We start from the raw sequence: 72,089 nt of genomic DNA, 5'->3' as shown, positions 1-72,089 counted from the left end.
GGATGAACAACAGAAACCATGGGGGAAGGGAAACTGAAGTTGGTGTAAGATATGACAATAATATTATCTTATAACTTATCAAGGGGTCATGAGGGTGGGGGCAGGAGGAGGGAGGAAAAAAGAGAAGCTGATACCAAGGACTCAATATGGTAACATATGTACAAATGTGCATGATACAATTGATGTCTGGGTTGTTATAGAGCTGTAAGAGACCCCAGTAAAATGATCTTTTCATAATAATTTACAAAAAAGATGTTCAGTGGCTAACTTCTCAGAAATGGATAGCCTACCCTTTCTTCATAATCTGCTTCTGGTCTGACTGCTCTTCAGAAAATCGTTCACCTTGGTTTCCTCTGCTGCCATTTGAAATACCAGTGACATATCTCCCAACATCACAACAAAAATGAATCCAGTGCAGTAAGACAAAAGGAAAGACAGGTGGGAGAGAAAGGATTAGTCTCACTGACATAGGATTACTGTGCAAGAACATTCCAGGGAGAAAGAAGAATAAGTGAAAAGACCTTTATTGGGTGATAAGCGAGATAATTGATAAACACCAGAGGAATGCTTAATATTGGAGCTTATTGAACTTGGAAATTAAAGGACGAAATTCAATAAGGAAGATCAGGTGGAAGTAGGCTACCTTAGGTTTTGTAAGTCATTATAAACACTTTTATTAAAAGAGATTTGAGTAATGGAGTGACATGACATGGGTTATTTATTTTAAATGTATCATCTGGTGCAATATTTTATGAACACAATCCATAGATCAAGTGGTGAAGAAGAGATGCTGTAGAAGGAGATTAAATAACAAATTAGTATAGAGTTGATGATGGTGTGATTAGAATTTGTTCACATTTGGGAAGTAGAGACAGTCCAATAACAGAAGAGATTAGATATGGAGTATTGTGTAAGATGGATAAAAATGAATGGAAAATTCCTAACTTAAAATTCTAGAAAAAATAGAATTGTTATCAAGAGAGTTGAGAAAGACTGGTGTGGAACAAATTGGGCAAGTGTGTTAATACTCGATTATATCACATTAAGTAGCTAAAGTAAAATGTTCCTTAGAAATTCAGGTGAGGTTATTAATTTTTGTAAAACAAAACACCTCAAATTGTACTAGCATAAAATAGCAACTATCTGGTTATTTATCATCTTTCATGTGGTTTCACCCTGCTATGCATTTTTTTTTGTCTTTGTATTGGTTTCACTAGTTTTACTGGGAATTTCTTGTGAAACTATAGATTGCTGTTGGTTGGTGCTGAAAAGTCTATATTATGTCAAGAAAGTGGCTCACACGTTGTGAAAGTGATTGAGTGGTTCAAGTGTGTGAGTCATTTTTAAGTTGGAGGCATTTTCTGACTTGCACAGACAGCTACTAGAGCTGATGAGCCAGGGAGAAAATAAACAAACCTGGAAGGAGGAAAAGTGCAGGCTGGCAGAGGCAGAAACACATGAATCCACTTTCAGCAAATTCAACTTTTGGTAGCAGAGTGAAAGGAATTCTTGCTCTTAAAAATTCCTTTAGGAATTCCTTAAATTCCTATGGCAGGCTGCTATTAGCACCCAGGGTGGCAGGCAATGTGATGGGCGCATGAAAGGATGTAGGATTAGGGCCAGCAAGGGATGAAGAAGACTTTTCACAAAGTCTGTCTAAGTAGGACAAAGATATATCCCCAAGGAAATTCCTTGCAATCATATCAGAGCAATGACCTGAGTGTGTGGGTAGAATTCCATTTTAGTCTTCCCATAACTGCTTGACTGCTCACAGAAGATCCCATTATGGAGTTGATTACATTATGCTAAATATCCTCAATGGAGAAGCCTCAACTGCCAAACTATTAAGATGTTGGCCAAGCCAATATGACAAAGAAACTCATCATCACAGATGGCTTCACAAACATGGCTAGTACTTTGATGGAGATGGCCAGAAACCCATGATGCTGGTGTAGCTGCATTTCTTTCTCTTTAAGTTGTGTATTTTTCATGTGCATTTTGTTCTTTGTATATCCAGCACAGTGGCACAGCCATGTGAATGATGGTGTAGGGCACCAAAAGGTGAAAGTATAAGGGTTTCTTAACAGATTCAATTCAGAAACTATTTAAGGGTTCTCCAAACCATCGTGAGTAATTGGAAAGGTGATTCATAAGTTCCTCTTTGGAGACAAAATACCAGGGTGTATTTTGCTTGAAATGTCTATTAGACATCTAAATTTAGATACCAAGTGAGTAATTCTTATATGAGTTCAAATTTCAGGAATGCAGTCTAACTTGGAGACAAAATTTCAGGAAATGAAATAGATTTAATTACCAATATTGAATTTTACCATAGGCGTTTTCTTGGTAATAGGTGTCAATACTTTTATACTTTTATAAAATTTGGTGACATTGATAAATTTCACACTAGATAAATGATGTGTGTTTTAGTTAAAATATCTGGTGTTCTTTTTACTACTCTATCTTCTGTGTTTTTAATACTACTTCATTGACATAATTATAAATAAAATTATATGTAGCTTTGCTGAATATACAGTGTGGCCTTGGAGTACACTCAATGGAAAAAAAATTTCTAGTATGAACGATCTCAAATATCTCTGAGAAAATATGAAGATAATATTAAAATATCCTGGTGGACCAAATGGTCCACCTCATTAGTCTCAGCTTGATACAAAAGCTCATAAAACTTGGCCTTAGGAAGGTTAAAGTAGTTCCAATTTTCTTTTTGAGCTTCTTCCCTCTCATTTCCTATATACTATCCTGTATATACCTTGTACCTTCACAACAATTTGAATCATACCTTCTTGTTACTTGTCATTTTAAGCATCTTACTGTATATAGCTCAATCAGAAATATTTCGAAAGCTTCAGGAATACTTATTTAATTGGGGGCAATAAACTGTCCTTTATTACTGGATATTTATATCATTTGATTGAAGTTATAGTGCTAAGGACTAAGTACAAATGTGAGAATAGCAAGAGATGAGAGCTTCTACTTATAAGAATATGCTTTCTCAGCAAGGGAAGCAAAGCAATGAAGTCCCAAGAAATACCAAAAATAGACTTTGGGGCTTGGATGTGGCACCCGATCAGAATCGAACTGGAAGCATTCATAACAGTCAACAAACAGACCTGGAACTATGTACAGGCTTTATTTTTATTTTGTTGTTTTGTTTTGCTTTGTGTTATTTTTGTGTTCGTTATTGTTTTTGCATGTCTATCTATATAAGATAAGTAGGATAAACAATCCAGAGGAGCAAACAATGGTTATTGGGGGGGGGGGGCGCACGGGAGAGGGGGAGGTGGGGAGAAAGGAATGGGGATGCCAACAAACCAAGGGACAAAGGAACACATGCTCTAAAATGGGTGGCAAGGAGGGCATCGGATGCCTGCTGGGGCTGGATCAAGAGCAATGTAGCCGAGAGGAATTCCTGAAACCCGAAGGAAGGTCGAGTATGCTAGTGGCACCAGAGGAAAGTGAAACCGTCCCCTCCTCCCACATTGCCTAATTAGAACAACAAACTAAGAAACCACACTGCATTAGAATGTCTCAAGCAGATATTCTTACTTTTCTTTCTTTTGGACTTCCTCATTTTTGCAATAGAAATTATAAGATAAGTAGATCTAAGATTTTGATATAGACCTATAATAAGGTGGTCAAGTTCACCTCTTTTTCTACACAGAGCATTAAAGCAATGCCTAAATAATGCAGGGCAAGGAGTCCTTGAAAGCCCGGTGGCACAATTGACCCATGAGTAAACTAGACTGGAGTTTAGGAAACACTGCCGTCAAATAAGCATGTATCTACGTAGGACTGCTCTAATAATAGGCAGCTGCGTGAGAGTTAAGGGATTTGAGCTAAGAAAAAAACAAAAACCTTGTGTATTTAAAAAACGAAATGCCAATTGTGTAATATTGCAGATGGTTAAATTTGTATTAATATGCATGCTTCTGTATAGGTAGAATCTGCCTGTATAAAAAGCATCCTTTCTGTAAAATGTGAACACAGAATAAATGCAAAGAATAGTCACTTTTGTTAGATTACTGTAAAAAACAATGCAGCGCAACTTTTCTTGTATGTGAAGCTTGACATGTACCACTGAGTTAGGAGGATTGGTCTCAAGAGGAATGTGTGCCGAATTTGAGGAATTCCTTTTGTACCTCATAAACCTTAGAAGTGCCCAACAAATAGAGCCACTTGGAAGCAATCTGTACCTGTCTTTCTTGTGCTTGGATGAGTTTCTCTCTGGCTAGAGGCATTATACACCTTATTGTCAAAATGGAAAAGAGGAAAATCATGGCTATTCAAGGAAGTGAGCAGCACACTCACAGACAAAACGAGACCCACAATCAAGACGATGTCCAACAAATACATAAGCAATGCACATACTATGCACACCAAAATTAAAGGAGTAAATACAGACCTAGTAATAATTACACTGAATGTACATGTATTAAATGTACTACTCAAGGGCCAAGAGTAGTAGAATAGATGAAACAGAATCCATCAATATGCTGTCCACAGGAGACATAACTGACACACAAAGAAAAAATCACTTAAAATTTAAGGATGAAAAATATACATTAAACTATTGGCCACCATGTAAAATCAGAAGCGGCAAAATTAATTTCTGTTAAAATAAACTTTAAGACAAAAACGAATATAAGAGATAAAGATAGTGGTCATTACCAAGGCTTTTAGAATGTGTCTTCTGATTGGCTGTGGACATGACCATAGACAATTTCCCAGGAGGTTTTTGTCTTTGCTGCCTTGCTAGCATATAACCGATTGGGGACACTGCAAAAAAAAAAAAGATAAAGAAGGAAATTTTATGGTGGTTAAAGTATTAATTAACAAAAGTTTATAACTATAATAAATATCTATGGAATCAATCAGAGTCTCGATACATAAGTTTTAACAGAAGAGATTAATAACTGCACAGTAATAGTTTGATACTTTGGTACACTATTTTTGATGAAGCATAGGGTAACTAGGAAGAAAAAGAAACACAAAAAGAACTAAATAACATAACAAGCCAACTGGACCTCATATGCACTGTGTTAGTCTGGGTAGACTAGAGAAACAAATTCATAAACACACATATGTATGTAAGGGAGAGGCTTATATACAACAGGAATTGAACATTGAGAAAACATCCCAACCCAGTCCAGCCCAAGGCCATAAGTCTGATATTAGCCCATATGTCCAATACCAATTTACAAAGTCCTCTTCAGAATCACAAAACACATGCAATGAAGCCAAATGCAGGATGATCACAAGCCAGTGCATAGAAAATCTTTGTGTCCAGCAGCATTGTAAGCATCTCAGCCCTGGCAGGGGTATCTATGTGGCTTCTCTGCATCTGAGATCTGGTTGCATCCATGTGGCTTGTCTTCTGCAGTGTCTCCCAGAGAGTAGCAGAGAGAGAGAAGTGTCTTCCCCCTCCAAGGAGGAAGTATCCGATTTCCCAGGATTCTCAGGAGAAGGCCATGCCCACACAGAAGTCTCATTGGCTATCTCTAGATTGACAGTTTAGACTCCACCCCTACACTCTTAATCCTTAAACTGACACCGGATTCGGTGACTGTAACATACACATAAGGAGATCCAGCAATAGCACATCCAACAAAAGATGCTCTTTTACAGTGCACATGGAAAAATAAAATATTGCTGATGCCATACATGGGCAAGACATCACAAAAAATAAAACTGAAGATCATATTTCACTTAAAAGTACAAGAGAAAATTCTCAACAAAAGTATAAATAAAATATTTTTTTTCAGGACCAAGTGAAATTTATACCAGGACTATAAGGATGTTCAACATAAAACAAATGATCAGCATAATCCACCACATAATTCTTAATTTTTTTGATACAAAATTAAGAACCAGAAAGTCTTAACTATATAAAGTGTTGTAGATAAGGTCCATTTCCAATATAGAAGAAAGAAGGTTGTCTATACCTGTAGAAATTTACACTCTTGGAATTCCTAGAAATGAGCTGGAATCAGCACAGTGGCAGTGGGCGATACCCAATAAAATCACTTAACAAAAGAGAAAAGAAGGAGAAATGGTGGCAGTGGAGACAGTAGGACCGGGAGACTGGCAACAGATGCTCTGGCTGTCGTGTCACTCATGGAGTGAGAAAGTTGCTTGCCTTTTGGCAGGAGGCTTGCAGGCAGAGCAGGGTAGCTCTGGGCATTCGTTGGAGTGAGTTTCGCACATCCACAGAACTAACACTGAACATAGTCAGCTTTGGGACCAAAGCTTCCTGGTGGAGTGGCATGCATCTGTCTGGCACTTGGTGTCAGAGCTAACAGAGCCTGAGCAGGGCAGGGGCCAGGTTGGGGGGCTAAAGATCCGAGAGAAAGATGTAGCTGCAGGTGCATCCTGAGAAGAAGCTGTACTAATAGGAGAATTGAATGTTTCTGACCCTGAATTGTAACCAGTTAGTCTCCTAATAAGCCCCATAACTGTGAGCATGGTCTGAGTACTAGGTAGCCGGTGCAACAAATTGCAAAACCCAACAGAGAAGTCAAGAGTGTGAAGGAGGGCAGTTGATGCAAAGAAATCTGCAGATACATTCTGATCCAGATGCCAACATCATTCTTTAAAGAAGGGGAAACAGATCACTAACTTTAAATGAAAAGAGAGAGAAAGAGAGAGAGAGAGAAGCCAGATACACAAAATACTACTAAATAAGAAGACAGTAGGAGCTCTCCTACTTCTTTTTCTTAACAGCTACCACAGAGTCACAGTAGTGAAAACAACCAAGTGTTAGTACAATGACAGACAGGGAACAATTGAATAGAGTTGAAAAACCTAAGTAAATCCATTCACTTATGAATAGTGGGTCTTTGAAGGATTGAAATGCATGAAATGGAAAAGAAACTGTCTCTTTAACAAATGGTGCTGACAAAACTGGAAACCCATTTCAAAAAAATATTTAAATAGGACCCACTACTCACACCATATGCAAAGACAGAAAACTAAAGATGAATTAAAGACATAAATGTAAAATTTAGAACTATAAAGACGATCAATGAAAAAGAAAATGAAGGCAAATTTAGGGCCTCTAATACATGATCTCTAACACTACCAAACAACTAAAAATACACAAACAACAGAAGATAAACTAGTTGACTGGTAACTCCTACAACTTAGACACTTAAGTCCATCAAAAGTACTTCAGCAAAAGAATAAATAAAACACAACAACTTAGAATTAACATGTCAGGCAAGAAAATAACCCCCTCAACTATACAGAAAACTTCAAAGCATCCAGAAGAAAAAAGACCAATAATCAGGTGAAGAGATGAGCAGACACCTCAACAATGAAGACTTTCAATTGGCCACCAAGCACAGAAAGACCTTCTAACAATCAGTGGCCTCACAGAGATGCAAATCTAAACAATAAGAGACCTTCTTATCCCGGCATTAATAGAAATGTTCAAAAACAAGAAAACAACAAATGAAGTCAACAATGTGAGGAGACTCTCATACATTGCTAGTGGTACTGTAAAATGGCACAACCACTGTAGTCAAAGGTAAGATATTTCCTCCTAAAGTTGGAAGTAGACATATCACAACCCAGCAGTCCCTTTAGTTAAAAAAAAACACATGATAGAAAAAAAATCATCTCCATGTGCACCCCAATACCATTCACAGAAGCAAAGGGTGGAAGAAATGTAAATGCCCATCAGTGAACAAGGGATAAACAAACGTTGGTATATACACACAATGGTATGTTATGTTAAATAATAATTATTGTCCCTCTAAACAAATCATAACATGAATAAACCTGAAGGACATTATGCTTCGTGAAATTGGTAAATCACATAATGACATATAGAATATGAAACCTCTTATAAAAGTTTTTACATTAAAAGAAAACACTCTTTGATGGTTTTCAGGGGTGAAAGTAAAAGGAAGGGTAATTCACTGCCTAAATGGTAGACATGTGTTCATGTGGGTGAAGGGGAAGGCAATATACAATGAAGGGGATTTGCAACAACAAAAAATTATACAGGTGGGGCAGGATATTGGGAGAAGTGCAAACCTTTAAGGCAACATGGGTAAGAACTGTTATATATGTAACCCTGCAATAACAGTGATCTATAATTACATGTAGAAGAGCACGGATGTTACCTTAAGGATTAAGGCACACTTGACCCAACCATGGTGTTTTCAGTGGCATCACATGTGTGTGAACGTTGAACATTGAATAAGGAGAATTGATACATTTGAACTGCGGTGCGGAAGAAGAATATTGAAAGCACTGTGAACTGCCGAAAGGACAAACATGCTTGTCTTGGAAGAAAGCAGCCAGAGTTCTCCTTAATGCAAGGATGGCGAGGCTTTTTACGTATGTTTGACATACTGTCAGAAGAGATGAGTCCTGTCTGGGGTTTTAAAGGCAAACAAGTGGCCAACTAACTGAGAAGCAACAATGTCCACATGAAAGAAGCTCATCAGCCTGTGTAATCATGAGGTGTTGATGGGATCAGGTATCAGGCATAAAATACCCCAAACAAAGCAAACAAACAAAAAGCATAGCAATGGGAATGAGGGGGAGGGCACGGTAGAAACCAAAGCCCATCAGTAGTCAATTGGACACCCATCAGAATGGCCCAAGGAAGAGAAAAGTCAGTCAGGGTGCAATATAGCACTGAGGAAACACATAACCTTCCTCTAGTTCTTTAATGCTTCCTCCCCGCCACCACCACTACCATGACCCCAATTCTATCTTACAATCTGGCTAGACCAAAACATGTATACTGGTACAGATAAGAGCTCGCAACACAGGGAATTCTGAACAGATAAACCCCTCAGGACCAATAAGGGGAGCAGCAATACTAGGAGGGTAAGGGGTGGGGGGAGTAATGGGGAACCAATCACAATGATCAATGTATGGCCCCCATTACAGGGGGACAGACCGCAGAAACATGGGTAAAATGAGACAGCGGTCAGTGTAACATCTGCAAACATGGTTTTTATAAGTTGTCAAGAGGACATGGGGGGGGGGGGGTGGGGGGAATGAGGAACTAATGCCAGGGACTTAAGTAGAAAGAAAATGATTTGAAAAGATGACGACAACATATGTACAGATGTGTTTGACACAATGGTATATGTCTGGATTGTGATTAGAGCTGTAAGAGCCCCCAATAAAATAAAATAAAGGATTAATTGTAAACAGAAAAGAAGGAGGAGAAGAAACCAGTCCCCAGAGAAGGACATCGTGCTTGGGAAAGTGGAGGCAGCACAAAGGAGGAAGGCCCTCGGAGATGGGCTGCCATGCTGGCCTCATGCGCAGGAGTGATTGTGAGTGTGGCACAGGGCCCCGCGGTGTTTCGCTGTGCCCTGCACAGCGTCGCTCAGCGTGAGAACCCACTTGGTGGCACTTACAAACAAACAGAACAAGGAGGTGTGTCGCTAAGATGTGGGCTGAAGAGTAAGGAGGATGGAGAGTGGGAGCAGACCTACCCATAGACACAGGTCTGGCAGAGAAAATTTGTACAGAGATATTTTGCTGCAACTATGGCTATCAATGGGATGGAACCTACAGAGGACAAAGCAATGAAACCGTATTATACATCATCAAGCACCTTGAAGGAATGCATTTCTGGGCCTGTGGGTTCTGCCATCAGGACTCAGGAGACACTAAAAACAACTGGCATAATGCACTCAGCAAAGACAGCATCCCTGCTTTGTTGAGTTGCTACTGAGATCCTCACAGTTTGTAAGCTGTCATCTAAAGTGCCACTGTTGTTCTCTCCCTCTCTGAAGAAGGATGATGAGAAATGAAGATGTTTGGAAATAATTAGTCAAATGGACGAACAAACCACCAGAACATCAGTCTTGAACTATTATGACAACGACTGATATGACCATTTGCTCTGACAAGGTGCACTTCAGACGGCCCTGAGCAGAGCAGGAGAAACACATGAAGCAAAACTCAAATCACCGGGGGCAGGGGGAGAACAGATAGAGACGGGTGGACCCACCAACACTGTGACCCTTCGGATCTGGAACTGAACTCGTCAGTAGCTCAATTTTCATTAACACAATAGATAGGCTTGTGAGGAAAAAGGAACCCCAGTAACGTTGCATGCATTAGAATAACACAGCCCAACCAAAAGAAAAAAATATTGGGGTGTATTTTTTTGTTAGGCCTGTTCCTGGGTTTTTGGTGGACACTGATTCTGAAATTTACATTAGATAGATTGAAACAGTTCTACTTTCTGAGATATGGTGTTCCACTGTATTTTCAGCTATTATTTATACAAATTTATTTTAATGGTTTAAAGGCATATAGTTCACACATCATACAATTTAATCTTGCAGTCATATTAAGAAGAGTTGTGAAATCATCACCACAATCAATTTCAGAACATTTTCTTCTCACACTCATTGTTGTTCGTTCATCATATCCCCCATCCTCCCTTGCCATGCCCCTGGGCAAGCACCAATGCTGTCCCGATCCTGGACTTCATATTTAGAAAACTGCACAATATACATATATATATACACAATAGGAAGGAACCCAACCAAGACACCCAACAACAAAGGCTACACGAAACATAGGGCAAATCCAAATAGAAAGACAACAGAAAATATTAAATAGGGAACAGCTTTAAAATGAGTCATAAGGAGATGAAATAATGGAATGTTACATTTTAAACTGACTCCATCTGTCATAATCAACTTTACAGTGCCTCTGCCTGATGGCAAGGCTATTCACAAGCCTTGCTTCTGGTCAGAGGGGATCCATTTACCCAAGGCTGAATCCATGTGGAGCCCCTGAAAATGGATTTGGGTTCCACTGTCATCCATCGTCTTCTGCAAACCAGGTATTTAAAATGTAAGTTCTGATACACCGGATTTGGATTTTAATATTTATAATCCTTGCCTCATAATGGCTGGGGTATTCCTTCCAGGTGGTCTTAGTTAGTACTTCACTTAGATGGCTGCTTATTTTACGCAAAGCCTTTAAGAGCCTAGACTCCATTTTTTCTAATAACCGGGCACCGTGTTCTTTCTTCATCATTCTTTGCACCTCTGTCTTCAATGACCTTTTCATAAGGGTGAGCACTGAGTATGGCCATGTCATAAGAACTAATTGTTCTTCTATTGGGGATAGAATTAGTGTGATTCCTAAATCTGTTCATCTATCAAAGGTTTATAGATGTCTCAAATACCTCTGATCATTTTAGAGATGCTGTCATTTTTATGATAGAAGACATTATAAATCATTCTCCTGGGGCATACGGTAATTCTACTCATAGAGTTAATTTAGCTGGTGGTATAGAATTTAAGGGACTATTTAAAGAACAAAATTAAACAAATATAGGCTATAATGTAACACAATAATTATTTACATGTACAGATTTTAGCGCTAACCAATTGTAACTAGTTGGTTATGCATTGAGCTGCCAATCCTGAAGTCGGTGATTCAAACTCACCAGTGCCTCTGCAATCTTTTAAAAGATCTAAAGATTTGGATGCTCAAAGTGGAATCTCTTCTCTCGTATCAGGTCTCTATGACTTAGAATCAATTTAATGGCAGTGGTTTTCCTTTTTTTGTTGTGGGAAGGTGTGAAATACAGAAACTAAAATTTGGATACTTCAAAGCCAGAACACAGCTTGGTTAGACTGGAAAAGAAAAAAAAATTAAAGCTACATATGTGAAAGGTATGAGGGCAATTTAGAGTATTGAAAACAGAACACTTCATAGCAAACTTCATAAATATTTTAAAGATATATTTTTTTCTTAAAATTATGCAGAAAATACTTCAGAAGACATTTTCATATATAGAAGTCAATAGACAATTCATGTTAAATATTTCAGAGGTGAGGTTGATTCCAGTCTTTTTAATAAAAAATTCTGACTTTTAAGATTTTCTGTACACAAGTACAGACGTTGTGCCATCTTATAATAAGATTTGGTAACAAGACTGGGACATTTTATTTTTAATAAAGGTGTTTGAACTCTGAAAGGCATATTTTAGGTTTCTGAAAATTTGATTCTCTAGTTATTGTACCACACTCATTACCAGTCAGTTGGTTAGACTGATAATGACCCTAAAGGAAAGAATGGTATGTCTCCCATGGGTGTCTGAGACTGTAAATATTCATGGGAGCAGAGAGTCCCATCAGTCTTTTTCAGAGGAGCTGGTGGCTCAGATAGCTCAGTTTGTGGTGAGCCATCAAAGGCATAACCCACTTTGCACTAGAACATGAAACTCAGGATGTTGAACCAACAGGGAAGGAAAGTATAACAAGGGTTTAGGGGAAGAGGGTTATTGAGGGGTGAGATAAACAAGAGAGAGAAGATGCCAAGAAGTCCAGGAAGGAAAATCATGTTTTGGAAAACATGTATGGGTATGCAAGATTATAAAATTAGGTTTGACATGATTGACATATGTATTGGTTCCCAAACTGCAGCAAATTAATTAAACAAAAAATAAATAAATAAAGTCATAGAGGAGTGGGATTTGTGTTCACCCTAAATTCTAGCCCCAACTTAAGAACAATCAGTTCTTACATCTTGATACTGAGTTCTTAAGCAAAGTGTGGTGAAGAAAGCAAATGGTGCCCAGCTATCAATCGGAATAACGTCTGGGGTCTTAAAGGCTTGTATTAAAAAAAATCAGCCATCTAAGCTAAGAGTCAACTAAGTCCACACAGAAGAAGCACCCCAGCTTGTGTGATGAAAAGATGAGAACTACAAAATTCAAATATGGCGAGGAGAAAACCATCAGAGCAAAAACTCTGAACACAGATTGTGGAGGGTTATGGGGGACGGTGAGAGCCCAAAACCCATCTGCAGAGTATCGGATCCAACTCAACTACTGGCAGATCTGCTCTAGCCACAGGCAAGAGTTTCCATCAGCCTTACTGCCAGGCAGAAACCATTGTGATGTTGACTATTGGATGGAACTCAATGCCTTATAGAGAAGGCTCGCATTTGTTTGGGGTGCTGGTGTCCCTTTACTGGTTCCATGATAGCAATTTCTTCCGTGGCTTTTTTATTATTGTTGGGGATATTTTCCTTCTTACACATTATTAGTCATTTTGTCTGTATACTATTATGTTTCTACCCTTACCACCTCAGTGCAATTTTATTTTCTATTGGGTCTCCTATCTGTGAAGCACTGGAGGAGTGGAAGCATAATGATAATTATAGATACAGCTGTAGGAAGGAAATACTGGGGTGGGCGTGGGGACAGGAGGGAAAGGGGATTTGGGGAATGACTAATGAAGACAGGAAGGGGAGGAAGCACTAGAACAGATTCTGATTGCATGAATCATCTTAAAGGCGTCTTAGCCATAGGGGAGAGGGAAAGCTCTAATAGTGATGTGGGGGTGATTGTATAGTTCTCTGTGATATGATTGAACTATTGAATTTCATGATATGTAAATCACTTGCCAATAAAATGATTAAACACAGGGAAGCCAGATACTGGGAGGATTGAGGGAGGGTGGGTTGGATAGGGGGCACCTATTTCAAGGATCTACATGTGACCTCCTCCCTGGGGAACATACAACAGAAAAGTGGGGGAAGGGAGACATGGGACGGAACAAGATATGACAAAATAATAATTTATAAATTATCAAGGGTTCATGAGGGAGGGGGGAATGGGGGAAAGAGGGGAAAAATGAGGACCTGATGCCAGGGACTTAAGTGGAGAGCAAATGTTTTGAGAATGATGACGGAAACAAATGCACAAATGTGCTTTACACAATTGATGTATGTATGGATTGTGATAGGAGTTGTATGCACCCCTAATAAAATGATTTTTTTAAAAAAAGGAACAAAAAAAACAACCAAAGAATAGTCATGTATTTAAAGCTCAGGACTTCCCTTTCTCCATCTGGAAACTGGATATAACAGTTGTACCTACCCCACCCAGTTGTGGTAAGAAACAAATGAGCTGATAGATGCATGATAGATCCTTTATCGTGGGCCAGCTAACACTAAAAAAGCAATCTGATTTTTTTAATGCATAAGCAAAGAGAGGAGTGATATGTGGAATATGGTCTGTATCTAAAAACTGGAGCTTGCAGGGGGAAACTGGTGCCATTTTATAATCAGCAGGTCAAATCAACCAGAAGCAAATCTAACAGTTGAGGCCACAAAACATGTCCTGTCCAGTGTTATTCTGAGGTGTAGGCCATTAATGTCTAGATTTTTCATGCATATGAAACAATTGGCGTTAATCCCATGGTTTGGGTCAGGCATGGCTTAGACCTCAAGTGACATATTTGCTTTTCAAAACGTGTATGACCCAATGACTTTCTGATTTTTTTGTTAATATCATATGCTTTAATTAAAGGAAGGCATACAGAATCAAATAGCATTTTTCAAAATTTTAGTAAAATAATGACTGTAGCCATATTTCATAAGGCACATATCGCTCCCTGGACTGTGGGGCTAGAAGTATGTAGGACACACATCATCCTCTCAACTCATGGCTAGGGTTCTATGGAGCACACTTTTGACTCTGGACTCCACATACTTCAGGACTCCAGAACTTTTGGCTCCAGAGGTAGATAAATAGAATAAATATGTTCTCTTGGACTCTATATTGTCTTTTTGGTTTTTTGACGATTGCCTGAAATTTAAAGCATCGGAGAATGTGAGATCCATGTGAGCATGGAATCATCAAAAGAAAAGCAGCTTCCAAGTGCTGGACAGAATTTTGTAAATATATTTATTAGCCTTATGAACTAGTTAAAATAAAAGACAAAAGAGAGGGTAGTATTGCAAAATCACACCTCCAGGCTGAATCACCCCATAAAAGAAGAGTATTTTGTTAAAACAGTAATTTCAGCAACGCCTGTTTCTTTCTCTTGAAGCAGGCCCCATTCTGACAGTTGCCTGCACTGTCAGTGGGAAAGCAACTGCCCGATAAACTCCAGAGGAGGTAAATGCAAGTGTCTGCTGTATGTGTCATAGGTCATTAAATATTCCTCTGAAGTACCAGCCACATATGCAAAAGAATCCCCAACTGGCCTCTATTTATTTTACACATATACTCAGTCACAGCAAAACTTTCCTCATGATATTATCCACAGACTAATAACCAGAAAAGAACATATAGCCTTTGTTATGTTATATGCTATCAATAACTGGAAGAAAATCTGATTTTTCAGTCTCCACCCTTTGCATTTATAGGAACTTACTGTGCTTTCAACATGATGAGTCCTCATTTCACTGATGTTATTGATTTCCTATTCCTTATTTCTCTGTCTCGTGGATCTGAAATAAAATTTAACCTTATAAGGTCTACATAATCACCGAGAATAAAGTTGATTATATGTGACATATTGGATTTTAATTTTTTATAATTGTGTTATGCACATATTGGCCTTATATATGTTAAAATTGATAGACTAATTCAAGATCCTCTCCTTATTACACAGACACAAAATACATAAGCAATTCATCACCTACTTTCTCCTTGTTGACTTTAACAATATATTTTTATTACCTTTATAAGAAAACCCAGTGTGGACCAAGTAAGAAAGGAAAACTCAAATTAGTCAGTCATAAACTATTGCTTTTGATCTAGCATGCTTTTACAGCTGAGAAATTATGGCCTGAAGCTTAGCTCAAGATCAGTAGCTTGTATTCTTATCTATTTTCTGTGCCTGGCTTATTCCCTGGCTCTACAATTAAAATTTGTCCAGACTTCAACTCTTGGGCACATATTTGAAAGAAAAAAGGCACTATCTATTTCAATCTTATACAGATAGAAATCCATGGACTAAGGCTTTAATGTTAATGTGTTATTTCCACAACACAAAACTTATATTCTTGATCATCTTGTATTATGAATTGATCCTATTCCATTGGGCCACTGTTAAATTTCAATAGCATGAGGATGTAACTGTTTGTTTTTAATTGTTTTTTAAGAGCTGTTTGAGAAACCTTCACATCATGGACTTCTATGTCCAATTCTTCTAAATTAAAAGCTAAGAATAATAACAAAGAAAATGCTTCTGCAATTTTGAGATAAGTGTATGGACCCATGTTAAAATAAAACCAGAATCATCACCTTGCACAATGCTGACTTTATATCTATTAGGTTATTTCTACAATGGAAAATACGAAGTAATGAATAGAAACCACATAGGCTTTATAGAAAATATTGCTGAAAAATAAAGTTGTTGATGACAAATGTAATACATTTTTATCATCTTGCACATATATTCCACACTGTATCAGTATACTTGTTAACATATAGAAAATATGACTCCATTCATAAAAGCCAGTCCCATTATTCCTCAGGGTCTTGATTTTTTATTCACACAAATAATTTATTATTTCCCTCTTTTTTCCCACAATGAAATTTATGGAACTACAACACTGAATAAGTTTTATCAATGTATTCTGCATTAGGTTTCTATGTTTTCTGCTACAGACTACTAAAAAAATAATGGCCTAGAATTGCAGAATTTTCCTATCCCCCATTTTGGGAATTCAGGAGGCTAACATGACTCTTCATTGGCTAAAATTGAGTAATTCCCAGGAATGGGTTCTTTAATCGGTTCAAAGGAAGGATTCTTCTCTTCTTTTTCTGAGCTCCTGAAAGTTCTTTTATTCATTGGTTCATGAATTACTCCTTTCTACCTACCATGTTTACTTATTCTATAGGCAATCACTCTCTTAAAGAAATATTTGTGATTGTACTCAATGTCCACCTAATTAGTCCCAAATAATATGTCCAACTCTAGGTCTCATTTGACAATTCCCTTTTTGGCCATATAAAGTAATATTCTCAGGTTCCAAGGATTAGACCTACTATTTTCAGAGGTCATCATTTAGCTAAGTATATATAATATTGTTAATATAATTCAAAATTTCTACTCAGTGTTTACTACATTAGTAAATGTTTATTCAGTTCTTAGTTGTCTTTAGCTGGATTCTCCAGAAAAGAAGACCAATGGAACTTGTTTATGTATATGTAGTGAGAGTTTTGTATCGAGGAAAAAAGCTTTCTCAGTTATAGAGGTAGGCAAATCCCAAGTCCAAGGGCCAGATATTAGGCTGGAAGCTTCTTCTGAGTAGTTTCAGGACCTTATTCACCCAAGATCAGCAGGTCAGAGGACAGGCTTCTGATTTCAGGGATGAATGAAACCAAGATCAGCAGGGAAAATGATGGGATGCTGATAACAATACATCAAGCCATTGGCTTACATCCAAAGAATGAGATTGACAAGCAAGATGCAGGATCCATATCCAGAAAAAAGCAAGGCAAACTTTCAAAATCATCCATTCATATTGAAAACAGGCCACACCCAAGAGGAGGTCTGATCATGCATGATTGCCTGGTCTTAACTGCCAAACCACTCTGAATTCTCGCCTAACTAAATTGACACAGAACTTTATCTCATTGGAGTAGAGACACCACCACCAACGTGTGTTTATCAGTAAGCGTATTAGCTCAAATGGAAAAACTATCATTCACTCACATATAATCGCTACAAATCTACATTCTGTAGATTGCATTGTATTTTCAATGCATCAGAAACGAATTGCTGGAGAAAAAAAAATCAAGGTTTCTCCATACCAAATTTGATTTGAATTGTTCCAGATAGAAGTTACATTTTTTACCATCTCAGAAGATCAGTACAGATGCCTTCTATATTTCTTACATGTATGTATGGATACACAGATCCAAGTGTAAATCTAAAAATTGTTTACATGTAAGTAAAATAAGTTATATATAAGTTAAGTATAACTTAGTCATATGTTATATATAAATAAAAGAAGTAATTAAATGAATAATTTCCTTTTTCAACATCACAACCTTTTCAAGAAACGTAAGTTCCAAATCTGTCGTCTCTGTGTATTTGCAGGTTATTGATGTTTGCTTTGAGGTTTCAGAAGGTTTTGGTAGTATTTGAAAAGAAAAAAAATTGACAACCAATGAGTGATTCTTTTAGTGCCTTTGAAAGAACTGGAGTCAGAGGCCACTGCGATGAGTGGCATTACAGGAAGTGTGTTTGTTTTTATTATAAACAAACAAGAAAATGATACAATCTAGTTTTCCTGAGAAACTTCTGCATATGCTATACTTTTGTCACATAATCAAAGTAGGACCAAAACAGCATGAAGTGAAACTATAAATCCCTTGGGAAAATAGATATGGAGAGAAAATATTTAAGAGCAAAAAGCTACAACAGCATGGAAGAAAACAGTGCAACAGCGTAAAGTTAAACATGCAAGTCAGAGTCGCCTGGTGTGATCCATAGAAACAAAGGGAGACTTCCAGGAGTTTGTGGAAAACTGGACTTGAAAGATGATAGAACTCTTCTCCAAATTCCTGAAGCCCCTTCATACAGAAGATTTGTCACATCCATTTGAATGTATGGTTAATTTTAAATAAACTCAATGCTCATCTACTAATATTGCTATGTGATAATCTAATACATATATCATTTTGGATAGACAAAGGGAATGCTCTTCTGTGGAATCAGAAATTCTGAAAGAGTAAGAGCAAAAATATTGGCATTTGTAAGCATATCAAGTTGTTGACATTATTTTCTTGACATTACATTTCTAGGAATCGAAGGAAGAAGAGCACAAACAAATAAGAAAAATGTTTTTATTGATAGATTTTATGAAGCAATATCATAAGTGCTAATGGACCAGATCCAACGGGTGCAGCCTTTATAAGTAACCATACTTCTCATACTGACCCAACTTCTAACAACCCGGACACACGTTCCTATGCCTGAAGGCGATCTCTGGACTGCAGTGACCTCTCTATGCAGATATAATCAGACTACAGTGCCACAGAATTAATGATGTCCAAAGCAGGCCTCAAGTCTTTCAGAGGGAAAATTTGCACTGTGTACTTTACATAGGCTTTCAGAATGCCTCAATCATTCTACCCTCCATGTTTGCAGAGGAAATTTACTTGAGAATGCATTCTTTATTGATTGCTGTCATGGCCCTTCCTTTTCTCATTCCCCTACTCAGTGCTGCCAGGGATAACTGCCCAAATAAATTACTTTCCCTTGGATATTTGTCAGAAGGTCAGCTTCTGGAGGAATCAAACTAAATATTATCATTAGAAATAAATATGTGAAGCATATTCTGTTTCAGTCTAGAGTCAGCTCACTAATTTCCCATAAGAACCCTCTTTGGGGGCTGAGGTAGTTTTTTTGTTTTATAAGTGAGGCATGCTGGTACATCAGGATTGAAAAGATTTGTGGGTATTAGTAGAAGGACACGCACTGCCTTCTGCAATATCCATAACCTTTGAGAGAAATGAAGGCAATGGTGATTAAAACTGAGCAATTGTCTCCTTATTGACATTCATAGGAAGAATGCCTTTTACATTCATCAGAAGAAAATGACAAATTAAAATAAGGTTGGCAGCCATCTAGCTCAGAAACAACAAAGCTCACATGGAAGAAGCACAGCAGGCTGTCTGAACGCAATCACAAAAGATAAAGCAGGTACATAAGCAAATGCGGTGAAGAAAGCTGATGGTGCCCAGCTGTCAAAAGATATAGAATCTGGGGTCCTATAGGCTGTAAGATAAACAAGGGGCCATCTATCTGAGAACAACAAAGCCCACAAGGAAGACTCACACCAGCCTGTGAGATCATAAGGCATCAAAGGGATCAGGTATCAGACATCATACCCCCCCCCAAAAAAACATTATAGCACTTTAATGAGGGAGAGTGTGGGGTGTGGACCCAGGGCCCATCTGTGGGAAATTGGACCTCCCCTTGCAGAAGGGCTGCAGGGAGAAGATGAACCAGTCAGGGTGCAGTATAGCAATGATGAGACATACAATTTCTCTCTAGTTCTTGAATGCCAACTCCCCGCCACTATCATAATCCCAATTCTACCTTACAAATCTGTCTCAACCGGAGAATGTACACTGGCACAGATAGGAACTGGAATCACAGAGAATCCAGGACATACGAACGCCTCAGGACCAGTAGTGATAACAGGAGGGCAGAGGGAAGGTGAGGGAGAAAGGGGGAACAGATTACAAGGATCTACATATAACCTCCTCCCTGGGGGATGAACAGTGGAGAAGTGGGTGAAGGGAGACATCGGATAGTGTAAGATATGACAAAATAATAATAATTTATAAATTATCAAGGGTTCATGGAAGAGGGGAGAGCAGGGGGGGTGGGAAAATATGAGGAGCTGATACCAAGGGCTCAAGTAGAAATAAAATATTTTGATAATGATGATCACAATGTATGTACAAATGTGCTTGACACAATGGATAGATGTATGGATTGTGATAAGAGTTGAATGAGCCCCCAATAAAATGATTTTTAAAAAGATAAGGTGAGAATGCGAGAAACTCCTATGTCAATTTTAAAAGGTATTTTCATTTCTTGCAGCAGATGACAGGTTGTATTCAATTTCATATCTAGTCATTCACTTGAATGAATTTTGCTTCTTATACTTTAGTTGGTATCTACTGAACTAGAGTCCTAGTGGATGATGTAGAGAAGGGATTGCTACTGCTAACTGGCACAATCAGAGTTTAACTCAACCTGATTATGACTTTTGCTTGGTCATGTTAGATATTTTATGGCAGTGGCTTATCTGAAATTATCTGGAATAATGACCCTGATTTTCACCTTAAGATAAAACCATTATTACTTAAAGAAACAGGGATTTGGAACTCAGGTGCTTTGTCAGAGTGCTTTGGATACTCCCATGGCTAGTTATAATCCCCAATGGAAAATTGTAGTCGCCATGAGCTGACACCAAAACCAAACCCACTGCTGAGTCCAATTTATGGCGACCCCGAAGGGCAGAGTAAACTGTCCCTGTGTGTGTGTGTGTGTGTGTGTGTGTGTGTGTGTGTGTGTGTACGGGTGTGTCTGTAACTCTTTACAGGAGGAGAACAGTCTACCTTTCTACCTCATGAAATGACAAGGGAAGAGTACCCAGGAGCCGTACAACTATTTATTGATGTACAGTTGGATTACTTCACTGAGGTATCAACGTGAACAACGACAGAAGTGCCAGAAAGGATGAGAAGAGTCTGGACTAAGTAATAGAAGAAGTAGTGATTGATATAATTTGTGGACTTTGTTCCAATGCAGCACTGGTAACATTTGAAGTTAAACAAGTCCTGTGCTTAGAGTCGTTTATTTTAATTTTGTTAAAGACACTGAATTTAGCTACTACCTTGAACGGGCAATGGCAATAAGCAGTAAAGCTCATGTAAGACATAACTGAATCTGAACACTATAAGTGAATTTGTCATTTCAGTTCCCACTGGTCCATCTTCCAAATTTCAGTCCCTGCCTAGTGTCTTTTGATTTTAGGACCCTAAAATTTTAAAAAACAAGTAAAGCTACAAGGATTTACTAAAACCTCTACCCTGACCCAGAAACAACTCTTGGTAGATAAAATCCCAGTATTTTTTTTTATCATCATCTGATTGAAACAATGTTAAAGTACTGGGCTCATCCTGGGTTCTAGCATTCTCTAGTGGCCTAGAGATTCCATTGCATATGATGGTAACTAGATTGGTATTGTGGTAAGCAAAATGACTCCTCTTCCCTAAAGATGCCCATGTGTTAATCCTCAGAACGTGTGAATATGTCACCTCAATATTCAACATTTCACATATTACATAGCAAAGATGCTTCAAAGGCATGAAGAAATTAAGCATCTTAATATGAGAACATTGTCCTGGATGCTCTGAGTGAACCCCCTAAAAACTGCCATCAAATAAATTCTGACTCATGTTTACTGAATAGAGAAAGGTAGATTGTCCCTGTGGAATTCTGAGAGTGTAATTCTTTATGGGATTAAAAAGCCTCATCTTTCTCCTGGGGAGTGGCTGGTGGATTTGGACAGCTGACTCTGTGGTTAACAGCCCAACAAGTAACCACTACTCCAGCAGGATTCTCTGAGTAGGTCCACCATAGCTAATATTTCTTAAAAATGGAGCGTACAGGAAAGTCAGCATCAGGAACAAGATCTGATTACAGAAGCAGGGTCTACATGAGTCATTTCATGGAAAAGAGTCATGGGTCAAGGGTTGCATGAAGGCTCTACAGCAGTGGTTCTCAACCTGTAGGTCTTGACCACTTTGGGGTCGAACGACCCTTTCACAGGTGTCACCTGATTCATAACAGTAGCAAAATCACAGTTATGAAGTAGCAATGAAAATAATGTAATCCTTGGTGGGTCACCACAACACAAGTAACAGTATTAAAGGGTAATGGCATTAGGAAGGTTGAGAACCACTGCTCTAGAAAGTAGAAATAGCAAGACAACATATTCTCCCAAAGAGCCACTGTAAAGAATGCAAACCTGACAACACACATTTGTTTTATAATTTTTAAAAAGTTAAAAAATAATAGTTTATTGAGTTTTGGTGAAAGTTTGCACAGCAAATTAGTTTGCAATTTGAAATTTTTCATAAAAATTCTCTGACATTAGCTACTTTTAGCATGCATTAATCCTTTGTTTACTCTGTTCCTTTCTCATACTGCAGTTCCCCTTCGCCCTTACTGTTCAACCTTAGTTTTGGGCTACTGCAGACCTTTTTGGCTCATATTGATAGTTTAAAATAGAAGCATCAATCTTATAACTGATATTCTTTATTTATTTAGCCAAGCTGCTGTTTCACCAAAAAAAAGTATATTCAGAAGATAGGTTTGTGCATAAAAGGTGTAGAGTTTGTCTGATTAATCATAATTTCAGTTTGAGTCCATATTTTTCTCACATTCTATCAGGAACCCTTTTGTGACCTGAATCAGATTGTTATTGGTAGTAGCCAGGCACCATCTAATCCTGGTGTGAGAGCAGATGAGATCTTGGCTTGTGTAGATTTGTACTTGTTTCTTCTCTGAGTGTTTGTATATTTTCTTATAATTTTTCTCTTGGAGAGTAGAGATGCCAGGCTGTGTCTTAGATTGATGCCTTCAAGACTCCAGATATGGCTCATTTTACTATGAAGCAGATCATGATATCTTATGAACTACAGCATGCCAAGTTTCCCATATTCACACAGAGGTGCTAAAACACTCATTTTTACTTTGGCTGTGATATGTTCTGACATTCATTATATGTACCAATTTTCCTATTGCTGAAATGAACTATTCTTTACAATATACGGTGACTGAAGCTTCCAGTTTCTAGTTTACAAGTTCAAGTTGAAGCTAGAAAAGTAAAATAAGTCCAAATATAATTTCTGGTATAAACCAGTTAAACTTAACAATCATCTCAAAAATATATTTTACATATTGAATCATAAGACCAGACCAGTTGGGAAACATAAATGACATCATATATGAAAAAAGCAAAGCATCATTAAAATACAGAAAAAATGAATAGCAAAAGAAACTCCTAAACCTGCTCTCCAGCATGCTGGTGTTCTGTGCTCTTGCAGGCAGCTCCACGTGGGAGACGGCATCATCAACAGCATGAGACGCTGCCCTGCCTTGTGCCATCCTGACGACGGTCATGTGTGACTGACCCCATTGTTGCAGTCACTGCGTCCGTCATTCCCATTGAGGGTCTTCCTCTTGTTGCTAACCTTCTACTTTGTCACATACAATGCTCTTTTCCAGGGATCTACCTCTTTTGATAGCATGTCCTAACTTGATATTCATACACAAGGGGGTGCTTCATGAGCTTGTTGAAACAATTCAAATGGCATTCGGTCAATTCCTGGAGCCTCCTTTTTGACGAATGGCCTCGGTGCAGCTTAGACTTCGTCCTTCCGCGCCCGTGGCTCTTGATCATGCACGATCTCTGGACACAGTTGAATATCAACCAGTTCTTCTCCATCTTTTCAAATTTTCTCTAAAAAGGCTCCCTGCCATTAAGTCAATCGATTCTGCCTCGCAGAAGCTCTTGGGGGGGGGCTTCGGAGACTCCATCTTAAAGGAGCAGAGAGCCTTCTATGTGCTGGCCCAGTAGAACCCCTGGACTCGACCGCAGCAGTACTTGACACAATCCGATTCTGATTTCGATGTCAGATGTCCATAACATTTTGCATCGGAGCTCGAACAGAACATTGGAATCTGACCCGAGCACGTGATTGTTTTAGACAAAAGCAGTTCGTGGTTCTGTCACTCGGCGTTAATATGTGTGGTTTAAAACTTCTGCAGCTGTATTACAAGTATTTTGCTAGATTTTTCTTAGTTTTTGTGGCCTTTTTGTACTAATTTTAGAGAAAAAGTATGGGTCCTAGGAAAGAGGCTTTAAAAAAAAAGGAATCACATGATAAGGAAATGATTAACTGGACTATTGCTACTGTTGAAGATAATTTAGTAAACCCTTTTTATAAAACATTTAAGGGCACCACATTAGACAGAATTTATTTTTAGAGAAAGCCAGCCAGGTCCTGGTGAAAAAGGGCAAAGAAGGGAAAAAACTCCTGAAAAGCAGCGACCAGTTGATTTTATGGAAGAGGATTTCCCTTCCAAACAATGACTCTCTCTCCATCCCTCCTCTCCACGTCCGTGTCCACAGATCCAGATCTTTTAATCACAAGGTATGGGCCGTACTGCAGTTGCTAAAAACTTTTTAAATGTTGTGTTTCTTATTTAAATTATATCATTTAACTCGGAACTTATTTCCTTTTAAATTTCTGTGAAATGTTTCCTATAGGGCACGGTTAAGGTAAAAACTTGGTGGTTGAGGACAGATTACTCTGTTTTCAGTTATTTCTCATGGGAAAAATTTGATTCAGAACTCGACTGCGTCTCATCTGGATGCTCCTTCTAGAACAGATCAGCGTTGAGGTCCAGGGTTCTACTGTAAATTTGCATCACTAATCTTGAGATTAGCAGCCCAAGCCATAGTCTAGAGCCCCCTAAATTATGTATGTACAGTTGTATGCATGTATTTTCCATAGTTAACCAATATTAACTATAATGTTCAAATTTAAATTCATATTTAATCCTTTATGTTTATGATTTCTGAAAATTGATTGTCATGTTCCATGGCAGTGGTTCTCAACCTTCTTAATGCTGTGATCCTTTAATACAGTTCCTCACATTGTAGTGACCTGCCCACAACCATGAATTTATTTTCTTGCTACTTCATAACTGTAATTTTGCTACTGCCATGTTGCGACCCACAGCTTGAGAACCGCTTCTCTAAGGGCAAGTGGGATTATTTGCTCTTCCTTCTCTATATTCAATTTACATTTTTTCCTGTAAGATGAGCAGGACTGGAGCATATTCCCATTTTGGGATGGCAACTCAAAGTTGCTGGTATGGAGACAGCACAAAAGGGAAGAACACCATTTTCTGTTATTATGGGGATTTTTTTTTATTCTGTGTGTAGTATTAATTTTGCTATGTTATTTTGTGCAAATGAACATGACGAATTGCATACGGATTATAAGATCTTAGATGATAGTTTGATATCATCACTGTAACACCACACGAATCTCATCTTTAAGGTTCCCACCGCGTGGCTGTTTAATGTACAACCTACAGCAGAACAGACCTAGCGCGCGTCTCTCTGCTCAGTAACCACTGGTGACGGAGCCTCGCAGGTGAGTTTTCAAGACTGAGATTGCATGTACGGAATTGAGGCGGGGGGAGAAAAATAGCGATAGAACAGGCATGGGCGGGCATTTTACTCTAATGCAATGTTTCCCAGAGTGGGTAATATCACCTTGATGGGGCTCTGGAATGATCCAGGGGGCAGCTACGAATGCAGATATCTGGATGCACTATAGTATAAACAATTTTTATTGCCAGAGGTAACCGAATATTTTTCCCAATGGGGGTGGTGGGTCAAATGAGTTTGGAAATCTACGTTCTAAATAATCATGTGTTCTTATCACTGAGGCACTGGTTTTTAGAGGCAGTTTTAAGGGATGGAAACCACACTGATGTGAGACTCAGAACTTATTGTTCCAGTGAAAGTCAGTGTACTACTCTTGTCCTTACTACCTTCATCCACAAATGATGCTTTTGTATTGTATAACTGAGTTTGTACTCTATACTTCCCCAGATTTCTATCAACTCTAAGCATGTACTTTTCCACAATATAACCTCTAAATATACATTTTTAATTTCATGACAATCTATAACAATTTTTGTAGAGAATTTGGATAAAGTCTATAAAGAATTATATACTCATCCTTTATATAAAAACTTAGAAGAGAAAAGATCTGCCCCCACCCCCAAAGAGGTCACACGATTCACCAGAATCTGCTTTTCTTCCTATGTTGTCTTCAGTTTCTTAAAAAAAAAAATACAAAACCTCTTTGCCCTTATTTCTGTTAAAATCACACTGTTTCTGGAAGCCCAAATAAGCTCAAGTTAAAAGATTAAGGCATACATTCAAATTGTTCTCTGAAAATATATTCACCCATTACCAAACAATTTCTTCTTGGTATGTGGATCTTCAGGTTTCAGAGGGGAAGAGTTAAGAATACATTTTTGATATATTTTATTAATGAAAAAATATACCACAATTACTTTTGGGAAAATGTTTAAATTTAAGCCAAATACCCACCTTTAACAGTCATTTTCATACAGATTATGAGGAAAACAAAAATGAGAAAGCTGAATGGTGACTGTGTGCTACCAATGTGAGCTTCAGAGCAAGGCTTTCCATGCTCATATCTCGCGTAAAGCAAAAATTCTAATAATGAAAATTCCATTTGAAAGCAACTACATAGAATAATGGTTTATTATGACCATTCCAGAAACACAATCACAAAACTATGCTAAGTGCTTGAAAAAAAAGCATATAAAAGAAGGAAATACTATCAGATTTGAAATTGTTTGGAAGAACTTAATAAGTACAGTGTTATTTCTAAAAGGTTTTGAAGTCATTTTGGTCTCTGATAATATTTTCCAGATTAAGAAAAAGGGTCATTTTTATAGTCATTTGTGTAATGATGATTTATCATTAATACCTGAGATAACAACCCCTTCCTTGTTTGGGTCACCTTGACAGAAACATTAGATTTGCCTGAATAAAACTATGCAAACCACAGATCCTACAGTTACATTAGCTGTGTAACTTCACTTCAATTTTCTTTTTAAATCCACAAAATGCTTTCAGCTGGTGGTGGCAACAGCCCGACTCTCTATAATTAGAATGTCATTAGCCTTAAAAGACAGATCTGGAAAGAGCTAGTTTTCTCCTATAACTTTAGGCACACCAGCCTTGACACATTTCCTCTAAACTTTTTCTCTAGAGACACAGAATCTGTGTCTTTTAAAAGATTTAAATTAGTCACAGGGCACCAGCAGCAATAGCATTGCAAGAATTTGCTTATTCTCAGAGTCTTTAACTAATTGCCCCATTCAAATTGCAGCCAAGTTTAAAAAAAAAATCAATAGCTACTTTGCTCAGATGTTGGTTGAATTGTAGAGGGGGAAAAATCCACTCTGCATATCACTTTACCTTTGCACAAATGGCAACACTATTATTTTAATCACTTTCACAATTCTAATTGTTCAGCCTGCCAAGTCGTACGTTATTTGGTCTTTAAAAATATTATATTTAATCTTCTTCTGTAATTTATTTAATGTGTGGAAGAAATAAAACAGCTACCTTGCAAGATTTTGAAACGCCGAGCAGGCATGTCTCACCATCAATAACACATTATTGCTTTGAATGGAAGTGAAATTCAAGACAATGATGCCTCAACTGCTGAGGAAGCAAAGGAGCATCAGGTGACAGAAAATCGCTTGCTCAGTAAGATTATTCCTCACTGACTAGTTCAACCACTTAGAACTCACTCAGAAAGTCCTGCACCAGTGGGTTGAACGATGCTGTTTAGAGACTCATTTCAGAGGAAACAGGGTTCTAAAAGCTGTGGGGTTGTGGATTTTCACAAATTCACACGTCCATTGTCCTGGCTATCTAATCCTATAAGATTGACTTATATGCTAATGAGATTTTCAAAATAGGACTGCATATTTTTTAAATCTTCACCCGTCAAGAATTGGAAATAATATGTATTACCTTAACTGTTACTGTTAATCGATGTGCAGTTGACGATGGCCTGTCGGAACCCACTGAGTTCAGAGCAGGCGTCCTCTGAGGGTCTACAACGCTGTATATTCTCGGAGGAGATGCCCAGGCCTGCGATTGAGGCAACGCTGTGTGCTCCGTGTGGGTGGGGCTGAATAGCAGTCCACGGGGGTTGTTTGTTTGTTTGTCCACTTGTGTCTCGGAGGAACTCCTCCCTTGAAACTATCTGGACCTCTTTGGCAGCGTCAATAGATAAATGGGATACAAGTGAAGGAATGCCGGCTTTCTCCGGAGAGAAAGTTAGGAAAGGCCTTGTTTGAATTTTTCTTGTGATTTCTCCTGGGGCACTTGCTTGTAAAGCCTTTGGCTCTCCGCTGGAAGTCCGGCGACCTGAGACCCCGTGCGGCGCCTGCATGACCTTATGAGACTGCAGAGAGAGACATGGCAGAGGTGTCGACTACTTGCGTTCCGGAGGCCAGGTGCCGGAAACAGGAGTGGAAAGCCTACCACGAGGCCCGGATTCCAATCACCATCAGAGTGCGCTCACTGAACGCATCCCAGCTGAGAGCTGATTATGAGCCGTCAGTTCTCTGACTAGTCAACTAAATGCATACTTCCTATTGTTTAAATCACTGATTTGGATAGAATTTTCCCTTATTAAAATGTGTATTTTCATTCTTGTAAATGTGTATACAACACAACAGTTGTCAATTTAACAACGTTGCCTCTACAATTTAGTGACATTAATTATAACAACCCTGTTGCGTAACCAGCCCTAGCTGCTTTGAGCCTGCTTCCCAGATCCTCCTCTAAGTGCCTCTCTTTAACAGCATAAAACCCTGGCTTGATTCAAATGTGGGTGCAGAAGCGCCCTGACCTTGCGAGCCGGCAGCTGTCTCCAAGTTTCCATGTCAATAAGGTCGGTTTTTCATCCTCTTGGCATCTGGTAGCCAAAAAGGACTATTGCTACATGGACCATCTTTTTGTAATTGATGAGCCAGTTAAGAGCCTGAAAACCCCACAGAGGTCACCACATCCAGGGTGGGGGGCAGTTAGTGAAGGTCTTCGGAACATGGGGACACGTGTGTCAATATAAGCTTTTCCAGGAAATGCTGGAAGCACTGTCATCTCTCCCGAATGGGGTGGGCTAAGGAAGGGACCAAAGTGCTGGCCAGCATGTAGAAACCCTAGCAAGCTGCATCACACAAGGAACAGGGGGCGTAACTGTGAGGAGGAAGTGGAACTCCTAATTCTGGGACCGTTTGGAATTTCCACAGGCTCAGAAAGAGGAGGCAATAACAGAAGGAAAGAGAGACCCTCCCCCCTCCTGAAACTATCTTAGTAGCCAAACTTCAAACAGCCGTTATTTTCCAGGCATTGTGGCCTCCTGTTCCACTTCTCTTGGATGAATCAGAGCTATTGGTCCCAATACGGTCAAAAGTACCACACAAGGTCAGCATCTCCTTCAGCCGAGTGAAAGGACTTATGAAAGAGGAACAGGTCTTTCTTCATAAAGTGGAGATGACTTCGGGTCATACAATACCAAAATATTAAGGGAAGGAATATTCATGATAATTCTGAGGAAATGAGGGGCACTATTCACACATTTCTCACTTTCTCTTAGTTGGTGAACTTGAAAGTGGTATGGTGAGCTACACGACAGCAAGCTGTCATGGCACTTGTGGGTGTGATTTTTTAAATAATTTTAATGAGCAGCAAGATTCCTTTAAGGTCTTTATTTTCCTATTGCGTGCTCAAGATAGGAAAGAGTTTTTTAATTGCAAGGGCTTTTTTTGCCTGCATTACTTTAGTTACTTCATGACTTTTGTCAGCTCTGGTCGGCATGACTTTCTTTTTAAATTATTTATTTACTTACTTGCTTATTTATTTATTAATCATTTTATTAGGGGCTCATACAACTCTTATCACAATCCATACATACATCAGTTGTGTAAAGCACATTTGTGCATTCATTGCCCGCATCATTCTCAAAACATTTGCTCTCCACTTAAGCCCCTGGCATCAGCTCCTCATTTTCTCCTCCCTCCCCATTCCCCCCTCCCTTATGAACCCTTGATAATTTACAAATTATCAAGTTTTCCTGTAGTTTATAAATTGGACTCTTCTTGTTTATCCCCTTATTCTTAGGGTTGTTTTTTGACCCCCTCCTTTAGTGGAATTTTCCAGCTTCTCTGTTCTTCCTCTAACAAGACCAATCTTGGCCAATAGATGTACTCCCCCCACGCCCCATCCTCCCTGTTGCCTTACGGAGGCAGAAAGACAGGGACCTGTAACTGCCTTGTTACTCTGCCTGTAGGATACTGAAGCAGACTACATTTTGATTCAAATTGGCTGCATGAACTCCACGTCACACTCTCTCCGAGAACATAAAGTGTACATCTGCTTTCTGAGTATATTCTGGAAACAGCTATTTCTGCGCATACTGTGCCATGCCACTGTGAGGAGTTAGCTCCCAGTGGCTATGTCCATCTTTAGGGGATGGGTAAGTGGATTTCCAGTCCTTTCCCCAGTCCTGCTGAGTGGTGAGTAGCAATGCAGTTTGCCTAGGGATAGCTAATGATCGTATTAACCTGTGATTCTCTGACACCTTTCCAACATCCTGTACTGAAGCTTATGGCATATCTGAGCTTGCTAAACTACCAGGACCTAGATTGTCAATCAATTCGGGGAGAATTGTCTGATCAGGTAAGACAGAGGTTGTTCTTGACTGCTCTGATTCATAAGGTCAAATGCTACTTTTGTCCACTAAAGTAAAAGAATTCTAGACCATGGTGGTAATTGAAGTTTTATGAAAGCGTGTTAGTGAAATCCAACCTATTAATCAGGTCACCACCTGATGATGCCTCCTTCAGGGTGGGGCCGTCTTTTGAGAGGGAACCAGGGAAACTCCCTCTCTCTCTGGTGCTCACCCTCCTGAGAGCTGCCAGTGCTCTGCCTCCTTCAGGGTGGGGCTGTCTTATGAGAGGGAACCAGAGAACCTCCCTCTCTCTGGCGCTCACCCTCCTGAGAGCTGCCAGTACTCTGCCTCGTTTCCATGGAGCTTGCAGCCATCTGACTGCACCCACCGGCCTGCGTCTGCTTGCTTCCCTGTGTCTGCCTCTTCGCAGTTCACCATTCTGTGTCACTGGCATGTGACTATGTGTGTCGGAAGAGGAACTTATGGGTAGCACTGGACTTATGGACTTGAGTTGGAAGGAGCTGGATTATCTTCTCAATTTATAAATTACCTCTTGATAAAACTCTTTCTTATACGTAAATGAATGTCACTGGACTTATTTCTCTAGACAACCCAGACTAATACACAGATCTGCCTGGGTACGTGAGAGTATTAGTGGCCCTTCACTCCCCATTGAGCCCAACTCTCATATCTAGTACAAGCTAGTAAAGAAAAGGACTTTATAGGATTGATCTCCTGAGGCAGATTAGGCCTTCAATGCTGCTAACATAGCAGTATAGCAAATACAGGTCATAAGGACTGCAGCCACAGGAAAAACTATGAATTGGATGTAGCCAGCAACTGAGAAGTGTATGGCTGTGGGCTTGGCTAGTGACAACAAAGATGGCATATCCTCTATGTTTTTGACCCAACTGCAGAAGACTGCAGAGACCAGACACAGCCCTACAGATCAAACAAATCCTGGCTGTGTACCGTAGTTTACAATGAGTTGAAGACATCACCAAAGAGGCCCCAGTGATGAGAAGCACTCTGCCAGCCAGTCCCCTGAGAGCTAAGCTACATAAGATCCTCTCAGCAAGAAAGCACACAGTTCACTAAATGCAGAGCTGCCTACGCAGAAGTGGTGCTCCTCTGTATGTACATTCCCCACAAATAAATCCTATGTCTTGCAGAGAGCCTCCTGCTCAGTTTTTCTGGCTCTCCCTTCTTGTAACCAAGGACTACCCCTGCTTGGACCACCACCTGCTTAGAGAGTGGAGGGCTAAGGCCCTTTGTGTTTGTTCTGGGCTCCTCTTTTGCCTGCATTACTTCAGTTACTTCATGACTTTTGTCAGCTCTGGTTGGCATGACTTTATTTTAAAATTATTTATTTATTTGCTTGCTTATTTATTTATTAATCATTTTATTAGGGGCTCATACAACTCTTATCACAATCCATACATATATCAATTGTGTAAAGCACATTTGTACATTCATTGCCCTCATCATTCTCAAAACATTTGCCCTCCACTTAAGCCCCTGGCATCAGCTCCTCATTTTCTCTTCCCTCCCCATTCCTCCCTCCCTTATGAACCCTTGATAATTTACAAATTATCATTTTGTCATATCTTTCCCTGTCCAATGTCTCCCTTCACCCACTTTTCTGATGTCCATCCTACAGGGAGGAAGTTACATGTAGAACCTTGTAATCAGTTTCCCCTTTCCAAACCACCCTCCCTCCACTCTCCCAGTATTGCCACCCACACCACTGGTCCTGAAGGGATCATCTGCCCTGGATTCCTTGTGTTTCCAGTTCCTATCTGTACCAGTGTACATCCTCTGGTCTAGCCATACGTGCAAGGTAGAATTGGGATCATGATAGTGGGGTGACGGAAGCAGGGAGGGAGGAAGCATTTAGGAACCAAGAAAGTTGTATTTTTCATCGTTGCTACATCGCACCCTGACTGGCTCATTTCCTCTCCAAGACCCTTCTGTAAGGGGATGTCCTGTGACCTACAAATGAGCTTTGGGTCTCCACTCTGGACTCCCCCACTCATTCACTAGTAAGATTTTTTGTTCTGATGATGCCTGATACCTGATCCCTTCAACACCCCGTGATCCCCCAGGCTGGTGTGCATCTTCCATGTGGGCTTTGTTGCTTCTGAGCTAGATGGCCGCTTGTTTACCTTCAAGCCTTTAAGACCCCAAACGCTTTATTTTTTGATAGCTAGGCACCATCAGCTTTCTTGGTCACATTTGCTTACACACCCATTTGTCTTCAGTGATTGTATCATTGAGATGAGCACACAATGATATGATTTTTTGTTCTTGATGCCTGATAACTGATCCCTTAGGCACCTCATGATCACACAGGTCAGTGTGCTTCTTCCATGTGGGCTTTGTGGCTTCTGAGCTAGATGGCCGCTGCTTTACCTTCAAGCCTCTAAGACCCCAGATGCTATATCTTTTGATAGCCGGGCTGGCATGACTTTCTCGGAGAATTTTCAACACTGATATTGATTCATATTTCATTAACAGTTCACTATGAAAAAAATGTTAGCCATTCATTTTTGTTTGCTTGTTTATCTGTTAATTTATTGTTTGTCATGCAGGTGAATACAAGGGACACCTGGTTGTTTATTTTAGTAATAGTCCTCAGAGGTAGGGGTTGGCCATTAGTTATTTAAGGAAAAGAGTGAGCAGGCCAATAATGTTACAAAATGAGGTCATCTTGGCTCTCAACTGGCATCATCAATTTCTCCTAATGTCTGACTAATATTTTATTACATGTATAGAATGTACCATACTTTGATAGACATTTCGCTCATGTATATTTCTTGGAAATTGGTATATATGTATCAGTTTGCCGTTTCTAAGTCTGTTGAGTATATAGTCAGAAGTAGAATTTCAAGTTCAGAGTAAATTTATCTTTAACTCTTGAGGAACCACCAAAATAGTATAGTGGCCACACAGTTTTTCATTCCTAGCACTTGTTGGTTTTTGCTCATTTGTTTTATATACTATTGGATTTTTACACATCAATTGACAAATTGGAATATTTTATTATATACCTTTTTTCTAGACTTCTAACTTAAAATATTTAGTTTTCTAAACAATTTAACTCATTCCTCTTTATTAATTTTTTCTTTCATATCACATCAAAATATTTTCATAAGAATTTATCCCTTTTATATAGCTTTGTATAATTTAATTCCAAATTGAATCACTGAATTTAAAATTCCTTAAAAATCACATAATTTATTATATAAATATCTCCAAATTAATGAAATTAATTATAAAAAATGGAACTTGATATATGTTTTCATTTTCATTTTCTTCTTTGCTGAAGGTGAGATACACTGAATAATTCAATATATTGAATATTTTTCCTTATTCATCATAATCAAAGACTAAGTTTATCTTTAGTCTTCCATATACATTGTCCAGTTTTCACAAGTCTATACGGTAATTGAACATATCATAGCCTGTGACAGGTGCACCTTTGTCTTCAAACACAAATAGGTCATATGCAGCAGATTTGTCTAATGCAATACATCCTTTGATTTTTAAAAACTATTTCTGTAGGCATTAATTGTGGATCTATATAAAATGACACCTTTGACAACTTCAATCACTTATCTTTCTATTCATCATGATTTTGCTTATTGACATATTTGCAAGTGTTTTTATTTTCTTCACATTGGGATGTAGTTCATACTGATGGATGTAGTTTTTTATCTTCATCTGTAAGTGCTTCATGTCTTCTTCACTTCCAGCAAGCAAAGTCATGTCATTTACATATAGCTAATGAGGCATCTTACAATCATGATGCCACTTCCTCCATCATATTGTCCAGGTTCTCATGTTTTTGCTTTACATAGAGAATTAATATATATGATGCAAGAGTGTAGCTCAGATATAGGTGCTGACCCACAGGGTGTCTGGGACTCCAAATCTTTACAGAATCAGATTGCCTAATTTTTCTTCTTGAGACGTGGCTGACAGATTCAAATCAATGTCCCAATGGAACACTTAGCTCACTGAACTGCAAGGTTCTTACAGAGCAGAAGAGATATATGATATTAACTATAACAAAAAGGAAATGGAAAATAAATGTATTTTTTATTGGGGTAATGGGTCAAGGGGAGAAAGTCATTTGCATTTTTATCTCTAAGAATAAAATATCCTCAACCACAACACAATCAGAACAAAATGCAGTCTGTGCAATTTGGGGGTAAGCACCACACTGAGATCTATGATTAAAACTATTAAAAAGAGTCCAGGGAATATTTAAAATATACTCAAGACAAAATCTCTTCGACTGCAGCATGTTAGAAAGCGATCATTCTGATCAGATCAAATTGCAATAACTGTGTTGTCTGTTTAGGTAAGATGTAAGGATGGCTAAATAAGGTTCATTTTCTACCATTATTGTTAAACTCAAACCATGATGCTGCTTTCTCTGCCAAAATGATACATACTTAATGGTTCTTTAATGATTTAAGAAGGTCTATAATATTTAGAAAGCAGATTGAATAACTGAAATCTGTTTTCTTTCACTCTTGTTCATAAACAGCATGAGGCAGCAATACAAAATTTTAACAATTAAGGCTTTGAGCTCAAATCCTTGTATATAGTGGGGGAAAAAACAAATAAATAAAATAACCCCACATATACCAGAGCCTATACAAAAATAATTCCTTAAAGGAAAGATACATATATCTTGGGATTTTTTTTAAACTTCAATTCATTGATAGTGTTACTGTGAAGGTTATTCATACTAAAAACTGCTCAATTAATTCAGCTTTGAAATTTCTTAGATATCAAACTTTCTCATTTGAAGCCTACTACCAATTTAATTGGCAAGAACTACTAAGAGATGGCCTTAATATATGTATCTCACAGTATATGAAACAGTCTCCAAAAAGTATGTTTAAATGATACCCTTTTGTTCTGTACAGTTAGAAATGTTTTCTTTCTTAACAGACTATTAATTTTTAAATTACGGAAGCCTGAAAGAACTATAGGATAAAGGGTTTGGGGATGACATCCAGATTGCTGGCATAAGTAATTTGAATATCCAGGGCACTGAGTAGATTGGTTTTCACTGTGGTAATAGGCAGCATGTATTGCCCAGGTCCACCCTTGGGAGCAATAGCTATCTGGATGACTCCACAACATTAATTGTACCTTCTCCAGAGAAATTTCTGAGAGAAAAGGGAATTTACACACCAACTCATATCACAAGTCTTCTGAAAGATTACATGTCAACTTGTATATACTTATGTGAATATTTTCTAGAATGTATTTCTAGAGCAAAATACAGGTATAGATAATACACATGTAAAAGTATTGTGCAAGACAGAAAGCATCTAGGGAAAAAGAAAGAAAAAATGAAGGATGATACAATTCCAAACCAGGGAAGAAAAGGTAGTATGTAAAATAAGGTAATGGAGAGAGAGAAAAAAAGAAAATAGGAATGATTAAATCAGAAAACCTTGAAGTTTATCAGATTTATATGGTCATGTTGTCAGAATAAATTAAGGCAGTAAGCTTGTCATTTCTAAGAATCAACAAATGAGCCATTTGAACATCAATTTAGAAGCTCTTCCAGCATAAGCCAAAGAAAATATTTGCTCTTTTAGGAGGCAAAGGATAGTGAAATTTCCATTATACTCTTAAGAAAAAAATCAAACTTATATTTTGAATTAAATTTACCAATTGATGTAAAAATATTCCCTCATGTTGCAATTTGTAACCTCTGCTATCTTCATCCTAGCTTCCCCTCCGCCCTATACTCTGGAAAGAAAAAGTGCATTTAATTGGCTTAAATATCTGATTTAGTGATTGTTTTTGCTGTGCACTGCAGGGTTGGTTTTGATTGAGAGTGATCCTAGAGGATAGAGTAGAATTGCCCTCAAGCTCCAAGGTGTCCTGGGCTATAAGCCCTGCAATCGCATGTTGCCAGGTCCTTAATTCCACAAGGTGGTCGATCCAAACTGCCTACCTTTTGTGTAGTAGTCGGGAGCTCCACAATTGTGCCATCAGGGCTCCTGAAAAGTGAATAATGTATTAACATTGGGATTTGTAAGAGTATAGAGGACTTGAAAACAGTTCAGATTCCAAAAGTTTACTTTCATATTTCAGTATGTCTGGAATTGTATATCAGTTTACTCTGTGAACAATTTTACAATGATATGTTACTCTACCTTTAAGCTTAAAAAGTAGCCTATTTGTAGGTGATACCAACGTCCTGGATCAGAAACAAAGAATGCTATTGTTCATGTCTCAAAAGTAGGATGAGCACTAGTAATTTTCAGTAGCTTCTCTTGCCCCCAAATAAAAAAGTTATAACCTCAGATGGATGCCCACATACACAGTGTACTCTGTTGCAAGAGCAGAACACTGAATTTAGGGAAATAAGATCGTTTTATCAAAACCTTACTCTACAGCTTATTTTTTGTAAATTTATAAATATTTTTTAAAATTTCTGTCACCTATTTTGATAAGAAAGGTGGAAAGTATTTATATACATATAACTAGCTTAAGTTAGAAGTAAACAAATATAACATATTAGAATGTAATTGATGCCTGGTTTTGAGCGTTGTTGAGCGCTGTCAGCTGCTGCCATGTAACAGAGAATCGAATATCGTCTGGTCTTGTGCCGCTCTTATACGCATCCCCATGCCTCAGTCTAATGATACAGTTATTTTATCAATGTACCGTGTTGAGGACTTGCTCTTGTTTGGGTGACCTTCTACTTTAGCAAGCATGAGGCACTTCACTAGTCCCTCTGGATAAGAAATCTGAAGCACATGAGTCTAAGGCTCCTCATTCTTGCCTCCATGCCTCCAAGGAGAAATTCAGCTGCACCTTCTTCCAAAACAGATTTATTCAATCTTCTGGCAGTCCACGATACATTAAGTTTTCTTCACCAACACAGTCATTTGTGGGGAGAGGTCAGACGCTTACAGACATCCTCCCTGAGGGCAGTTAGTCACCAGACTACATGGTAGGCCTCTAGGGCAGTTAGTCACCAGACTATATGGCAGGCCCCACTCCCTGCTACTGGGGACAATAATATTTTTCCTCCCTGAGGCCTGGGACCAAGCATTCTCCCCCTACCAATAATGATCTCTATCAGTTGAGTCGGGGAACAGGTCAAACTGACTCTGTGACATCCAAAGTTAAGTTATCCGCCCATCTTATCACATGTATACCTACAATCCCTCCTCTTACTATTGCATGTATGTCCCTAGACCACCCCCTCTCATTACTCTATACCTATAGCACAATCCCTTTCTGTGACATTTGTACTCACCTGTAATTAGGGGCTTGCATGTCCCCGGAGACTATAAAAAGCCTGGGATAGCATTAAAGAGAGGGTTCTCTCCCACCATGTGGATCACCAAGCGGGGCTGAGGTGAGCATGCTACTATGAATCGTTGTGTGACTCCATTTATTTCAATACTTCTATCTCTCATGCTCTCTACAACTTTACTATAATCCTTACTTATTATTGCTATACAATTGCACCTACCAGACCCGTAATGATGTGTTAGGGGCTGGCTTCCCCTGAAAATCATTAAATACAGAAATTCTTCTTCTGTCTTCCTTATTTCACATGCAACTTTCACAGTTTTCACATGAAAATACCATGACTTTGTCCAGTATACCTCAATGCTCAAACTGGCATCTGACTTTTAAACATTTTTAACCAGTCTTTTATAGGAGATTTGTTGAATACAATGTCTTTTGATTCTTTGACTGCTGCTCCCATTGATGTTCATTGTAGATCCAAGTAAATGAAATGAAATCCTTTAACAGGAGATGGGGATTTTCCAGCCTGCAGGCCATATTAGGCCCTCAAAACCATCAGTACTAGCTCACATCACACACCGCACCAAGGAGAAGTGGTTCCAGCCGTCGCATGAGGGGTGAGTCAATTAAATATTTGGCCAGTATGACCTGTGAACGCTGCTCTAAATGACATCCAGATGACCCTCAGCAGGATAAAGGTTTCCTACTCCTGCTTTACAACTTCCATCTTTATTCTGTGCTTATTATAATCTGGCTTATACGTTCAGTTATGAATATTTTTTGTTTCCTTCATGTTGAGTAGCAATCCATATTAGAGATTGCAGTCTTTGATTTTCATCAGTCTGTGTTCCAGGTACTCTTCACTTGTCATCTGTATGCAATTAAAAAAAAAGAAATAATCTCAAAAAGCCTCTGCCATCAAGTTGATTCCAATTCACAGCTAACCCAAAGGACAGGGTAGAGCTGCCACTGTGAGTGTCTGAGGTTATATCTCCTCACTGGAGCAGAAAGCCTCCTTTTCCCTAGGAGCGGCTGGTGATTTTGACTGTTTCCTTGAGGTTACCAGTGCAACACATAACCACAAGATCATCACTATGTAGCTACTATAATCACCATGCATAAGTAAGAGTTCTAGATCAAAAAGTGATTACCATATATACTTAGGTAGAAGCCAACCCGAATATCAGCCAAGGCACCTACTTTTACCACCAAAATGGCATGAAAAATATGCTGAAAACTCAGTTTACACACGAGTATATATGGCATATAACTAGAAGGCATCACAGCCCAGTTCAACTGAAGTCCAGGAGTCCAATACAAGTTCATCAGTACCGCTTCAGACTCACATAGTTTCATGCAATGATGCAGAATCCAAGAAGACCAATGGTCGATGGGTGCAGTCATGTGGTTCCAATGTAGGTGGAAACACGGCAGGGCATCAACAGCTCTTAGCGGCAGAGCCATAGCAAGCAGGAAGATGAGGCAGCAGAGAGTGAGCGAGAATTCCAATTTGCCCCATTCTAAGGTCCTACCCACACACAACGAAGCATAACAAGGCTGTGACCTGATTGACACACCCCTACATTTTCATGCATCTTCAAGATGACATACAATCACCTAACCACCATGCCCAGTAAAATTAAATATTTAGTCCTGTGACCTTTAAATAGCAATAGCTGCCTACTCTTCTAGGTATGAATGAGTGTTTATAGCAACTCTGTGTATACTATAGCAAGTTAAAATAAGTATTGAAAATAATTCAGTTTCCAATGTTTAGCAAGTGGCAGAGAAGTAAATGAAAGAAGCTCAAAGTTTATGACTAATTGTAAAAGCAGGGTGACATGTATTTCTGGAAAAACATGTAGGAAATTGTAGTTGAAGTGTCTGCTTTTGTTTATGGTGCTGGCCAGTTGGTTCTAACTCATAGGGAGCCTCTGTACAGCAGCACAACGCAATACCCGGTCCTGGGCCATCCTCGCACTGCTTGTTATGTTTGAGCCCTTTGCTGGAGCTCATATGTCAAATAATAGCTATGTATGACTGCAACATTTTTTTAAATTTATGGGCAGTATCAACTGAGCTGAATTATCTTTAAAGTTTGTAACATATTTGTTTTTGAAATCATGGAAAACCTAGTCTACATTTGCTTTCATACAGAATCAATTTCCTTTTCTTTTAGTGCATTTTATCGTGTCCACTTAAAAATGGTTTATGAAATATTTAACTCTGTCTTTTTGTAGAACCTTTCTCTATTTGCCTCATTGACCTTCTGACTATTGCAAGCCTAATCTCACTTAAAAGCTTGCTAACACTGCCCTTCTCATAGAGCGAATACCTTTCTCTCGCTCATTATTTTCCATTGCTATTTAATTTTACTGCTACATTATTTTTATTACTCTGAAATGAAATTTAGAGTGAAAAACCTCTCCAAAATGCAATATTGTGATAACTAAGCAGGTATTCCTGTCATGTGTGTTATTATTATTGTAGTATTTATGCATGATGTGGGTGATGAAAAGCTTTCAGCAAACTGTATGCCTATTGCCCTGTAATAGAGTGGTGATTTCTAATCACTTCTTGAAGCTTCTTTTCCGTTTTTCATTCTAATAGTACTTAAGAATATAAACTCTGCGATATCCAAAATAAAGCACAATCATTTAACTCTGAATATTTTCCAGAGTTAAAACGGGAATGTAGCAGTGTTGATGTTTCACTGCATGCATTCCCTGAATTTTAAGCATTCCCTGGAGTCAGTGAGTGGTAGAAATAATTAAGACACTATCCTGATAATTCAAAGGTTGAATATTTTAAACCTACACAGAGGAAGAAATGCCTGATGGTCTGCTTCTAAAAATTCAAGTATTGCTCATCTATGGAGCACAGTTCTACTCTGACATATAGGATGTCTTTATGAGTCAGAAACAGAACAATGACAACAGATGCGTATAGACATCCCCTATATCAACAATGGCCCACTTAGTTGAATAGCTAGCTTTCACAAGTGTATCTAGCAAAATTCCTCTTTGCTCCATGCCAATGCTATTAAGGTAGTCCTTTCCAAGGAATGGCTGACTCCAGGAATGTCTCTTTATAGCTTGTAACTCTTCCTTGTCTTCTCACATAGCATTTCTGAATCCAACCATAGACAAGCAGTCTGATCACGCTCTTTGTTTCGCCTTACTGGCACACACCTCAGTTCTAGACTCATAGATCATGAATCATCCCAAAACAAAACCAAACCAGCAAAATCATCAAAACATTAGGTAAATTGATAATGCTGGAAAAAATCTTGGGAGTAATACTGCAACAAGTTTCAACAGTGTTATCAATATACATGTATATATTTTATACACGTATTATAGTGTTTTACTAATATTATTTAAATATAAAATGTTTGTAACATTTATAACATAAAAACCAAGCCCACTGCCATTGAGTTGATCTTGACTCAGCAATTTTGGATAGCTTTTCACAGACTATTGTATTTAAAAGAAGTAGATAGCCTCAATCTTCTCCCTAAGAAGGGCTGCTGGGTTTGAACCATAATGCTTGCAATTGGCACTTCAATAATTACTTGAAAGTGCCCCTAGGGTCCCAAATAAAATCTGAAGAAAATTTTAGTCAATTGCCTGGTAACAACTTGACAGAAGCCATTTACTGTTGGTGTTGTTGTTTTGTTTTATTCATGTGTTTGTTTGTTGGTTGGTTGGTTGGTTGGTTGGTTGGTTGGTTGGTTGGCTGGCTGGTTGGTTGGTTGGTTGGTCCAAACAGGAAAATACAGGAAAACAAAATTTTGAAATGGGTCACTGAGGTGACAAAAGAGGCCATGAAACTAAACAGGCTGTGAAGCAAGTCAAAGAGGAGCAGTTACAGGGAGCCACTATTCCCGTGTTTAAGATAGCTGGACAAAATAAAGAGATGTGCTTAAAATAACCCATCATCTGGGGTCTCCTGCCATTCATTTCCATCTCTTGGTTCTAATTACTTTCTGTAACTAGCATTTTCAGACATGCCTCTTTCAAAGGATCTTCTTAGCTGTCTAAAAAATTATTGGAAAGACTGACAAATATAGCTGAGTTTACTTGCTTATCAAAGAAATTATCACTATGGCATCCAAAATGCTCACAACTGGACCAATAGGTAATGTCATGATAAACAGAGAAAATGTTAAGTTGTCAAGGATTCATCTTGTTTGGATCCACAATAAAGGCTCAGAGAAGCAGAAGTCAAGAGATCAAATGACAAAACCCATTGGGAAAAATAAGCTTCATAAGAAAATTTTAAAGTGTTGAAGAGAAAGAACATGGCTTTGAGGATTAAAAGTCTAATATGAAGACAAGAGTATTTTGAATATATATATGTTGTACATTGAATAAGGAATACTAATTATTAAAAATGATTATTGAAAATACTGTGGAGTGCCTGAAGAACAAACAAGCCTGTCTTGGCAGAAGCACAGTCAGAGTGTCACTTGAAAGTAAGAGTGGCAGTTACATAATCTGTCAATTTGAGGAAGGGGTGGAGTCTGCCTGTCAATCAGGTTGCAGCTTGATGACCTCATTTGGAAGCAGGGCAGATATAAATAGTTCACTGGAGGTGGATTACACTCTCTCCTTATGAGACATTCCTGTTGACAAGACACATGGAGCTATGCTAGAGCCCTGAAACTGGAGGAGCCACGTGGAAACTCCTGCCAGCGCTAAGATGCTTCCACTGCCACTGGATCTACAAGACCTTCACCCACTGGCCTGTGATCTTCCTGCACTCTGCACCTTGCATATGTTGCATGAGTCTGAAGAGGACTTTATAGATTGGAATCAAATAGATGGGCTAAAATCGGAACTATGGACTTGAACTAGACTGGGTGGGGATGTTTTCTTAATGTGCAATTGCTCTTTTTCTTACATATTGCTTTACTACCACCGTTAGATGTGTATATGTTTCTTACAGTTCTTTCTGGAAATTTTTACTATTCCATTCCCATAGCTGTTTTTATACTAAATTACCTTCTAAAACTTATTACTGTTACTGTCTACTTCATTTTTGTCTCATACACACATATACACAGAGACACAGACACACCACCTATTTATACACAAGTATACTTATACACTGTGTTTGAATATAAATATTTTTAACAATTCAATTTTATCCTATCTCGTTCTCCTGGACCTTGATCTAATTTTGAACATCATAAACTCTGACCTATAGGCATCACAGGCCCATCTCTATACCATGTAATAAATTGTAAATGTGGTATTTAAAAGGAGAGTTATGCCAGAGGAAGTAAATTGTGGAATGACAATATTAGATGAAGTAATATAGGTAAGAGGCAATATTGATTGAGTGGGAAATGTTGAAACAATTACCAGACCATCCCAAGCAGCAATTTACAATGTCAGGCATTCCTCCCAGACCAGAGCTGACAGAGGACAGTCCACATCCATCCACAGTAAATCTCATTTCTTCTGGAAATGCAGTAATATATTAAAATTATTTATTTGGTATATACTTTCTTGTTAAATGTATTTAGCACTGGGAGCACAAGAATTAAAGACATGGATAACATCCTTGAGTGATATGTATTCTAAAACAAGAGCAGATTCTAGCAATGTAAACTCGTACTGCTATAATGACGATAAGTAAAGCGCTGCTGAAATTTGGAAAGATTTAGGTGTAAGACTTCATGGGAAAGCTTTAAGAGCTAGCATGTAAATTCAGACTTTGAAGTCACACTGCAAGATTGATGCATAGAGTGGCATGGTTAGCTAAGGCTATGTCATGGGCATCTGGCCAACTTCCTAACATTGGATGTGTTATTTTGATAATTGAATGAACACCACAAGCAGTTTGTACCAATGGACAAAGCCAGTGTGGCCTTGTGAAGAGACAGGGACCCTGAAGTCAGGCATAGCCAGGATAATAAAGGGATCTATAAGCCTCCTTTTTCATATTCTTGAAATTCTCAGTGGCTTGTAAGAAACAATGAGGCTAGTGTTTTAAGCATTTAGCAAAAATGCAGTTGCATTATGGCCCCCTGTGCAAGTGGCCGTTATTTATAAGGCTGGGACTGGTACCGGAAGAAGTAGTGGCGGCAGTGCGAGCAAAGGTGCATCAGACAGTCCATTGGGGATCTGGCATTAGTCTAGAAGGAAATGCTGAAGCGTAAAAATAGTTTCCTGGTTCAATTCTTCCAAATACAGATCCCTTCCCAGCAGATGAAAACCTGTCATGTCACTGTGAGGTGAGGTACTAAATATATGGCAATTCTGGTTCCCTTTCCTTTGGACACCCACCAAGTCAGAGATTGCCCCTAAAGTGCAATGACCACAGCCCTGGGCCAGCAACTCTTTGCTTCCTGTCCCATGCTTAGTACTCTAGCCCTCAGTCCAAGCATGCAGCAACTTTGAGTCAGGGCTTGGTTTACTTACCTGGTCCTCTATGTTAATTCCTTCCCATGTAGCCCTTGTGTTATGTCATGTGCTTGCAAGGTCAGCTTCCACGATTATCCTGGTGCTTAGTCCATGGCATGGTTGAACTGCTGCAGGAATATCCACCATGGCATCAATCCCTGTACTAAAAGTACACAGAGCACAATCAGATGGGACCTCGAGCTGTGTAGGGCAACAGCTCACAGGTTCAGCTCCCGATGGAAATGTCCTCCCATGTATACCCCATATTGACCCTGTCCCCAGGGCTGTGTCACTGGGATGCCATACTCTTTTGCTTCTATGGGTTTTTGTCTTTTTAATACATTTTTTTCCTTTTCGTTTGTTTGCTGGTTGGTTTGTTGCTGTTATTGGTGTAGTCCGTACGGGGTTTTGATTTTGTCATATTATGTCCACCAAAGTAAAGCTAACTCGTGCATATCACAGGGAGATGCAGATGGTTTCTGGGCTCCTACTTAATCCTAGCTCCAATCCAAGAACAGTTAATCCTGATCACATGGCCCTGCTTGATACTCATCTACATGATATGATCATGGAAGATAAGGCTGCAACAGCAAAGTGTGATGAAGAAAGCACGTGGTGCCTGGCTATCAATTAAATAATGCCTGGGGTCTTAAAGGCTTGTGTTCACACAAGCAGCCATCTAAGTGAAGAGTCAGCCAACTAAGTCCACATGAAAAAGCATACCAGCCTGATTAACAGACAGATCATTTTAATCTTGATTATACTGGATCGAACTTGATACTTGCTCAGCTGACGTCCCTAATGACCCAATCTGAATTCATTCTACGTGCAAGTATCTCTTGCATGCTTCCTGAAAAAAATTCTTCCCTGGCTTTTTAAATACTGAGGGTGGTCTTTTCTTTCCAACTCATTATTTGTATTTTTATCTTTATATTATTATTATTTTAGCCTTGCTACTTTATTTTTATTGTTTCTGTGGGGTTTCCCAGTTATAGATAAAAACTGATGCAGGGATTTATAGGGGATGTGGAGGTGGGGGGTGGGAGATAGGGAGGATGAAGGGATTTGGGGAGAAATTAATGAAAGTGGAAGAGGGGAAGGAGTACTAAAATGGACTGTGAGCACACAACTCATTTTTAAGGGGATTTATCCATGAGGGTGGATTACTCTAAAATTGATTGTGGTACTGAGTGTACAATTAATTATTCTTGATATGATTGGACACTTGAATTATTGAGTTGTATGTGTGATTTAGGTGCCAATAAAATATTTTAAATAAAAATAAGAAATGTAGACTGTCCAAAAAAAAGTTACATAATTTCATGTCAACTTGAAGATATAAAAAGTGTGCAAGGGTGAAGTTAAGCCTGTCAATAAGGTCACAGCCTGATAACCTCACTGTAAAGTGCAACCACAATATACAGCTCTCTGGAGGCCAGTCTCCCTCTTCTCTTTCTCTCTCTCTTTCTCTCTCTCTCTCTGCCTTCACCTTCCTGTTTGCCGACCACCTGGCCAGACACTGGTCAAAACAACTTTGCACCCTCCAGCCTGTGACCTTCCTGCATTCTGTATCGCTGCATGTAACTACATGAAGAGTGACTTATGGACTTAAGTTGGACTGGGCTGGGATGTTTCTTGATATCTAATTATTTCTTGATATAAGGCTTTTGTTACCCACACACGCACCAATGTTTCTGGCAGGTGAATTATTAAATAGTATTGAAGATTTCCCTCCAGCAGGGGTGTGTATATATTTGTGTTAATGTTTGAACCTAAGTTGGGTTTAAACGGCATACAAGGGTTCTAGTCCTCTGAAGGTCCTGTTTCACACAAAATCCATCCTATGGCTGGGTGAACTCTTCCAACACCCACCCTATGCAGATACTGAGCATCTCTTAGTAATCAACAAAAGCACAAATCATGACCTCCACCCAACATATCCAGGTGTATATTCTCATCTAACACAAATATTTAGGTATTTACAAAAGGATTCCTGGATTAAATAAGACTATATTTGAGAGCAGGAAATGGCTTAACTTGAGTTTAGGCACTGTATCTTAAAGGAAGATGCAATTTGTCCAAGTGTTAGTATCTAATCTGCTATTATTGAGGTGAAAAAAACATATGCTAATTCTAAACTCTGATAATAAGGGGTCAATTTTGCTGTGGCCCATTGTGAAGTATGGGTATATTAGCTGAAAGGGGCTCAGGTAAAGCCTCTATTCTGTCCATTTAAACATATTGGATCCATATTAGGATTATTCTTATATTAAGAAATAACAGATGTGGCTAAAAATCATGGGCAGTATTCCTCATCCTAACTTTTTGATTATAAAATATCACACATAGGTTTAATCTGTAACCAGGTTAAGAATTGTTATTTTTTTAAACTTTTATGAATTACAGTAGTTCTTTACTCAGTTGAAGCATCATTTTTGTGCATTGAAATATTTTCCTTTAGCTTCAATAAATTTTGAATTAATGTATATTTTAATCTTTTATTTGGGTATATAAATGATAAGTAAAATAATATGATTTACATTATAGTCTCTGCATTCCAATTTTTTTCTATTACTCAAACTTTAATTTCATTACTTAAAGGTGGCTTAAATAACTACATTATATGCTTGTATTTTTTAATAAAAATAATAACTCTGGTATTAATTCATACAAAGTTGAAATACACATACAAGCAAACACACTTGGACTTTTGATCTTGAGAATTCACTCTGCTGTAGAAAATTATAGACATTGAGTCATAAAAATGCAGATCTAAAGTGATTTTGTATTAAAAAAATAGGAAAGAAAAGAGAGAATATATTTGAAAGAAATATTTTTGTTTAAAGATTCTCTTCACTGTATTTTCAGATAATTATTTCTAAATTTAATAGTAACAATTCTATCAATAGTTAATGATTTAAAGCCTTATCCATGATATATCACATTTTGACTACTTAGAATAATTCTATAGTTTAACGTCCCAAAGATATTTTCATGGGAAATTATTTATTTTGTTACAGAATGCATTTCAAATATTATCTTTCAATCATGTAAAAAATGTAGTGATGGTGAGAGAGGACACCAAAGTATAATTGATAATAAGGAATGCTAGAGAAATCACACAAATACAGTGGGGAAAAGTAATGGAAAAGTAGATCATAGAAAGCTTCAATAAAAAGTTCGTTATTGCTTATATTTATAGATCTGAGTGTTATAAATGAGATTTCTTTAAATGTGTACTTCAGGGAGGGTATATTAATGCTATCCATTGCAGTGATCAGGATATGAACATGATACAATACTGTTTGGCAAAAAGCAATGATAAACATCTTGAAACTGCATCGTAGCAGGTCTTCAAGAGCAAACAATTCTGAGGAATTTATGACTCCAAAGCTCAATTTTCTACTAAATTGTGAACAAAATTGGCTTAGTTTAATGCATTATGGTGTGCATTTTCAGTGGACTAGTATGTAGCCATTAGATAAGGTGTTATTTCATGATATGAGGAAATGGTCATAAAAATTTTGTTCAAAATACACTAGTAAAAGAAAAATAAAAGGTTGAAAATAGTTTAGAAAAATATATATGCCTGCATATGTATGAATACAGAAACACATATGCCTGATGTGTGTGTGTGCGTGTGTGTGACATCGAGTTGTTTCTGACCCTTAGCAACCTATACATGACACAATGAAACACTGTATGGTCTTAAACTATCTCACAATTGTTCTTTGTTGGAACTTAGTGCTACAGTCATTAGGTCAATCCATCTGACTGTGGGCCTTCCTCTTTTCACTGTCCCTCTACTTTATCAAGCATGATGTCTTTCTCTAGGGACTAGTTTCTCCTGATAATGTAATGAAAGTATGTAAGGTGAAGTCTTGGCATCCTTGCCTCTAAGGAACATTCTAGAGGGCCATATTTATTCTAAGACAGACTTAAGAGAGTCCATGGTTGCGTTAGTCTGAGTTGACTAGAGAAACAAATCCAGAGACACTCATATGTGTGTAAGAGAGAGTTTTATATAAAAGAGTAGTTCTACATTAAGAAACATCCCAGCCAAGTCCAGATGAAGTCCATAAGTCTGGTATTATCCCATATGTCTACTACCAGTCTGTAAATTTTTCTTCAGACTCACACAACACATGTAATGACACCAAATGCAAGAAGGAAGATCACAGGTCAGTGGGTGGAAACTCTTGTGGATCCAGTGGCAGGGAAAGCCTCTCAGCACCGGCAGCAGACTCAACGTGGATCCTTCAGCTTCAGGGCTTTAATGTACCACCATGTATCTTTTCGACAGCAATATCTCACAGGGAGTGACCATGTGCCCTGCCTCCAGCAAGCTATTAATCTCTTTAGAGCCATCAAATGAGGTCATCAAGCTGTGACATGATTGACAGGATAAACTCTACCCTCTCACACTTAAGTCTCAAATTGACAACAGATTATGTAACTACCACAGACTAGCCACTGTCAATTTGACATGTCTCATAACTCTTTAGCCATATGTAATTGTCAAATAAGCAATAATAAAATCATATCTGTACCTAACAGTATTAAAATAAATCCATACAATTCAATATGTGCCACACTCACTTAAGCATCACATTCTATAAGTGAACAAAACAAAAATATTCTATACTTAGGTGAACACCTATACCATAATCCTATTAACATGTTCCTATGAATATATTCCCCAACCTATGAAAGTTTGTAAGTCAGCCACTTCATGCCTTTATCTGCCCCATTTTGGGTATTCAATTTGTATACTGCCTACTTACATCAAGCCAGTGCTCTGTGGAGACAATCCTTTTCTTTGATGTGAAGAATCTTCTTCCCAGTTGGAAACTTGTGAAGTCCGCATCCATAAGCAAGGTCAAATCAGGACAGGCCATGCATAAAATCAGCAGCAATATACACCAGGTCACAGGCTCAAATATCTTCTCTTCATCTAGTTGGGTTCTAGTCAACTCTGGGCTGCCTCACTTATTCCCCCCAGGGTGTCCAGAGTTCACCTTGCCTTTAGACCTTGGGTCCCTTCACAAATGCATCACAAATGGGTCCCTCAACAACCCTAGATTGGGCTAGGTCATGAACTTCAGACCTATCGACCCGCTCTCATTTTCTCCTCTAGTTTCTGTAAACCAGGCCCATGGGTGTCAGTGGCCAGTCTTACCCTGTCTCTTTGTTGTTGCATTTCTCTCACTCCCACTCAACAGGTGAATCAAGGTGGTCGCCTAGCAAGCATTTCAGCTTGCCCACAAGCTCTCTTTAATGTTCAATCCTAGAGAGGAGTTTTCTTCATGGTTCCAGATTTTTTTCCAGCTTTGGGAACAAACCACTAGTTTAAAACACAAAAAGCCAAAGAGTTTCTTTTTCTTCAGTCTGTCAACAGGGCCCTAGGGCTAGTCTGTTCACCTTCAAAGTTCTTGAGCATTCAAGACACTGGGTAGGGCTTATCTTATCAGAACCTTCCTTTGCAGGCACGTCCTAAACCTATTTAACTATCCAATTTTTATGGCTGAAGGCAAGGTTTGAAAACTCTATTTTCATGCTTCCCAATAATCATTTTTATCAATTATTATATCAACAAAAATTAGCAGAAGAAATCAGTATAAATAAAGTAGAATCAGACCCCTAAACTCAATGTTTAAAACAGTAAAGTTCAATCCTTATCTATCTTATTTTAATCCTTTTGTAAGCCATTTTATAGATACAAAATATGGGATTAGGCTTCTGACAGCATCAACCCAAAGCAACTTTGTCAGTCATTTTGACTTTCTGTCAGACATTTTCTCTAAGAAGCTCTGAGAAATTCAAGTGGTGATTTTGTCCCTTGAGCTCAAAATATTCATTAATCACATTCATTTTTTTTGCCATTTCACACAAGAATAACCAATGTCCAACTTTCAACTGCATATGAAGCTATTAGAAATACCATAACTTAGGGCAGGCACACCATAACTGCCCTCAAAGTAACATCCTTGCTTCTCAACACTCTAATATATATATATATATATATATATATATAGATAGATAGATAATTATATATATAAAGATAATTATATCTATCTATCTATCTATCTATATATATATATATATATATATATATATAGTTTCATGATTTTACTTTTACTTGACTGGAGAGAGTACATTTGAAAAAGTCCCTGGTGGAGCAAAATGGTTTATGACTCATATGGTTGCTGACAAAAGGACTGCAAGTCAATTCCCCAGGTCACATTGGAAGCAAACCTACTGTTCTATACTTCTAAAAAAAGTCACTGAAAATTCTGTGCAATACAGGCCAAATATGATATAGATGATAGCAGTTCCATAATACTAAAGCAATTTGATTGAAATTGGTTGTTGCTAAATCTAATTGAATTATTTCCAATTCATAACAACCTTATTTAAAATAAAATGAAACACATGCCTGGTTCCATGCCATCCTCAGAATTATTGAGCATCTTGAACACTTTGCTATAGCCACTGTGTAAATCTATCTAATTGAGCATAGTTCTTCTTTTTTAAAATTTTAACTCTCTACTTATACCAGCATAATGTTCTTCCCCAGGGACACATTCAAAATATATTAGTTGAGATTTTCAATATCATCAAGTCTAAGGATGATTATGGTTGTGCTTTACAATAAAATCCTTTGTTCCTCAGCAAGTCCATGGTGTTTTATTCAATAGTCATCATCAAACGGCAATTCAACTACATCATTTCTTCTTCAGTCTTGCTGATGCAGTGGCTAAGTTGTATGAACATATGAGGTGATTGAAAATACCATGTCTTGTACATGCAAATATATATAGGAGGATGGGGAAATAGATCTATGTGTCTATATTTATAGGTCAAGTATTAAGGTGGCGGAAGGACCTTGGGCCTCTACTCAAACACTCCCTCAATGCACGAATACCTTCTTTTATTAAATTGGAACTCTATGATGCTCACTCTCCCGACACAACGGCTGGAGCCAAAGTGTGTGAACAAGTAAATGTGGTGAAGAAAGCTGATGGTGCCCGGCTATCAAAAGAGATAGTGACTGGGGTCTTAAAGGCTTGAAGATAAACAAGCGGCCATCTAGCTCAGAAGCAACAAAGTCCACATGGAAGAACACACCAGCCTGAGTGAGCGAGTGGTCCCAAAGGGATCAGTTACTAGGCATCAAAGAACAAAAATCATATCATTGACTGCACACCTCCATGATAGGATCGCTGAAGACAAATGGGTGCATAAGCAAATGTGGTGAAGAAAGCTGATGGTGCCCGGCTATCAAAAGAGATAGTGTCTGGGGTCTTAAAGGCTTGAAGGTGAACAAGCGGCCATCTAGCTCAGAAGCAAATAAGCCCACATGGAAGAAGCACACCGGCCAGTGCGATCACGAGGTGCCCAAGGGACCAGGTATAAGGCATCATGCAAAAAAATAAAAAGATGTAAGTGTGTGTATGTATGTGTATATATGTGTATATGTATATATGTATGTAAATATATGTATATATATATCATATTAAATGAAGGGGGAAGTGCAGAGTGGAGACCCAAGGCCCAAGTGTCGACCAATGGAGATCCCCTCATAGAGGGGTTTAGGAGAGGAGATGGGTTAATTAGGGTGTGAGGTAGTATCGATAAAGAACACAGCTTTCCCCCGGATCCTGGATGCTTCCTCCCCCCAACTACCATGATCTGAATTCTACCTTGCAGGGCTGGATAGGACAGAGGCTGTACACTGGTGCATATGAGGGTTGGAGGTACAGGGAATCCAGGGTGGATGATACCTTCAGGACCAAGGGTGTGAGGGACGATGCTGTGAGAGTGGAGGGTGAGTGGGTTGGAAAGGGGGAACTGATTACAAGGATCCACATGTGACCTCTTCCCTGGGAGAGGGACAGCAGAGAAGGGGGGAAGGGAGACTCCGGATAGGGCAAGATATGACAAAACAACGATGTATAAATTACCAAGGGCATATGAGGGAGGGGGGAATGGGGAGGGAGGAGGGGAAAAAAAAGAAGACCTGATGCAAGGGGCTTAAGTGGAGAGAAAATGCCTTGAGAATGATTGGGGCAGGGAATGTATGGATGTGCTTTATACAATTGATGTATGTATATGTATGGATTGTGGTAAGAGTTGTATGAGTCCCTAATAAAATGTAAAAGAAGAAAAGAGAAAAAAATGATTAGGGCAAAGACTGTACAGATGTGCTTTATACAATTGATGTATGTATATATATGAACTGTGAAAAGAATTGTTTGAGCCCCAATAAATTGTTAAAATTAAAAAAAAAAGAAAAGAAAATACCATGTCTTAGATCAGGCACATACATTGGTGGTGTAATGGTTACACACTGGGCTGCAATCTCCATGTTTGGCAGTTGGAAACCACCAGCACCTGTGCAGTCTTAGAAATCTTCAGGGGTCAGTATGAGTCAGCACTGACTTGATGGCAGTGGGAATTTTGGGGTCAGTCACACTTTAGTCCCCATAGTGATTTTTTTAATTCTATTTGACACTTTGAATAGATCTTTCTTGGAAGATTTGCTCAGTTTGAGATTATTTTATTTCTTAATTGCTTCCATTTGGTTACAAGTAAAACAAAATTCTTGAAAACTTTTTTTCTCTCTTAATCATGCTGTTGTTTTTTGATGAACTTGTGAGGATTTTTGTTTTCTTTACATTGAGTTGTAATCCATACTGAAGATGGTAGACTTTGATTTTTCCTGTGTTTCAAGTCTCTTTACTTTCAGAAAGCAAATTGTGTTATCAGCATATTGTAGATTATTAATGGTTCTTCCTGCAATCATGATACTGTATTCTTCTTAATATGTTTCATGTCCCTGGATTATTAGCTCAATGTATAGATTTCATAAGTATGGTGACAGGATACAACACTGGCATATACTTTCCTGATTTTAAACTGCAAAGTATTCCATTGTTCTTTTCAAAGGACTGCCACTTGATCTCACATAATAGTAATGATATTATTTGATAATTTTTCATTCTGTTGGGTCATTTTTTATTTTGGAATGATTATGAATAAATCTATCTTCCAGTTTGTTGGCTATGTAACTCTCTTCCAAATTTCATTGCATAAATACGAGGGCACTTCTAGTGTTGAACCATCTTTTATAATCTCTCTATTTGTATTCCATCCATTCCTAGAGCCTTATTATTTCCAGTGCCTTCAGAATAACTTGGTTTTTTCCTTTTCTTACCATTATTTCTTGATCATAAGTCAAATTGTGATGGCCTGCATTGTCTTATATTTTGCACCATTGAATCTTTCAATATTTCAACCCGTGGCTTGATCTATTTCTTTAGTTCTTTTAGCTTGAGGAAAAGGTGTCACATAACCCAGAAATTGAATATCAAAGAGATGCGTGGCTGCTGGAATGTTCTTTGAGTTTGGGACAGAAAAATAAGCCTGAAGGAGCAAGATCACGATTGTAGTTGGTATGGGTACATTCCCAATGAATTTTTCATAAGACAGTCATTACTGGGCTCAAAGAATTTGTAGGATCATTTTCATATAGAAAATAATTCCTCAGTGACATTTTCCTGACCTGTTTTCTCATCAATACAACTTTCAATTTTCTTAAAGTTGTTCATAATAAGCTCCTGGATCATCCTTTGTTTTTTGAGAAAAGTTATACATATTACACCAAGTTAAACCTCCCTCAAATTGCCATATTCTTTTCAGTTGAACTCTGTGCTTTAATTTAATTTACCCAGCAAATTCCCCCATAAGTCATAGTTCTGATTGGATTTTTTTCCCTACAAGTCACCCTGACAGTACTACAACACGTGTATTAATAAGGAGACAACTTATCTGCATCTTTCAATTGATCATAGAGACATGTTTAAACATGTTTTCTTGGAATTAATTTATGCATATATGAATCTAAACCTTAAGGTGATAAATTTTGACTTTCATATCCACCATCATCCTTTTTAATAGCTTTTTAAATTCCTGTCTTAATAGCTTTTTAAATTCCTCAGACCGTGGAAAAGATGTGATTGGTTTGAGTTATCCATTTTCCTTGGGGAGACATCGTTTCTTTTGTTTTCAAGTCTAATGTCCACTGTTTGTTTATTTTTTATTTTTCTATCATTATTTACCCATAAGTAATGGAGATTAATTTGTTAAACACTACCTAACATTATTGTATATGAATTACTACATAAAAATATATATCTGGCCCTTTTTTCATTAAAAAATCATTTAATAATATACCATATACTTGTTAAAGGTCCAGTCCTAACAGCAAAATTGCATAGATTAACACAGAAGTTCAGCCACAGGATAGCTGTGTGAGTCTGGACGATTCTATTATGTTTTGAAGTCTCAATTCTTTCCTATATAAAATGATTATAACAGTAAGTGTAATGGAAATAATAATCAACCTTCTCTAACGCCAAAGATGTCCATGTCTTCATTCCAAGACATGTGAGTGGTTATGTTGTTAACTTAGCAAAATGATTAAATTACGAAAATTATGATTATAATCTAATAAGAAGCCACGTGAACAATGAAGCAGAAATCAGGGTGATGGGGCATAAAGAAATGCCCTGGCATGGCTGGCTTTGAAGATGGAGAGTAAGAGCTATGAAACCAGGAAGAGAACAGATTATAAGAAATTGGGCAAATCAAGCCATAGATTTTTCCCACCAACCATTCAAGAGGGAGACACATCTCAGGAAAGATAATTGATATTAGTATTGGGAGAACCACTTTGGACTCCTGGTGCTCCAAATTGTAAGATGATAAGCTGGTGTTGTTTTAAAGCATCAGGTTTATGGATGGTATTTATTCCATGGTGTTAGAAAACTAAGATAAAGATTTTACAGCTAACGGAGGCGGAGGGAGATGGCATCCAGTTAAATTCACCTGAGCAGAGCTCCTGCTGCCAGATCAGAAAATTGGGAGGTAAGGAGAAGAAGACTGGGAGGCAGAGTCCTGAAATTAGAATTAGGGTACTGGGGTCTGTCCTGAACCCCGCCTTATTTTATTTCCACTCACAAAGCAAACCAAGAGTGCACTAAATTGCTCTAGGTTAGGTGTGCTGGGCTCGTGGGCTCCAGCTGAGCAGCTACTTGCATCCTAGTTTGGCAGCGAGTAGCGATTTTCCCAGAATGATGCCCTAAAGGGGACATCATCCCAGACACAAGGACAACCTCACAAAGCTAGTCACAGGACCCCACACAGAGCTCCCTGAGCAATTAGCTGCCTTGAGCTCATAGAGCTGGGTCCGGGTAAGTGGGTAGCCATAGAATGGAGGAATTAAAAAGACAAGGAAATTTACCAGAGTCAGGTTGCTGTGTGGCAGAAAATAAGCAGATAGTCATAGTTCAGGGTTGAATACAGTTCCAGTTGGCCGAGAAGAAAACAACCTTTCTGATAAGCTGGATCTCCTCCTCTGAGGGTCAGTGTGACAGCCCCCAAATCCGGGCTCCCCATAAATCCAATATAAAAAAGAGAGAAAATATATTTTCTTGGTAAAAATTGCAAATCCCACGCTCATTGTTTAACTCAAAGACAACTGGTAGAAGGAATCCTTTAACTTACATTAGCATAATAAGAGAGCCCATGCTAAGAATGCCAGAAGTTAGCTACAGAGCCCAGAGGCTGTCAACATAACAAAGACCCCTGGGAGCAAGCTTCAGTTTCAGAATAACTTAATTCAATTCCAGTTGGTGGGTGGGGTGGGGTGGGGAGGTGGGATGGTGGAATGAGGGGAAAGCTCTCTGAGCTAATAGGGCAACAGTAGCTCTGGCACAAGCTAGGACAACAAGTCCAGCGGGGAGATGCTGTCCATTCCTGCCTGTCCTAGGGCCCTACATGGGGTTGAAGGAAACACCCTCTCTCTCTGCTGCTGTGCCACAAACAGCACAAAGTAGCTATACCAGTGAACTCTAGTGCTCAACACTGCTGAGGGAGCCATTGCCTGGGCTCTGCTCTAATTCTGCCCAGCATCTGTGGGACCCTACAACAAGCAGACACTACACCTTGAGGCAGGTTGGAACTCTTCCAACTGAGGTGATCAAGCTCAGTTATCTCCTTACGTACTATTCTTTTTCTTCTTTCTGTATTCTCTCTGTTCTATCTTTCACACCGCAGCCAGTCTCAATGGCCCAGTTTTTTTTTCTTTCTCTTTTCTTTTTCATATTCTCTCCCTCTGTTTCCTCTCAAATGCCACTGCTGGCTTCCGGGCCACTACCCTCCACCTATGGCAACTCCACCCAAACAGCAGGGGGAACTCCAGCCGGCCCTCTGTGGGAGCACTGCACACCACACAAGGCAGGCTGCGACAACCCTGTATAGCACTCCACAATGCTGAGGAACCTCAGTATGGCCTCTATGGTGATCTTGCCATTTAGGGAAATTCCACAATGGTAGAACACTGCACTAAAAGGACACACTAACATGCCACCTAGGGCAAAGGTTTAAACACCTCCAGCCCCACATTCAGGCAATCAGGGAGCAGCTTTCTCTTTACTCTTTATTTTTTCTATTCTCTCTCTTCTCTCTTTCCCACCACAGTCAATTTTAGCAAGCAATTATGTTTGTTTCCCTCTTATTTCTCTTTCTATTTTCCTTTTTCTTCCTTCTCTCTCTCTTTTCTCTTCTTTCTTTCTTCTTTTCTGTTTCTCTCCTCTTCCCTTCTTTCCTTCAACATGCCACTGTGGGTTTCCATGCCCCCTGTCCTCTGCCTAGGGTAACTCCACCCACCCGTGGGGAGATCTCCAGTCTGTCCCCTGTTCCAGTGCTGCACACATGATGAGCAGTGCTACACACAGCACAGCATAGGACTCAACTATTTTTATTTTTCTTCTCTTTTTCCTTTCTCCCCCTTCTATCTCTTATCTCTTTCATGCCACAGTCTCAGCAGATTCAGATTTCCTTTTTTGTTGTTTTCCTTTTTGACTGTTTTTACTTTAATTTTGCCTTTGCCTTTTTGTGTGTGTTTGTTAGTTTGTGTTTAATTTTGCTCTTGTCTTTGTTCTCTCCTTTCTCTCTTTATCTTCCCTCCCCTCTCTTTTCCTACCCTCTCTTTCCTTTCACAAGTCACTGGCTTGTGACACTTCTCTCCGTCAAGGGCAACTCTGACAGCCCAGTTAGGGGAGCTCCTGCCTGCACTTGTTGACTGTAAACACAACTTGGGAACTCATACTCACCCTCCACCATACCCCAAGTAGCTAGAGTATTTCCCCTTCAAACAGTTGGGAGAAATCCAGCCTACACCCCAATACCCTGAAAAACACTGGGGGAGCTCTTGTCGATGATCTGGGATGCTTCATGCTGCTGTGGGAACATTGCCCAACCTCCACAGTGATCTCTCTGACTAGGGTAATTCCACCTGCCATCCATGGTGCTCTACACAAAGGAGGGTACACCCACACTCTCTCCCCAGGACTGTAGTTGCAGAGGGAAGCTCCACGCACCACCCATGGCTCTCCAAGTACCGTGAGATACACCACTATGACTTACTGAGAGATTAGCCATTGAAATGCCACCCTGTGGGCCCACAACCATCTGACCAGCGTCCCATGAGAGGACTATCTAACTCACATTCCAAATAATGGGATATTGGTCAGCTAGGGTATGAGTGAAACCACAGGAAGATACAGCAGTAGCCTGACCCCCCAGTGCAGCTACACGAAGGAAGTTCAAAGAAGCACTCATATGAGTCCCCAAAGAGAGAGCCCAGTGCTCTTCAACTCTGAAAGAGGGTGCCGGCCTCCTCTAAAATATCAGGTAAACAGTAATCAGCCCCAAGAGCCTCAACAAAAAATCAGGAGAAACATAAGACAATGTCAGAAGAGGCCATGAACCTAACGACGTTCATAGAAGAAGCAGACATTGACCTGCCACAGAAAGAAAATTTCAGAACGCTGATTTGTGTCATACAGGATATGAGGGAAGCAATACAGGAAGAAGGATGATATGGTAGAGGAGCTAAAGGCAACACACCAAAGGGAAACACAAGACTTAGGAGATGAAATAACAAAATCCAGTAGCAAAATAACAGACTTGAAGAAGTAGAGAATTGCAACAGTAACCTAGAGCAGGGGTGTCAAACTGAAGGTCCACAGGCTGCATGTGGGCACCGAAGTAATTTTTTTGTAGCCCATGATGTTCTGAAATAAAATGTAACACACTAATTGTGTGTATGGTATTGCCTCAATCTCCCCTAATAACTATTTTCTTCATAACATTTTTTTCTATTTTAATTTTATTTCAGAGCGTTGTGGGTCACAAAAAATTACACCAGGGGCCACATGCAGCCTTCAGGCCACCAGTTTGACACCCCTGACCTAGAGGATAACTAAGGAGACCTCATCAAACAGGAAAAGTCGTCAAATACGACAATCAGAGAAGCTGAGGAAAACCTGAGAGCTATTTCTGATGCTATGAAGAGGAACAGTAATAGAATAATCGGACAACCAGAACAACACACAGCAAAGAAGTGAACAGCGAAAATAGCAAGGGAATTCTTAGAGAAAAATGTCCCCACTTAATAAATGAAAATCAGGCAACCATTGAAGAGGCTGAACAAACACCAGTCATACTGATCCCCAAGAAGAAGCCACCAAGACACGTAATAGTTAAATTATCCAACTATGAGGAAAAGGAGAAAATCCTAAGAGCAGCTAGGGAAAAGCAAATAGTCACTTTTAAAGGTACCAAAATAAGAATATATTCAGATCTATCAGTGGACATGATGAAGAAGAGGAGGGAATGGAGTAACATATTCCAAAAAATGAAGGAAAATAGTGTAAAACCAAAAATACTATATCCTACCAATTTATATATTAAGATAGATGGAGAAGTAAGAGTCTTCATAGACAAGGAAAAACTCAATGAGTACATAAAAAGAAACCCAGCCCTACAAAAGATCCTTGCCGACCCAGTATGGGCAGAAGATCAACACTCACCAAGCACAAATAAGAGACCATCACATAGAACAACTCCACCAGAGGACAACCAAGAAAAAATTGCGCCCATGATAGCATTAGTTCAATAGTGGAAAGACAGCAAGAATGAACCACACACACAAGATAAACTAATAAGATAGGTAGGTAGGAAAACACCCAAAACAAAAGGTACAAGATGACATCACAGAGTCCACAGATGGATGTAATAACCCTGAATATCAATGGACTGAATTCAGGCATTAAAAGGCAGAGACCAACAGGCTGCCTACAAAAACATAACCCATCGATCTGATGCCTACAGGGGGCACATCTCAAACTTGCAGACAAAAATAGGCTGAGAATTAAAGGCTGGAGAAAAATATACCAAGGAAATGGCAATGCATAAAAAGCAGGAGTAGCAATATTAATCTCTGACCAAATTGATCTCAAGGTACAAGGCATAACAAGAGACAAGGAGGGGCACTATATAATGCTCAAGGGAACAGTAGACCAAGAACTAGTGAGAATAATAAATATATATGCAGCCAACGAGAAACCCGTGAAACTTGTAAATCAAACATTAAAAAAATGGGAAAAAACCCACAAGCTCACAATTGCAGTAGGTGACTCCAATAGACTATCTGAAAAAGACAGATTACAGGGAAAGAAACAACACTGAAGCTACAGATCTTAGCAGCACAATTGGATGACTTGACCAGATGGATATTTTCAGAGCTTTCCACCCAAATGCAAAAAAAAAAATCAAATTATTTTTAAATCCACATGGCACATACTCAAAGACAGACCATATGCTGGGCCACAAGTTGAACCTGAGTAAATTGAAACACATAGAGATTATACAGACATCTCTCTCTGACCACTGTGCCATAAGGCTGGAAATCAACAAAAGGACGAAAAAAAAAAAACAAGGGCAAACAATTGGAGGATGAATAGCTATTGCAAAAGGAGTGAGTAATGGCCCAGACCAGAGATGAAATCAAGAAATTCCTAGAAACCGATGAGAATGAAAATACAATGTACTGTTCAGGGAGCTGATATCAAGGGCTCAAGTGCGAAGAGAATGCTTTGAAAATAATGATGGCGGCATATATGAAAATATGCTTGACACACAGGATGAATGTATGGATTGTGATAAGAGATGCAAGAGCCCAAATAAAAGCATTTAAATTTTAAAAAGAAAGAAAACTAAGATAGTAGGGCTGACACAATAATTAAGAATTATATTTATAATGAAATTTTTAAGTGATTTGTTTATCCAACTTTCACTATCATTGAGTCAATCCTGATTATAGTGAATCTGTAGGACAGAATAAATTTGCCTCTGTGGGTTTCTGGGACTGTAAATTTTCATAAGAGTAAAAAGTCTTATTTTGCTCCTATGCAGGGGCTGGTGGTTTTGAAGTACTGACCTTGTAATTAGCAGCCCCACAAGGAACCCTCTGCTACCAGAACACCTTTGCTTATCATAAGTATTATGTATATATTTGCTAAACACATATCTATACATGCCTAAAGAAGTACCCAATGCTTACTGCAAAAGCTTTATATTCAGCGACTTAGTTTTCTAGTTCTGCTTTAGTAGGAATAGCATTAAATAGATGCTATTTCCATTTATAGAGACATTAAATGGATGTCTCTACAACATAGACATATTTATTCACTCACATTTTAGGAGATAAGAAGTCCAAATATAGCATACCAGGTCTTGAGCTTTCTCTCTGGATTTTTGTATGTTTTCAGCATTTGTGAGCCATTGTTCCCTAGGTATCTGCATGTGTCTTTGCATTAATCTTTCCCTGGGTTTATATAACCCAGATCCAAAGGATGTGTTCTGCTCCTGGCTCTTCTACTGGTCAGGTCTCTACTCTGTGCCTGTTTCTCTATCTCTTTATGGTGTAAGATAAAAGTTGATACAGGCCTCATTTCATATGATCTCCTCTTACATGGAATCTGGGCAATAGCCCAAGACATGTTGGTGACTTAAGTAATGGTAATATATCCCGCCCTAATTCTGCCTCATTAAAATAACAAACATAAATGACCCCTCTTTAACATATCCTAATCATCTGTCATTAACTATGGGCAGCAGTTTGTACTTATAGAACACGTATAGCACATTACAAAATGGAATACAAACTATTATGTGAATCATAGCCTTGTCAATGTGACATAATGAAGAGGGTTTGAAAATGTTTGTGGAAAAAAATGGAATTGAAATATAATGGAAATTTTCAAAACTCCAATGTATTTTGGTAGATGTGTAATTTGACCTATGACACTCAAGGGTATATAAAATAAAGCAATTATTCGTATTCTTGCGATGTAGCTTACCCAAAAGGAAGTATACAAATATATGCATTTGCTTATCTTTAAAGGGAAACTACTATGTTTTTGGTACATCCTTAGAATGTCAAAATAATAACAATATTCGATAAGCATAATGGATAATTGGTTAAATGATATTATTCTAGTGCTCTTAATCATAATTCTCTGAACATAATGCTCACATTTTCATGGCTAAATTCTGAGACAAAGCTTTCTGATGTTTCTCTAAAACAGTTTTTTTTTTAATTCATGAAACTACAGTTTGCTTCTCTAACAGTCAATTTAGCTTAGAGAAACAAAACCAAAATGTATTAGCACACAGAAGGGTGCTTGGACAGCCAAAGGACCTGCCTTGTGAGAGAAATTTAAGAACTGCATTTTAGGAACCCGAATAAATGCTGCTTCTTTCAGAAGACTCTGGAGAGGGGACCTGGTGCAGCTGGCCCACTTAAGATGGACTGTTCAGGTGTTCATCTGCAGTGAAGAGGTTGCAGCTGTCAGTAAAATCACAACAGATGGGAATCCACGCGGACTCTCAAAGAGCACTGCTGCGAGACTCCCTGTCTGTCTGTCTGTCCCTGGGGCTTACTCAGTACTTTTGGGGCTTCAATCACTAGAGCTGACCCCGTGAAGGGTTGTTCTCTTCACTAACCTACTGGAATCACAACCTGAAAATATGATCACGGAAGATAAGTCAAATTAAAAATATTCAAAATATTTTTACCTCCCTTTCCCCGAGTAGGACATGCTGAATTGCTACGGGCAAAATCTCTCCTTTGAGAGATAATCAAAGGGGTTATCTCTAGCCTATAATCAGAATTCATACTATTTAAAGGTCACATATTAGTTTGAGTAACTGAAATCTCACCAATGGCCATCATACATTTCACAGGAATATCTACATGTTTTATCATCTTTCTATTTGTTTTGTATTTAATTGATGAGTGACATCTTCAGTTTTCCAATATTAAAACTAGAGGGAAAAGGAAATAAAAATTACTTGCATCCTAACAAAAGCACCAATTTATTAAACACATAATATATTCTGAGAACCATTGTATCTGTATTGTGACTTTTACTGCTTATAATTTTCTGTAATATATATTTCACATGTCTGCTTCATAGATGAAGCATAAAGATCTATGTCATAAGTAGGATTGGTGCCAATCCAGATTTGTCTGACTCTTTTGCATCTCAGTTATCGTGCCTTCTTTAAACTTCTCTTCAGATTGTATGATTACCCCATGAAATATAAGACAATGTCTTTAAATGTGAAGCAAACATGCACTCATATACACTCATGGCTTTCATGCTAGGATTTGGGCATTTGGAATTTTCTCTGTAACCTTCTGTTACAACTCCAGATATTGAACTTGACTGAGCAGCTGCCTTTCTACGCATTAAAAGCCCATAGGAAGCACAGAGAAGCTTGCACCATATAGGGCTTGGCAATGCCTTTGTCAGAAGGCCGTAGTGTGAAATCAATGTACTTTCATCCCTAAGTGCGCCGATCATAGAAGTCACCTGAAAAAGCACTGCATTTATCTTCTAGACAAGGTTCCTGGTGTTACTCCTCCATTCCCCTAATCTGTGAAATTTTACTCCACCAGGGGGTGCCAGAACAACAATGACAGCACTGCGCACCATCAGGAAGAGGACCGGATTTTCTCCTGGCTATCATCGATCCATGGAGGAAGAACAGTGGCAAATATTGGCACAATTCCGGATGAATCAAGTTCAACATAGTCACAATATTTGCTTTAATTGAATGAAGGGTAGAATAGAAATAAATTAAAACACATATAATTTTGAAACATTTTTTTGGGGGGTGTACTTATTAGACTATTTCTTGTGCTACATTTGCCTGAATTGTTATCCAGGGGTAATTTATTTTTTTGTGTTTCTCTCCATTTCTTTTTTCTTCTAAGAGAAATGGCTCCTAGCAGAAAGGCAAAAAGGCTTGGAAAAGAGATAAGAAGCAAATAGAAAAATTCATTATCGATCAATAAAACAGTAGCTTTTGGATAAATAGGTTTTTCCCTTTGAAATACCTTAAAAATAACAGAAAGAAAACATTGCCTGTATAATGAGGGAGCTTCAAAAGCTTTGTGAAAATTCTGTTATCTTTTAGTTCCATTTTCCACAAACTTCTTGAAACTCCCTCATATGACTGCTAAGCCACTTGAAGAATTAACAATTCTCATTTCATGTATCTCAGTTCCATCATAGGATAACTACAAAGTTGTCTTCCATTTAGCATATTTGCTTGTGTATGTGTGCACACGGCATATGCATGGTGTTTATGCTCTATAGAAGGAGCTCTGGTGATACAATGGGTTAAATATTCGGCTGCAAACAGAATGGTTACTGGTTTGAGATGCCTGCCATTCTGTAGGAGAACACAGAATCAGTCTGCTTCCGTAAAGATCAACAATCTCAAAAACTCTAAGAGATTGTTCTCTGTCCTTTAGGGTCACAATGAATCAGAATTAATTCAATGGCAGTGAGTTTTTTATATTTTATAACATGGACTCATGTATATGTATGTATATGTGGGTGTATAATTTTTACAATTTACTTTTTTACTTATTTGATGTAGCATAAACATCTTTACAAATCACAACATAATGTCTTGCTGATTTTTTAATCATTATATTGTGTTCCCCTTTAATTTATATGTTGCTTTTATGAAAAGAAATGCTTGCTTCCATATGTTTGCAAACATATCATTGTAACATATTTCATGTTAACATAATGACACTTCAATACCATATCTAGAAGTTTACATGACCAAGATAAGACAAAAAGCTATATACTAATTGATTTTAATTGCTATCAAAAGAACTCTAATGTAAATTATATGGTAATTTGCTCCTAGTACATAATAGGTATACACTGACACATTGAAGTGAATCACTGGAGAGTTCTGTGTTCCATGTGGAAAAACAAATAAACTTCATACAACATTTCATTCTAAAACAATGAGAATGCACATGATTATATTATATGCTCAGTTAATATGAAGATAAATACAGCTATACTTTTTTTAAGTCAAGCATTTCACAAACTTAGTTTAGCTTTTCTTGAAAAATATCAATGCCAAAAGACATCTCTGTAGGTAAAGATTATGATACTGTATTATAGGTTAATTATTCTATTTTGCCTTGACTACTCAAACTTTAAATGTTGACCACTACCGCACAACTGACTGCTGTCATTCATAGTGATTTTATAAACTACTGTAGCACTCTGTTCCATAGGGTTTCCTAGACTGTAAATATTTATGGAAACAGATTGTCACATCTTTCTCCCATGGGGCCAATAGAATGTCTGACTTACCCCCCTTTTATTAACAGCCAAGCACTTCAACTACTGCTAAACCAGAGCTACCGAACTATTGACCACCTGGGAATTAATTACAGATTGTGAGTGTACAGTTTAAATGCCTGATTCTGTAAGTCTTGAGCAGATCCCAAGATTCTAAATTTCTACTTAATCTCAGGTTATGTTACTTTCTCTATGGATCATAATTTTGACCAGTAATAGCTGGTCAAATTAATACCAAGATGTAAGTTATATAGAATAATTTTATTTTAACCATAAGAGATGGCTTGGAGCAGGTAAAAGAGAATGAAAATTTAAATTTAAAAAAGGAGCTCTTTTCTTACTTCCTTTCTTTTTTTCAGTGTGGATTCATTTATTAGTGCTTTATATTTGAGTGGGCTCTTTACTACTGCCTTTGGACATGGATTAGTAGAGACCTCTAAGAGAATGAATGTGGTTAATAATTTAGGTGGAGGATTATTCTTACAGCAGTATATTAGCCAGATATGGGATAGATAAGAGAAATGAGTTAAGAAACAAGTATCATTATGGTTTTATTTCCTCTGCCAAGTACCACTATTCTTCCCTATCTGTGTGGTGTTGCACGACAAACTTCATACAGTAGGCAAACTCTTCGACATACCAAACAGATGGGGTCATAACTTCCCAAGTCCATAAACATGGCCTCCACTCCTGCAGGCACTAATGTACTAAGATGCTTTTTCAAGGTGTTTGTAGTAGGTGCATTGCTGACATTTTACAAGTTATTGAAGCTCAGGGCAGCAATAACTTGTAATGTAGTTTTCAATGTAGCTTCAATGTGTTTTTAGGGGTGAGGTAGAAGAGATAAGAAATACCTTAGTAAATTATTCTTTTATCTTGTCAGTCGGTCCAGGATTGTTGTGCCCTGACATTTTCGTGTCAACCTGCAATCGTTTTGGCATTATGATGTACGTATTTTGTACTCTGTAGAACAATCCTGTCCGTGAGGTTTTCAGTTACCTTTGGCAAACAGCAACGCTGGGAGCATACTCATCGCATGACTGCCAAGATTGATAGGCACACACTACTGTCTGAGATGCAGCTAGCCCCATGGGTAGCACCACATTCTATATGACTCTATGTGTAAGTAGGATTTCTAAGGAAAATACAGACTATTTCAGGATAAATGTTTATTTCTTATGATCTTTCTATGAGTGTTATTTCATTCATTGAACAAGTCTGTAGATAACAAATATATTTAACAAGGGTCATAGGCGGTTGATAACATGTTAATTTCAGGGCCTTCATCATTCCAGTTTTGGAAATTGGATTTCAAGAAATAATAATGATACAGTGGTGAGTAAATTGAGGTGAAATACATGATAAAATGTGCACATAAGTTGATAACCAAAGAGAAGTAAGTAACTAATTTTGTATGACATGCATTTGTGCATTTAGGAAAGTGAATGGATAAGAGAACAAAGATATTATTATTAGTTTTTATCTGAAGAATTAGTTCTAAAAAGTATTCATATTAACCAAGATATTAAGGAAATATGGACACATCTGTTATATACAAAGCCAAATTATTAATTTGGCATATATGAGTATATTCAATATATATACTAATATGTACCCAGCTGTCAAGGTATAGAATAAATGCGATCTCCTTCATAAATACTGATCTGCATTCCATAGAGATTGAAATACTTTTTTTCTATAATAATGGTTAATACGCTTTTCCTTGTTATAATATACAATGTGATCGATTCCATATACTAGATTGAAACCTACTGACAAAGAAGAATTTGCTTATTCACATTGATAACTTTGTCTAGTTTTAGTGTCCATCTCTCACATTGAATAGTTAATAATGCATACTATGAATGCCCACAGTTAAGTAGGGTGTTATTTTATGGTTTATACAAGTTGTGGTGAAACATATGAGCTAAAGAAAACTGACCTCTGATCCTATAGTCAGCTAGTGTCCTTTTTGTAAGCCTCAACTATTGATTGATGAAGATAGTACTTCCCTCTACTGTTGTGGAAATTAATGGAATTCAAAAATAGAGATTAATGACATTTTTTATAGGCTTACAGAATTTTTGGTTTCCACAAGTCATATAGATCAACTTTCTGATTCTAATTACCAGAAGCTAAAATTTAAAAATAAAATAGCTTTAGCAATAATTTATTTATTGAATAAATTAAAATATATTATTACTTTTTAGCTAATAATGTTATCAGAAAACCATTTGTTTCTCAATTAATTAATTACCCAATTTGATTTATGTAATTATTAAAATATTATAATTGTATGGCAGATTTTCTTTTGGGAACTATAGATATAGCTGTGATTCAATTGTATTAAAAGCTCTAAGAAACACAAGTAACAATAAATGTCATACATAAGGAAATGTAATTTTATATTAGAATATATCAAAAATATGTGAAGCATAGCACAAGATTTGGACGTGTTAGAGGGACATACTGAAGTTTAAATAAGGTGGCCAGGTTTCATCTTATTTAAAAGATGATATCTGAGCAAAGTTGTTACGGATTTAATCTTGTGCCTTTCTCCACCATTCCCAGATAAGTATTGAAGCCCTGTTACCTATGGTTATGGATGTAACCCAACTCAGAAACAGGGTTACTTGATCTGAATCAGGCCTATCTGAGTAGACTGGGATCTAACTTAATGTCTTCTTAGAGGATCTAAAGAGCAGAAAGCACACAGACCCACACATGGGTGCAGATGCCCATGAAGACAGCTCCTTTTCTTGTTTTGTGGTGCCATTGAGTGGGTCAGATTCAGAGAGATCTCAGGTAAATCAGAAAACATTAAATGTGTGTTAGTATAGTTATTTACATTGAAGTTTGGCTCCTCTTCTTTTTATTTGTAATCATTTTATTTGGGGTTCATACAACTCTGATCAAAATTTATACATGCATCCATTGTGTCCAGCACATTTGTACATTTGTTGCCCTCATCATTCTCAAAACATTTGCTTTCCACTTGAGTCCTTGGTATCAGCTCCTCATTTTCCCCTCCGTCTCTACTCCCCCTCCCTCATGAGCCCTTGATAATTTATAAATTATTATTATTCTGTCTTATCTTACACTGTCCAATGTCTCCCTTAACCCACTTTTCTGTTGTACATCCCCCAGGGAGGGGGTATATGTCGATCCTTGTGATCAGTTCCCCTTTTCTACCCCACCTTCCCTCCACCCTCCTGGTATCACCACTCTCACCAGGAGTTCATCCACCCTGGATTCCTTGTTTCCAGTTCCTATATGTACCAGTGTACATCCTCTGGTCTAGCCGAATAAGTAAGGTAGAATTGGTATCATGATAGTGGGGGAGGGGGGAGCATTTAGGAACTAGAGGAAAGTTGTATGATTCATTGTTGCTACATCTCACCCAGACTGGCTCATCTTCTCCCTGAGACCCTTCTGTAAGGGGAATGTCCAGTGGGCTACAAATGGGCTTTGGGTCTCCACTCCGCAATCCTCTCTTCATTTCCAATGATATGATTTTTGTTCGGATGATGCCTGATACCTGATCCCTTCAAAACCTTGTGATCGCACAGGCTGGTGCGCATCTTCCATGTGGGCTTTGTGGCTTCTGAGCTAGATGGCTGCTTGTTTACCTTCAAGCCTTTAATAGCCCAGATGATATATCTTTTGATAGCCAGGCACCATCAGCTTTCTTCACCACATTTGCTTATATACACATTTGTCTTCAGCAATTATGTCGGGAAGGTGAGCATCATGGAATGCCAGTTTAATAGAACAAAGTGTCCTTGCATTGAGGGAGTACCTGAGTGGAGTCCCAATGTCCATCTGCTACCTTAACACTAAACTTATAAATATGTGCACATAGATCTATTTCCTCATCATCATATATAAATATATTTACATAAGTATATGACTGTGTTTAGACCTCTCTAAATTTGGCTCTTCTTTTTACAACATATGCATTTTCTGTCCATGAATGTTTGTACTCTTATTTCCATTCTCTGCTAAAATAAAGGTTCTGTATTATAGGGCAACTGAGGGAGCATTTTAAACTTCCTCATTAGGGGGATGAATCATTGCTTGTTGTAAAAACTGATTGCTTGTTATAAAAACTGATATTTACAGCAATAAAATAACTATTTTTCTTAAGGAAAAATTGGAAATAAAAGGTAGTTTTTTACCCACAAATCCAATATTAAATTCAGTTGTTTTTCTCCTACACAAAATATGACTCTGACTAGTACCCATGATACATTATTGGATACAAGAGACATAAGGGATCTTCATGTTAGAAGACAATATCAACTGAACATCTATAAATGCTATTACTTAGAGGAAATTAAAACATTCCCTGGATTAGGCTTTAGTGTTATTTTTTCTGATTTGTGTTCACAGTTAGTGTTCTGATTATGTTTGTTTATAATATTAAACTCCTCAATCTTACTTCTGGTCTAGACAATCAATTGCAATATTCTCTAATTAGTTTTCATTCAATTCATTGTGATATGATTAATACTGTGCAACAAATCATAATACAAATTAGTGTGTAACACAAGATATTGGACTGTGTGGACCATAATAAACTATGGTTAATGAGAAGAATGGGAATTCCTGAACATTTCATTGTTCTCAAGAGGAATTTCCACATGGATCAAGAGACAGTTGTATGAAGAGAACACGGGATTAGTGCATGGTTTAAAAATCAGGATATGTGTGTCTTATCACCATATTTATTCCATCTTTATGCTAAGCGAATAATCAGAGAAACTGGATCATATGAAGACTAGTGTGGCACTGAGATTGGAGAGAGGCTTATTAAGAACCAGCGATATGCAAATGACATAACCTTACTTGCTGAAAGTGAGGGGAACTTGAAGCACTTGCTGATGAAGATTAAGGACTTCAGCCTTCAGTATGGATTGTTATGACTCAATGTAAAGACCCAAATCCTCATAAATGGAAAAAAGAGTGACGTTTCAAGTAGTTTGTCTTGCTTGGATCCACAATGTTCGTGGAAGCATTCGTCAAAAGATCGAAAGATAGATTGTATTAGATAAGTCTGCTGCACAAGACATCTTTAGAGTAGTGAAAAACACAGATGTTACTTTGAATGACTAAGGTATGCCTTCCCCAACATTGGTATTTTCAATGGGCTCATATTCATGTGAACGTTGGATATTAAATGTGGAAGACTGAAGAAAACTCAATACTCTTCAGTTATTGTGCTGGAGAAGAATATTGAAAGTACCATGGACTACTAAAAAGTACAAACCACTCTGTCTTGGAAGAAGTACAGACAATGCTCCTTTGAGGCAAGGATGGCAAGACTCCACCTTACATACTTAGAACATATTGTCAGAAGTGACCATTCCCCGGAGAAGGACATCATGCTTGGTAAAGGAGAAGGGCAGTGAAAATGAGGAAGACCTTCAACGGGATGCATTGACACAATGGATACAACAATGGGGTCAGGCATGGGAACAATTGTGGGGATGGAGCAGGACCTGCTGTGTTTCATTCTATTGTGCATAAGGTCACGATGGGTTGGAACAGACTGGATGCACCTAACAACAACAATTTATATAGCAAAGGATAGCTGTAACATTGTGAATATCAAATATATAAATTGTATCAGTGTTCACCGTTGTTGATATTATGTGTTTTGAGTCCATTCTGACAAGTGGAAATGTAACACAGCGAAGAGAAACTGCTTTATAAGGCTTCCTTGCCTTTAAATCTTTAAGGAAGTAAATCATCACGTGTTTTCTTTCAGAGAGCATTTAGAACATCATGCGTTTTCCTCCATAGAATATCAGGTAGTTTCTAATTGCCAACTCTTTGGTTAGCGACAATCTATTTGATACTCTCCACCAGAGCTCTCAAATTCTGCATTGAAAGGAGGATCACATTGTCATAGTGTGGAAGAAGTCCCAATACTTACACCCTTCAGAAAACACTACGTATTACCAAATGGTACACCTGTAGTCAGGTTTTCTTAGTTTTACTTTGCTATCTGATGTTCACTGGGATATAGGTTCTTGTTTAATTCTTTTCTTCTGGATTGACATACTCTGTAATTCTGAAATGTTATCCTATTCTTAAGTAATCTTTGCTTTTGAAAAGCAAAAAAACAACTATGTAAAACGAATCTATATTAATTTATCTTCTGGCATATTCTGAGTTACATAAATATATCATATCTATTTAATATTTTCCAACCACATCCAAGTAAAATATATCAAATAATTATTACTTAAAAACAAAACAAGTAATTACTTGTCCAAAATCAAAAGTAAATGCCTACTATTGCCCTGAGGTGTTTATAAAATCACTACAAATATTATGGTGATCAAATTTGTTAACCTCTTTCTGAAAATATTATTGAAAATATTTGACCTTGATAAAACCTTAGACATAAGAGAATAAAAATTTGAAATATGCTTTGGCAAATTTATTTCTGCATTACAGCATGCATTTCATGAGAGTCTTATCTTAACAGAGGTCTTAGGACTTCTCTATCCATGATCTCCATGTGTATAAGAGTAAAATTAAATGAAGAGAACAAAGAAGAAAGAAAAACTCCATATTCACACATAGACTATATCAAGTGGCCTCATTTCTAGTCGCGATTCTCCGCTGGCACTCTGTGTCAAATCTCTTAACCTCTTATGCCTCATCTTCCATCTGCAAAATGAGGATAATAATAACCACCTCCCACATCACCGAGAGAAAGGGATTAATGAGATGTCTAAGAAATGTTTTAGTTATTTGTAAAAATGTGTCAAGGAAAGGTACTTTCTGAAAATGTGTGTTTTAAAAGTGTCATTTCTGTAGAAAAGAGATCTTTATGAAAATAAATTTATGAAATATTTGAGAAAATACTTAAAACTATTTTTATTGGTATATCTCAATAAGTGTTAATTATATCATCAATACTATGGTGGGTATTGGTAAGATCAAGGCTTTAAAATTCTGCTTGTATATTAATTTTAATTACTTGGATAAAATATTAAATGATGCAGGAAGCATAAAAAATGAATGGAAAGAATACAGAGAGTCACTGTACCAAAAAGAACTAGTCAATATTCAACCATTTCAAGAGGTAACACATGGGAAAGATCCAATGGT

General features: G+C 38.1%; 1 long non-coding RNA gene and 1 other non-coding gene across 2 annotated transcripts; both read left to right on the top strand.

The window, feature by feature from the left end:
- The first annotated feature begins 4,679 nt into the window (after nt 1–4,679).
- On the top strand, nt 4,680–4,800 carry LOC142427149 (small nucleolar RNA SNORA32). Its single transcript, XR_012779965.1, has one exon. It is a non-coding gene; the product is annotated as a small nucleolar RNA SNORA32 (small nucleolar RNA).
- A 20,617-nt stretch (nt 4,801–25,417) lies between these two features.
- Nucleotides 25,418–64,158, top strand: LOC142426285 (uncharacterized). The gene is made up of 3 exons (XR_012779737.1): nt 25,418–25,519; nt 38,468–38,577; nt 63,248–64,158. It is a non-coding gene; the product is annotated as an uncharacterized LOC142426285 (long non-coding RNA).
- The last annotated feature ends 7,931 nt before the right edge of the window (nt 64,159–72,089 follow it).

The sequence above is a fragment of the Tenrec ecaudatus genome, chromosome 14 (genome assembly GCF_050624435.1).
Source record: "Tenrec ecaudatus isolate mTenEca1 chromosome 14, mTenEca1.hap1, whole genome shotgun sequence".
NCBI lineage: Eukaryota > Metazoa > Chordata > Mammalia > Afrosoricida > Tenrecidae > Tenrec > Tenrec ecaudatus.
Note: the sequence above shows the minus strand (reverse complement) of the source record. Positions and strands in the feature narration are given on the sequence as shown.